The sequence below is a fragment of the Varroa destructor genome, unplaced genomic scaffold, assembly GCF_002443255.2.
Source record: "Varroa destructor unplaced genomic scaffold, Vdes_3.0 BEIS01000007.1, whole genome shotgun sequence".
In the NCBI taxonomy this organism is placed as follows: Eukaryota; Metazoa; Arthropoda; class Arachnida; order Mesostigmata; family Varroidae; genus Varroa; species Varroa destructor.
This window is the reverse complement of record NW_019211460.1, coordinates 35,608,610-35,680,698: the sequence shown is the minus strand read 5'-3', so window position 1 is coordinate 35,680,698 and position 72,089 is coordinate 35,608,610. Positions and strand designations below refer to the sequence as shown.

The following is a 72,089-nucleotide window of genomic DNA, read 5'->3' as shown; positions in this document are numbered from 1 at the left end:
CAGACGTGAAATTCGAAGCATTTAAGTAACAGCATTGTATTGTGGCTGCCGAGGACTCGTGCAGCGATGGGAGTCTGCCTTTTTATTCTGTTCTGTCTATTTCGCCTGACGATCGACACGGGATGACTTTGCTTTTTCCGCCTGCTATTTGGCGTCGTCTTTACCCAATTTACACCACTAGTCACGCGGCAAGGCACGGGGACCTGTAGGGTGTCAGCTGCTTTTAACTGGCCCAACATCGCCGACTTAGTCCTCGTTCACGCCAACGTCTTGGTCCTGTTCGTCCCCCTTTTTCCTCTCACTTTCTCTTGGTCTTCATCACTGCAAAGACTGCACTGCGTGTTGCACTTGGGACGCCGATTTCGAGAAGAGGACAAGCGGAGAATATGAAGGAAGCCCCGAAAGCTCGAAGCTGCTGAGGTTGCGAGCTGCCACGCCACTGTCATCGACTAGTGGCGGAGGCGATTGAGTCGTTCGTTTCACATTTGCATGCCGAACCCGTTAAGCAAATTAGACCTCACTCATCGCATTTGGGGTCAAAGAGACCACTCGTGGGGCCGAACAAGGCCATGGGGACGTCAGCAAACGTCGTCTGTCTATTGACACACCGCTTCGGATATTGCTCCTTGTAGGAATTTTCGCCGTTTATCAATGCTGCCAATAGAAACGACTCGTTTTCAATCGTACGTTTTGTTTGTAATAAGCTTAATGGTGTAATCGACGATACAAAATGCGATCACTTTGAAATTTGAAAGGAAACGCAGATAGCTTTAAAACATAGAAAATCTTACACTCTACACTTTATGTTAGCGAATAAGCAGTCACACATTATAAACAAGTCAATCCATCCCTTGATATTAGAGTTACATATAAATATCTACCTGCATATGGCTCACGATACAGCTGATCCAGCTCATAACAATTGTAGCTTAGACCTCGCCCTTACCAGTCCCTGCTAGTCTTCTCCATATTCGATATTCGCTTACACGTTCTCGTATTCCCCTAGACTTTTGCCGGGTATTTGAGTCGGGAATAGCGGCGATCAGTGGTAAGAATCTGTGAAAGGCGGAAGAGATGGACGAGTTGGCAAGATGTTGAGGAGATGTCCTCAAAGCTGTCGCCTTCGCTAGTGGCGAGGAGGCAATACGCAGCAAAGGCTAAAAAAAACTGCATGAAGAGCAGCGTAAAGAGGACTTGCTCGTGCGTTCTTAGGGTTTCTTTTCTTCCCCTTTCAGTATACAAGCATGATTCCGCCTCCACAACCCCCATCGATGATCAGTAACAAAAAAGAACCTCCCGCTTGCTCTCGATGGTAGTGGTGGCGAAGCAAAGAATGGAGTTAAAGTAGAGATGAGACGCTTTGAGTAGCGTCGAAACGGCCACTCCTAAGAGGATGAGGCCCCTGACGACTATAGGCAATGGGTAAGGGACAGGCTCCCAGTGGGTGCGACACTAGATGACCTGGCCTAGAATATGGAACATGACTGTGAGGGGCAGAGTGCCTCTTGGTGTTGGGCGCCGAGAAAGAAAGGAAACGTCGATAATGTCACAGCACCGTATAGCGCAGGGTCACAAAGAAGAACTGCTTCGTCTGCCGCAATGGTGTCATCCTAGCTGCGGCGGCTATGACGACCAGTCGATTGCCATTCGCGGATGTTAGCAACTCGCTCGCTATGGCACTTCCGCAGTCTCACGGGCAATTGGACACCTCTTTTTGATGTTTCTTGTAGCTTTGGCATCTTCTACCGCTACCACGAACAGATTGGGCCATTGCGGCCGGCAACGCCTCTGAGTCGCTTCGTCTACTTTTGTCCAGAGTAGATACACCGCGCAAACGCTCGCCCGTTCAAAGGTTCGACGCTTGACACTGGGAAGCAAGCTAGAGTTCTTGGAACAGCATTATATTTAGAGTCATCAAAACACAGTTACAACGGTACGCTGTTTGTGGCGTTAGTGCCCCATTTTTGAAACGTCCTGCAAATATGGGATGTATAGGTAGACTAACCGGATGTCTTGCATGTTAGTTACCATATATGTTTGTCAATGTGCGTAAGCATAAGCATTAAATCCCTTTTGGCAGTTGTTCCTGACGCACTTCGTTCAGAATTTGCACTCGGGAGTATTCGCAGCGAGCATTCGTGTTACCGACAAACTCACTACAGTTATATCTATTAACAAAATCTTTTTTACAGGTCTAACAGGTTTCTAAGTTTCTTAAAACGGTGTAAGAAGATGTACTTCCATGGAACACCGCGTAACTCTAATTATAGGCACTCTATTAGGAAAAAAAGTATTCAGACGATGCGCCAAAGCGCTGCCCATTCCCCTTGGGATTTAAAATAGCTTAACGAAGGGGTTTTAAGTTAATCACCGGTATTAAGACTTCGTTTTCTTGGCACGGTCTTTGACTGACCAAGCGAGATGCGATTGACCGAGAACAAAAATCAGTTTTTGTTGCCAGCCGACAAAGACAAAAGATACGATCTTTTTCTTCCAAGCCTTGGTGTACAAGACGAAAGAAAGTACAAAACGGAAGACATTCATACTAGTATGTATGCATAGCCATTGGAAACAGAGTTGTTAACAACAATAACCACCACATTGAGTTATGTCGGTGTACATTAGAACAAAAGATTAATGAGGCTTGTTTTTGTGTTATTATCCTAACCCACAGATAGACAGTAGCATTCAATGAAGGAACGAATATAACAGAAGGCACCCCACATCGCTAACCTGCAAATACCAGACCATTAAATCCAGTGCAACGTACATACTCTGCTTATTATTTAGATCCTTAGGTGTTCGAGACAGCTCTGTACAAATATTGTCATGACTGAAGTTCCATAGCCTAAATCGAGCATGTTTCGGAAACAAAAGGCAAATCATAATCTCATGCATCGACGATTGCCGAAAATGCCCGGTCGTGAAAAGTGGAGTAAGAATCGGCAACTTGGGAGTGGTTTACAAGGGCGCGGAGATCACTTGTGACTTCGACTTGTTTCGAGTTTTTCTACATCCGGTGTTGCTTTTAGCATCGCTTTAGACAGGTGCCTGCCAGCACCAAGTGAAATGTCCGTACGCCCCGTTTCAAACTTACACCACAAAGTGTCTTTAAGTTTAACAGGCAGACGCACTTCCATTGCACCATCTGGTGATCTATCTGTAAATTTTGTCCGGAATAATTAGTGCGATCTTCAAAGTCGCACAACAACAAAACACCATCGCTAGGACAACTGTGATGAACAACGCGACAGTGATTCCTAGCTCATAAACTCGAAATGGGTGAAGACATGAAAAAAATTCTTGATATCAGAGGTCTTGCTGTCCAGAGAGACTGTCTTCTATGGGCACGCCGCGATCAAAGAGTGCACGGTTCCGTCCCTTGCTGTGACGGATGCACCAGGACGTCGTACTACGTATGCCGAGCAGTTGATGCAACATATATGCTGGTGAAACCAACGAGAAAAGGATGGCGTCAATTACGTAGGTTACCTGTGGCAAGCTAATCAAGCGAGGGATTTATAAAACGTATGGATAGTACACTGCGGGGAACGGTATCATTATGTGCCTCACATTCTTACTGCACCATATTAAAGCATTAAATACAGAAGCAGTAATCCTCAAAACCAAACGGATGCATACGGCAGCCGCGAGCTTGCAGGTTAAAAAGTTCGATACGTGAGAATAGCAGGACCCGTGTAGTACTTCGCTGGAATGGATTGGTGCTGACTGTAGGCGACGCCATTATTGAGCCTCTTATATAGACCTTGTAGAAGCTCTTGCCTTGAAAAGTACAAAAAGTACCTACGATGATGTCTATAATGTGATGATGGAAATGGACAAGCACCTCAAATGGTCTATGAGTCGTCTTTTCACGGGGAAAGAGGGGGGGGGGGGGGGGTCAGGGTATATCATTTATCCGCGCAAGAAGAACGAACTCTTAGCTGTAGTTGGTTTGTTTGCCATGCAACCTGAAGGGTAACATTTGGAATTTGACCTGCGAGCCCTATCTTCTTTCTTCAGATCGAACTGTAAGGCATTTAATAAGATATTCGTCGAGGGGCAGATATTCTCGTTGTTGTACATTATGTGTTATTCTTATACAACAATATACAAATAAAATAACTGATGGGAATCGTTTAATTTTATTTGTAGGCAACATATGGAAATATAACCTAAAGAGCACGGGCAGTTTACCAAGGAATCATCCATACTGTCACATACAGTGTTATTCCACATGCAACGATGACAACAATATTATATTTATAAATGCAATGATCGTTTATCTATGCGCAATTTTTGTGTTATCGAGGCAAAGGAAAACTTTTGCATTCTGCTGCCAAAGCCTCTGAACTGCCGTGAAAGAGATAAGTCTAAACCGATAAGTTCTCTTAGCTAGATCCATAACAGGAAACTAAGGTGCCTTGCTATATTCGGGCAGTGCATATATAATACTTCATACAGAAACCAAAGTGCGCATATCCCACCAGTGCAGTGCATACAAATCGGTCAATCTCTGCGAAACCGATACGGCCCTCTAGTTAACTTCGGTAGTGATTTGTATCGCATCATCGTACATGCTAGGCGCAAACGCGTGTAATACCACGCGTCTCGGCTGACTATGAGGTTGAAATTTACTACCAGGTCAAGATGGATGAGGCATCAAATCGAATTCCTTTTGGAAGTGGCGGACAGGGACAGTTTTTGGGTTTAAGAGGTGTGTGGCTGGTAGCAGACGCTGTTAGCTGCTGTTAGCCGAACGTGGCTGGCTGAAAAAAGAAGGCAGAAACTGAAATCTGGTCGATGGTTAGGTAGATTGTTGGTTAGCCAGTGACCCGGCTTGTACTTCTTCCTTGTACCGCTTCTAGTGTTTATGGTACTGAATGAGTTGGTTTTGATAGAGCATCATGATGTCCTTTGTCCCCCGGCGTATCCCTTTTCTTCTCTTCGGCCCTGTCCTTTATCCATCGTTTCGTACCCGGTTCGCCGACCAGCGGCAGCAGCTTCTCGGGCATTGCGGCTCGTTCCCTCACTTGCAGCGCCTTTGGTACGTAGCTAGCGATACAGCTACTGCAGAGCACCGCTGGTAGTCTATAGTGAAACTTCCTGCGTCGTTTTGTTTTGCTGCCAGCTACGTCCCTCAGAGAGATAGTTGCCCCATTCCGCCTGCTTGCGATGTCTGCCCGCCGCGCACCTTTCCTAGCTAAGAGGCGGAATAGCCGTCGCCAGTCAGACTCCTCGGCGCAGGCCGAGGACGCATGCACATGTGGTCGTGGAGGATTCCCAGAAACGAGAACGATGACGAAGATTGAGAAAAGCCAAATGAGGGAAAAAAGACAGGAAAGATTGAGGGATTCGAAGCAGGCTGCGTTTGTGCGGGCTGCAAAAGCAGGGAGCTAGAGTAGTTGAAGTGAAGCGAACGGACGACTGGACGGACAGGGAGTTTAGGGGAGGTAAGCTCATAAAAATGACGAAGACGCTGTGAATAGATTTTTATTCATTTTACCCGCTTTTCCTGCCTTGCCACCCACTCCTATTCTCATAGGCGTCCCACTGCCTCAAACAGTATTGGTGCACCCCAAACACCACTACGTTCTTTCTACACCAACACTCACTTTCTCTATTCGTTGTTTGAACTGTCATTTTTTCCTGGTTTGGTTTTCTTCCTCTTCTATGCTGCTGATGTTTCTGCTTCTTCTTCTCTTCGACTAAGCTTAGTTGACTTGGTTTGCTTCTTCCTGCACTGGGGAACGGCAGTGTGGGGTAAAGGGGTTCTAAACAAAACAACACGATACACAGAGTTGGCAGAATGGCTTCAATACGAGGGGCTTCAACAACTTAGTAAGCAACTAAAACGGTTGGTGTCCTCTTGCTTGCATATGAACAGTCTCCATGCTAAACACAGAAAGATAAACGGATGAACAGACACACTATACTCGTCACTATCTTTCCGACGTAGTTTTCTGTATTACTTAGATCTTAGACTTTGTAAGAAAGACAGATCAGATCGAGACACGGCTGCTATACTCGTGACATGTATCCTACGAGCTCAAATCTATAGCATTTAACAAACAAAATGATGTCTTTGTACTCAATCTCGTCTAGAATAGATAATAGGAATCATCTCATTTGATACTAATAAAATCAAGGTATTCACTAAAACTGATCGTCCACTTTCATGCGGTATTATCGCAATATTTTCTTGTTAACTACTTATTGGCAAATAAAGTAGCTAAAGCTTTAATTGTTTTAATACTTGAGCTTTGATAAAGCGATCACTCCGATTCACGTGCTCTGGAACACTCCACTGACGACACCTGCCTTGTGTATTTATTATTTTATTCTATTATTATCATTTTATTTAGCAAATAAAATTCAACAAACGTCACTTAAAGCATAACGTTCTGCTCAACTAACTTTTCTAGTATATATTTATACAGGTCTGAATGAAATGTTGCAACTGTCGGCAAATACTCCATCTTGTGTAACCGCTTGGATGTTTTGAAATGAACATCTGCAGACATTGCGGGACCAAAATTTTACTCAAACTTAGTATGGACTTGCTGATCAGATACGAGTGAAGTAATATCGGATTCTGTTAGCCCCTAATAATCAACCAAATCTCGTGTAAAGCGGGATACTACCAGAAAGTAGGTGTCCCTGTGTCCTATGTGAGAAGTACTAGCAGTAATGCTCTACTTCGTGTTTCTAAAATCTCGTGAAACGGTTAGCACAGAACCGAGTCGATGAAACAGCTCAACTAGACAGCAAAGGTTTTCCAGGAGCCAAAAATCGCTAAGTAATTGTATTGAATGACGGCACCCGTCCACATAAAGTTTTAAGGACCAGAGAAGGCATCTATTAGCAGGACTCGGAAGATCCTGCTCGCACGACTTATTATTAGCCAGATTCAGCTTATTTAGGCTATTGTTTATTAGAATATGTCCGGAAGTCAGAAAAGGAAGACAGAAAATGGGTGTTCTGCTATTTCGATTTAAAAGTATTTCCACCTTGAAGGAATCCTTGAACTGCCTGATTATTGGCAAAGGATTATAGAGTTAACGCTAGTTCGACAACTTCGTCTTAAAAAACTGAAATCGGGTACTAGTAAAAAGCATTGCGAGTATGTTCACAGGGAAGGTGAACAAAATGAACGCTCGAGCTTTGCAAGATGTAAATCTGAAGTTGAAGAAATAGGCAAAAACGTGCTGCCATCGGATGAGACGATAAACAAGTCTTTTTTAACCGTAAGTTTACGTTCGACCTCACAATGCAAAGCTGTAAAGCACAGTGTAAAGACGCACATGTGGATAAAGTTAAGAATCTAAAAAAGATATTTTTTAAATTCTTAAATAACACGTAAACTTCATATATATCTGTTTTCATACATATATAATTTCATATATAACAGTATAATATTGTGTCGTTTTAAATATTGTCACATACACATTATGTACATAACGGATTTCTTTAACATTAAGATTATTGTGAAGGACCCATAGATACAATTTCTACCAATTTACCAAAAAATACCAAGAAATATACCAAAAAAGTTCCATGTTTTAATCTTGTTGCACATGTTTCAATTGCTACCTACAATGTAATTATTAGGAGCAATGGAACTCTATATTTATCATGCTTTAGAAGTGCCGAGTTACTTAGTCAACGCCATCGCAAACAAAGTATGAGTTTTTTTCATCTATTTACCATTTTAATTAATAATGTAAATAATCTGACAGGAAAGTTTAAGGGTGTAAAGGTAAAGGGGGTTCGTAAGCCCAAACATTGCTAATGCGAAGTTTTAAGCGCGATATCCTTAGTGTTTTACAAAGTATCTAAAATAACAAATCAAATCATCATTTGTCTCGTAAGAGGGTTAAGAGTACTTCAGTGTATGAACGGTATGACATATTATATTCGTTTTGATTTCTGGAAAATCAATGAGGAAGCCTATAAAACGATCGGGAGGTCTGAAGTGGCCTCGCTTTTATCGGAATTATTATAGCCGAGAATAATTTTTCATGCGCCTAATAAGGGGTTATTAAGAGTGAGCTCTGGTTACGGCCTATAATTTTGTAAGTGATGGCTTGGTCTCTATTACGACTTAATCATGTATACCGATGACATGTAAGAACTCACAAAGTAACCCGGTAAGTTCTTTGCCAAGAGTACATTAGAAGAAAAAGGACGAGCTGCAATTCAACCATAAGTTAGCGACAGTAACCACTCCGCTCTCGTCGAAAACCGACACGCAGTATTTAACCAAATTAATAGTGATGCCTAAAATTTCCTCTTAACTGATGGCCTAGTGTAAGGCACAGGACGAAACACGACCAAAAGCAGCAATCAAAGCTGTTCGTGCATTGTAACGAAAAGAACAGAACATTCAAATGCAGCAAAATGATGAGTTCTAGGTTCTTATAACTGACACATATCGATTGGTTGGGTTCAATTACTAGATAATTGCGACGATTTCACTTCACAAACTGTGAAACTCTTCATGGATGCTTTGGTAGCAAGCCTAGCAGAAGAATAAGGGAGAGAAAACGATTAGGGTTAGGCAAACTAGAAACTTAGATGACATTCGACGCAGCTGCCCAGAAATGGATTTGCTATATCGTACAACATGGTGTAACCACTGGTGGACGCACCTGCATTGTTTCGTAGTCATACATAGACATACCTTCCATGAATTGCTCTAACCGGCTGTTTCCTGAAAGTGAGTCCCTGTCATGGACCCTTCACAGGCAGTGTGGTGCAATAGTGGCCAACTTGAACATTATACTAGAGGGGAACAATGGATAATAGTAATGCAGGCCGTAAAAAGGCAACCCTGCGCCAGCCGTATATGAGCAATTCGATGAATTTCAGAAAGGCATTGCTTGTCAGTTGAAGGCTCGCAGTTGACAGATCACTAATTCATCCACCCGACAGTTATAGCGGCAGTAAGATCGAATTAAGTTAAGTTGTATGTTCTCACAGCTTGCTCGTCTAGCTACCTTAGCTATTATCAAAGTTCATCAATTATCTAGCGACAAGAGCGTACCCTGTAGAACGTGAATACTCTAAGGTTCCGCTTTGCCCTCAAGGACATCGGGGCTGGTTAGTGCTTGATGCAGGATGACTATATGACTACACTGGTCGAGCTTGAAACGGCCTTTACAACGCACAGAAGAGAGAATCTACAATATCTGCAGTGTAGCAGCTATGGGCAACTTGACACAAGTTAGCGGTAGTATCTTTAGTCCATATTGAAATGGAGCTGCTACATAATGTCGCCCCTAAACGAAAAAACAAAGACCGACTGTCAGAACCGGTAGAAAAATAAATATTCTTTACCGGGTACGTCCCCTAGCCCTTAGTAAACAAACTAGTGAATGGACGGCAGTACCGGCTAAAAAAAAAACTCGAAACATTGATTTATTCAATTGTCGAGCACGAAATAACATCCCTAATGAACTAAGCTATTTCGATGTACTCGTAATGGCCAGCGATAAGAACGAATTATCACGACTAATTACAGTCTATCGAACAACGGAACATTCAACACGATCAATTGGCTAGCGGAATGCAACAGCGTAAATACAAGGATCTCGCAAGCATCAGCGTGTCGTCTTGTAACTCTCGCCAAAAAAGTTCACTACTGAACCAAATGAATGTTTAAGCTTATTATCCGGTGCTGCCCTTCATGTTTATTCAACATTCTAGGTGGTAAACTTGGAAAAAAGTATTAATCTTTTTCAGCTAATTATCCAATAGATAAAGTTCAACGACTACGTAGATCTAATTTCTTAGAGATCTTTCGTTCTCTTCTTAAGCAAGGGTTTGATCGACTGTGAATAAGAACGCCTCGTAAGTAAAAGCAAACCATCTTCCTGGACGATCCGGGGAGTGGCAGGACGACGTGATGCGCCGGAAAGATACGAAATTCGAAGATTTTTGAGAAGCATTTTTGGGAAGCGCACCACTCAACTTAGAAGAGATCTCAAAAAGTTAACCCATTGACACACATTTATATATGTATCCTTTTCCACTAAACATCTTAAGAGCCCTTAAAGTCGATGCCTTACAGCAAATGTTTAGTCTAGGAGAATCACAGTACAAGATGTTCTCGATCAACACACACGTCAAAAACCGCCCCACTCTAAACGATCGGTAACGGTTTTTCTCCTAATAATAATAATAATAATAATAGTAACATCACTGTTTGCTTTGTCTAGTTGTTCTAACAAACGACCTGAAACGGACCTGAAAATTTCCGATTACGTCTACGTTTGCCAATCAATAAAATGTAGCTATCCTAAATCTATTAATTCAAAATAAAAAGTGTTCTATTGTATTAAAAAGTGTTCGACTGAAGCCGTACAACGAGTAGCTAGTTATCAACAATAGTTTTTTATTCGTTTTTTTTTTTATTACCGATGCCAATAGTTGACATGTTTATAGCCGCCCCAATAGAGGCGATACGACTTGGACTCGGTTTTGTGCATTGCCTTTCTTATATTTCTTTAGGATTGGATTTTGAATGTACGAGATGCTGGCTTAACGAATGACTCGGAAGCCAGCCTGGCTTGCATTGATCTCAATTAGCTCCCTAAGTATGATTTCCTTCGCCTATGTTCGAGTAGATGGCCGCTGTGATGCACAATATGATGATGATGATGATCGACATTCGGCCGACGTTTGCCTGCAGCGACGGTCATGGTAGGAGCGGGCGTAAAGCTTCAATAAGAGGCGGTACTGGCTCTGACAGGACGGCGTTATACCGTACAGAGTATGGCCTAGTCGGTCGGGCAAATACTTAGAACACGCTCTCGCGCCCAGGAGGGAAAGTGACAAGAAAGCACTCAGGTGAAAAAGATCAGGAGCAACGGAATGAGAAGCGGCTTCAGTTGGTCGAATCTCTGCAGATGCGCGCCAAAGGGGGCGTTCACATCGCCGCTGGCGATTACGGCAGTGTCAATACCAGAAACTTCAAGAAGTAGGGGTCACCGCCGCACATGGGAATGGTAGTAAAGTTAGTAATAATGAAAGCACAAATTAACAAAGGGAACAAGTATATGTCATATAAAGGCGTGCATCGACTATAGAATGCTCACAAACGAAATGTGTCGTACAATGGATGCCCAGTTATACGCCCATGATGTTTTATTAAGGAATATATAGTGTGTTTTTCTCTAATATTGTGTTTAAAAATAGATTCGAAAAACCTCCAGCAGCTTCTACAGAAGAAAATTGCGATTTACATAAACTTCTCTATTGTCCCAGTCGCTCGCAATTATCATGATTAACTTAGTTGTTATAGCTACACTTAACTTCCCTGATACACTATTTTTCTTGGAAGATATAGTGGATTAGAAGCGGCAAAATTTCAGGCGGTTTAAATCGTAGGTTATATAAGTGGCCTTAAAACTAGCTAGTTCATTCCGCTTCCAGTCACGTAAGGCCTGTACGACAAGAATCGCTTTCATGACTGCTATTTCTTGTCCGACGTGTATGTATGACTGTATTGCATTACCTGAAATGTTTTACTAGCGATGTGTACTAGAGCCTTTAGAGATGTTTTCGGTTCGGTATAGTTGAACCTTCAATCATCTTTATGTATGGGTAGAAAGCTAGCTCTAGCATATTTTTGATGATTGTTATCATGAAATGCATGTGTTGTATTTCCAGTTTTTCTCAATCATTCTTAACGACCGTGTGAAGTAATTGATTCTATAGTTCGTTTTGCCATATCGAGCTGATGCCGATTTGAAGCTGCGCAGAGGCGGCAACTACATATACCGTTATCGACGGGTATAGCTGCCTAGGTTAGGGACAAGTGGCGCACTGGTCGCTTTCTCATGAGGATATGGGACGAAAACAATAGCCCGTAATTGTCGGAACGGCTTACTTACACACCAAAAGAGCGAGCAGCTAGCACTGGCTTAATAACACCACCCTCTTCCAGGTAGACTCATTTCCGTTAGGGCTTTCGACTAGCAGCAGAAGCAGCACAACCATCAGCTGCTGGCTTAGAAGGTACAGTTCTCTATAGGGAATCAATAGAATCGGAGACGTATAGCGAGTATGCTATTATCTCCTTTTCAACCAGCCTTTTGAATACGGCGATTGTGAATCATTCTATATTGTTTGTGTCATCGTTCTATTCCATTCATTCGCTTACTCATTGTAAGGCAAGCTCAATTTTCATATAATCAGACTCACAAATAATAACTTCGTTACCGTCATATTGTTTCATTATCTACAATATATCTGGGGATCGACCGTATCCTTGGGTCTATATGGAACGCCCATTTCAGGCGAATTTATCTTAGTTTGATTTGGGGTGCTATGATATCTAGATATTTTAGGTTCAAGCAGAGGTTTCCCACGTTAGTACCATTCAGGTAAGCTATCTATACGTTATACAAGTATATACACTTTGCAGACCTCGGCAGGTACCCCACCGACGACAAATGATCATTTGCTTCCGTTGCCTAAAATGCATTTGTTTATATACTGCATTTATTAGATAAACGAAAATTGTACTATAGGAAATCATATAGGCGCCGTTCTTATCATGACAAGCTTTTCTTCAGCATCTGATATTCCATATGAACTTAGAACCTGATAGAAAAAACAACGATTACGCATATAGTAAAGATTAGTATATGGCATTAGCTAGAACAAGCTAGAAAGCCTGGTCCAGCCGGATGCGGGTGGGGTGGGGGACGGGGGACGGGGGACGGGACACGAGACGGTAGAGGAGATATTAACTGAAAACGGCCCATTAGTTTAAAGGTGCTTTTTACGCCATCAAACCTCATCGATCCGATTATTTCTTCCGTAACGGCAAGACGAATCCGGATTATAATCAATTATTATTATTTTGCAGCTCAAGACGGGGACGGCAAATTTCGAAGGCTGTCGAACAGGCCATAAAAAGCAACAGCCTAAGCACAAAGCCTTGCCTTAACTCCCTTTGTCCTTGTAACATAGCACATTGAAATGAAACCCCAATTGGAGTTGATTTTTTTCTCAACTAAATTTAGTTAGGGAGTATCTAAAACACAATGTGTTAACTATATAAGTAAGAATTAAATAGAATATAGAGTAAATTAGCAAGTCTTACGTGAATACATAGAAAAATAATACGCTATAACAGCTTTCCAAATTATGGAACCTACGACCCGTCATTTCAACGTCAGGGGAGAACGTCCCAGAGAAAATAGACTGAAACAGTTGCAGTTCTTTAATTAACGGTCGATAATTATTCAAGCTTATTTAATAGTGCGTCTTTTTCTGTATTTATACCAGTATCATTAACCGTCTGTCTTTACCTACAAGCGAAGAAATAACGCTTACTTTAAACATTAGAACAAAGGGTGTTGTTGCAGGTCGCCTCACGTGTCGAGTAAATCCACCGATACATAGCTGCAGCGATCCCAGTTCCAGGAGAAAAACAGGATGGGCTTTTGTTCCGAGGGCGCCGAAGTCGGAAGAGTCCGTGCGCTGTAGGATTAGACGTTACTATTTGTTACCTGTTCTGAGTACCTATTTTCATCACTTGATGCAGCTTTTTTTTAAATATATATATGATTATTTATATGGTCGGATAAACAGGATTCAACCACTTTTCCATAGTTATTGTCCACAGGTAGATGTTTATTATTTTCATTGATAACCGAAAGCGACACCAATTGCGTACGAAGAAGTTGATACATACAACCTTGGAGCGAATGGTTATAGCCCTTAATAATGTAAGAAGAGTATTTCCCTATTATAGCTACAAATAACAGTCTATTGTTTCCCCGGTTACATTGTTATTGACGCACAATAACTTGGCCACTTAACGAGTTTCGCAAGCTACCCATTCGTTGTGTCATCGCTTTTCTATGACGCGTCATCGCTGAGGTTTCCAGCTCGCGTTTGAATAATCTTGTTGAAGTGAGTGTTGCGCTGTGCTCGCGCGTACTTCAGCGGTATTCTATTCTATGTTTAGCAATTAAATTTAAATTATAGATACAATGGGGTTACGACAGGGGTAATACAGGCAAGCATACAAAGACTGAAAGAAAAGCGTGCGAATCGATGACGTCTCGCTTACTCTGCGCCGGTCGTGTGTTTCGCGTTGCTTTCCGTTATCGTTTTCTTCTTCTTCTGGGATGAATCTGGGAACAATATAATAAAAACTTCAGCTACAGTCATCCAACACAACCAAATTAAATTTGGCCCAAAGCGTTTCACGTCTCGAGTTGCCGGGTTCGTTATATTCGCTGGAGATGGCTTCTACTGCTGTTTCGGGATCGACTCTGGTTAACAGCAGCGGCTGCAGCTCGACCTCTGATGGTGGCCGCGCGTCAGCGCTACGTGCTCCGTACCGATTCGCGCGGTGTGGCCGTGGTGAATCTTTTTCGTTATACGATCTTTTACTTTCTTTTCTTATGTTTCCCTTGTGAATACAACTCCACTTTCAGCTGGCCGTGCCCGTTGTTTAACCATTTTAATTAAAACGTTGTTCTTCCAAGCGAGCATCCCCTCAGCTGCCGCGCGCACTTGACCGAAATTCTCGGAGATATCGGGACGCGGCAGGACAGGCTGAAATAGCCTGGTTAGACAGGAGGCGACGCGGACGTCGTACGCCAGCGACGATGACTGCTACGGTGACAATTCCGGCAGTCCAAGCAGAGTCACACGACAGAAGGCAGCGGAGGCAAGCGACAATTTCATCGGAGCCAATATATTGAATGAATTGAAAAACATAGGTTCTGAAAAGTCCCCTGCAGGAGCAGAGAACATTCAAAGACCATATCGAATTTCGCCTTTTAACACCTCCCATGTAGTAGTAGCTACATAGTTGCTGACAGCCATCGTTCTCTTTCCATGCACACGCTCCCTTTCGCGACTTCTGTTTATAAACTCAACACTGCAAAGCAGTGGGTAGATTTTGTTGTGGCCTGAGAAATGCGGCGACGCAGATTGACCGAGGACCATCGGAGTTTGCTTCTTCTTTAAGATATCTGTCTGCTCTATTAGTTTGTCCGGTGAGTTTGCCTCTTCTCGAGCTAGGTGAATGTCATTCCGTTCAGCAAAGGGAGGCTTTGCGTACACGTGTTATATTTATACACAAATAGCTTACGGGGCGATGTGTTTTCAAAAAAGTGTGTTTTATCTCACCGGGCGCGAGAGCTCGTTTTTAATACAATGAGATTGTGTAAGAGCATGTCGCATTTGTCTGTAGCATTTGATACCAATTCTAGAGTAGTCATCAATAAAGTAATACGAACAACACACAGTGCGGTCATGGATATGATTGTATTCATGCGAGTTAGGTAAAAGAGCCGATACGACCTGTCAAGGTGCGAGGAATCGATCCTTTACATGCCTCTAATTCAGCCATCGATTTATTGTCTAGTAAAACATGGATTTGCCTTCCCTCATATCCTATATCTCCCGTCACATCCATTCTATTTTCCAGACAGGCCCTCATGTACCGCTTCTCGAGTGCTGCAAGGAACTTTTACCATCGATACGGCATCTATGCTTTTGCTATTGGCCTCAATAACATTTTCCAAGCTGGAAATGGCGGCCCCAGAAGTGGACATCCCCGTTGCTGTCGCCGACCCGCAATCGCTAAGTTTCCTGCCGGAAGTCGATAAGGCTCTCCCGCTGATTCTTCATTTGGTCACTACATTGACTACATGGCTCCTTCACTCGAACCCGCCAGGCTGTGGCCATATTCATTGCTACAGTTTCCACGAAACACTCCCTTTCAACTGGCTACTGCTCACCCAGTAACCGCGAATGTAGCCACCTGATGTAACAGATGTCCTACCCGCTGGTCGGAAAATGCATTTATTCACTACATGGGATGGTCACGATCAAATCATTACATGCAAACTGGTCTTACCATATACGATTAGAGTGTAATTGAAATGGGTATGTTCCGATCGTCGAAGAAAGAGACCCAATCAAACCGCAGGTCATATGGTCGAGATGTAGTTCTGAGGCCACATACAAAAAAATCACACCAGAAATCTCTATGAACGCATTATGTGAAAAATGTTTGGACCCTCGGCTAATGGCTGGCATCGGCGGCCAACACAGATCGTGTGTGTGTGGACACTACTCGTTCGTACGGTCTGGGCACGAGTATCAACGAGACAAGGTAACACCATTATTACCATCACTACTACTAGCCACTGACGTATGTTGCCACCTGGTGTCTCTGCCAACCGACAGCTTAGCGATAAGCGATGAACATGAAACGATACATGGAATAATTATCTTCCACAGAAGGGGCGATAATTACCGTGTCCTGCCGGACCCCCTTAACCGTTTCGATGTGGCGATTGCTCCTCTTTCGCTAGCCCCACCACCTCTAACCCCAACTAACATTTACCACTCATGCAGAAGCATCTGTCTCGATAGCTCCATCTAGGATAGCTGTTGTAAATACAGCAGCAGTGGACAGCTAATATCCAGATATCGACGAAATGATTAACCCTCCAGTGAACCAATATAACCTCCAAGTTGTACAGGACGAAGGCGATGGCGTTTGACGTAAAAACAAGACCAATAGCGTGGATACGTGGCTTAGATGTTTATAATAGATACGACAGACGCTGGAAAGAGAAGAAGAGCATGCAAATTGGAGACGGAATAAATTACAAAAGTTAATAAATGAGATACCATGGACTCTGCAGAAAGTGCGTTTTTTGAATTGCTCTTTTAATAAAGGAAAAAAAACCTTTGGAGTTCTTCCCATAAATTACCTATGATTACGACTATTGCCATATGGGTCAAGGAGTATAAATCTGCGCACAATTAATTCGTTTTTTATCCCGCTGGCCAGGCCGTGTCTTTCGCCCCACGTGCCCTTGTCTGCATCGTTACAGTAAGGCCACTTAGTATAGGCTAAATTCGCTCTCTACGAATCAGTGTGGGCGGATTTTGGCATTTGTAGTAGGAATTATTCACTAGCTTGGATTGCTGCGTTGATTTTATAGGGCTAGAATGTAAATAGGAATATGATGTTTAGCGCATGAGCGAATACCGTATAATTTCGCTACATCAAAGTGGAACTGAAGCTAGGAAACCTTTTGAAACCCGTTCATATGCCGTGATGGCGACTAAATCGAATACATGAAAAGCTCCGAGCGCAATGAAGTCCAACTGGACAAACATAACTTCACGGTTCGTATCGTATAATAAACTTAATTCAGTTATAAATTGCCTTGTACCTGCAACGAATGAGATCCAGGACTTGAATTGGTCAAGCAAGAGAGACAAAACCAAGATATTGATGTATATCTATGAGCTATCTTTTAATACCCTTATTATTAATGGTACAAAAAACAAAAAAAAGAACTCTCGTAGGATATATCCTGCACATTTTATTGCTGAGGTATGATCGAGGCACTCTAAAGAACTATCTTTATGTATTGTAGTGAAGACACGTACTCGAATTTTTTGTTATAAATATCGGAGTACGCTACCACGAGCTAATGTACATCTTTCATAGAAAAAATGAGTCAACGATAGGATACTATTATTCAACAAATAATTCGAAACGGAGGGTAAATTAACAGACTTGTAAATAAGCTTGGTAAACACACCCATACGTTTTCTGTAGAACTTGCCTCGATCTTCTTAAAAGAACTCATTGCCATCGGATGAATACATAAACAGTAGACTTTTGGCCCATTGTTTCAGTATTCAGCTGTCACAGAAACTCTGCTGACCCGGGTAACCCCGGATTTAATGAGACATGTTTTTATTTTAGACTCGTGCCATGGCAATGCGTTTTAATTGGCACGGTGACGAGGTAGGCTATATTCTTAGTTGAAACTCTGTTAATAATAATTAGTTGGCGACAATATTCGTTAGGGAGATGTTGGCATTGGCAGTGTCTGCCCTGATTGCAACAGGACGCTGTTCGTCCAGAACGTTCCCCATCTAGATCAGTAGCAGTTAAAAGCTACCCCAGCTGTATTAGGTATTATTAGTAACCAGATAATTTAGTGAAGGAAACAGGACAACATGAATAATAACAGAAAATTTATTGGAACAACACCAATAAAGAAATGAAAATTGCGACTATGTTTAATAACAATGATATGTGCTAGACTTATTTCTAAGGAAATAGCTCTTTGTTATATAAGACATCGAACATCGATGGCTGACGTTATATGTAAAAGAAGGATATATATATATATATATGTATAAAAGAACATTTGGTACTAGGTGAAGTTGCTGGATCGTTCCATAGGACCCTTAGATTCCTGATCTACACACACACACACTGTGCGCTACCTAACGTGTAGTCGGCAAATGTAGCAATTATAGTTTTGTTTGATACTTTTACGCTATCCATAATGGATGAATCACGAATGGTATTGCAAGAGCAGTACATTTCCTCTGCAGTTCGATTTTTCGAGGCAAGCAGGAGCGACGCTTGCATTTCTTTGTTTGGTCTACATTTTTTTGGAAGCGGCGTCTGCTTCTCAACCGAATCTGCTACCATCTCTGCTATTTTGCCTCCCTTCAGGCACCATCGAATTTTACGACCTACATTGCCCTCGCTATTGCACCCCAGGCCGCTTTGCTTTATACTTGGCCATGATGCCTCGCTCGGCCGTCCGACAGACCGGTGGGCGACCTCTGTGGGGAGTGACTGTTTTTCTACTCACTATAGCCTGTTGGCTCTCCGGCAAACAGGATTCTCATTTTTGTTTGTAGTTTGGCGCGTGAGCCTGCTTTTCGTACCGGTTCTGGATACAGGGTGAAGGCGCGCTAGGGATGGGCCGTTTGAAACAAGGGACTAGGAAGGGCTGAGTCGGCAGCCCGTCAACATCACCCGCGCGCCAGCTGACTTCTCTTCGGCGCCGACTGCCACTCGCAGTTTTCGAAGAGGTCTTGCCACCATCGGTACGGCAAAGCTGGTCGAAATCGACCACACCGAAAGTTCCAGCAGCAATAGCAGGGCCACCAACACCATACGCGACTGCGTCAAGCTCCTCACCTCACACTTCGCGCGATACGTCAACGCATCGGCGAGGTAATGCCACAAACACATTCCAAATGATATATTTGAATTACTGATCTGACGATAACGTTCAATTTCCAAACTACTAGAACTATACAAGAGTAGGAAAAATATAACTTGCGCATTGGTTGAATATAATATTTTCGTTTTTTTCAAACTCATCGAAACCATTCAATTTTGGATTTAATGCCAGTGTGACACATGCCTTATATGGCTATAGATGGATAACATTAAACAGTACGTTTTGTTTCCATATAAGTGCGATCTTTTGGTCAATAGCGTCGACCATATCATAATGATAATAAAGAAATAATTTATATTCGATCTTCTTAGGTGTATGCTGACGTAATTGACCTTTATTACGGTAAAGCAAAAAATCTTCTGCTATGATTCAACTGTACAGATCAGAGCAAATTACACAAAACCCATTTTCGCAAAATGTAATTATTGTTGCCGAGGATTATTTTATAATTAGTTCCAACAAGTAAGTGCGCCTTGTATATGGAACGTTCAGATGTTAAAATGTAGCATCAAACAGAGTCTTCAACCTAAACGAATGTTACATCGGACGACAATTCTGTGGGTGGACAAAATTATAACCGTTTGAAGTTTAACAACCCTCTACGGAAATTCTGTCTTTATTCAGTGAGAGTACATTGACAAAATGAATGTTCATTTTAAAACAACCAGACAGTGAAGTAGTACACGAAATTGTGTTTGCGCAAATAACGATTCATGGTAAAAATGTTTCCTGCTGCCTAAGACAGCAGTCGAAGTTTAGCTGAAGTTTTCTTAGGATCAGTTTTCCTGAATTACTTCGCGTTCTTTTTTTTTGCTTTATAATCCACCTACCTAGCCGGTCATGTTTTTGCAAAACAATGACTGCAGCAATATTTCACGTAGCGTCCTCTTCACAAGTTTCAGGCCTTGATTGTCCTGCCGTGGTATTATATGACTTTCGGAACCTTTCATGCTAAGGAAATATGAACTTGTAAAAAAGTGGAAGGCATGTTTTCTATCGCTTACAATGATTCCGTTGAATAAAGACTGAAAGACAGCAAGGCGTCTCTGGAACGCATGCGTCAGTCGAAGCGTTTCGTTGACAGTATTCTATTGTACTAAGTGTACATACGAATGTGGACCATTATTTTATGGTCAGAGCAACTCTCAAGGCGGCATAAGCGTACAATATCTAGATTTAAGCTAAGGAAGATGGCATGTTTTTGCTGCAACGGGGTTGCAACGCTAGGACAGCAAGTTCTCCGCAGACGCCCAAAAGCGGCTCAATGAAGCGGAAACGTGGAATAAATCGTCTAAGTTACCACTAGTACAGAAACTGCAACGAAGATAAATAGTCTGGTCGCAGCTGTGTCCTGACGATCGTGTGGTGGTAAAATGCATACTTTAGCCGTCGCAGAATCTCCTGTGTACCTCCCGCGCGAAAGTTGTCCACGATTTACTACAGGACTATTCCTGACAGCAGCAACGCCTTACGTTTCTCATGTAGTATACACAGCTGGACAAATACTAATTAGAATATATAAAAAATAATAATCTAAGCAAATTTGTATAGCCTAGGAAAAACAAATCTCGAAGGGGCTTTGTACGAGCCCCATGTAATTGTCGTAAGCAAAAATTATAGATTTTATTCGCTTTGGAGGATTCGATAGTAGTCCCTGATGGCTTAATCTGCAATGCGAGGTATCACCTTTTTGTTCATTGATGAATACTCTGTGAACGATGTATTGGCAAATAAACATAACAGAAGCGGCGACAAGGGGCGCTCTCACATGTATCCATACTAATATATTAGTATCATGAATAGTTATGCGTTTTTGTCCATAGAAATTTTCCTTCTGAGATTCAGGTTTATGTTGAACCCCGGTAATCGTTCAGTAACACATACTGCAGCAACAAAGCGTACCTAGAGATTTTAAAAGTAGAACCTACTATGTCTAGTTTTTTGCAAAAAGTATGGCTTTGCACGACAACGATCCCAGACACTGTTGGCTACACGCAGTGTGAAACCGATCTTTGAATGGCACGTTCATGCACTGCACTGTGTCCGAGAAAAGGGGAAACCCAGTGGCAACGTGTACACCGTACCAGTTAACTAGATCTGACGTAAGACTGTATAACTATCATGGCTACGTATGATTCTGACATACATAATTTTCCTGGCTATTTCTAGCTTGATAATCTGTGATAATCAAAATTATCCAAGATGGCCCATAGTGTGAAGCAGTCGTCAGCGTTGTTGTTTTCGAACTAAGGCGTTATGTAGATGTCAAAAATAAACATATGCTTTATTTACAACGACGACATACGGTAAAACGAATGCAAAGCTACATTACTTAAGGTAACTTGACGTATACACATTCCTGCTAAGCAGAATTGTACTCTGAGGCTATTCATTCAGTTTCTCCACAAAATTTCTATTGACGGCGTGCTTTTTATCCTGGCGCAAGACAATGTAGTTAGGGGCGGCCCAAAGGCTTATAATCTAACCACAGTGTTTATATCGGTAAACATTCAAGTGCATGAAAAAAGAAAGGGTTCGCGTAATGGCCAGAAAGCACCATCTTTGCACTCGAACTAACATCACACAAAGGCCCTTCGTTGCTTAGAGCGCTTTGCAATAAAAGTACAGTTGGCCTTACCGGAACACTGCGTTCTAAACAGGCAACGAGCAAAGGCGCAACTTTTCACGGATGTTTTTTTCATAGTATAGTTTGTCAAACTCTCCTACGTAAATATGCTGTTTGAACGATAACAAAATTACAATCACAGCCTCGCAGCATTTCCGCCATTTTTTTCTGTACACATACGATGCCCACCCCCTAACCCACTCAGTTAAGGGTATTTGCGGCTATATGATACTAAAATTTGCGATTGTTAAGATTAGGAATCTTAGCTTATAACCTTATATTAGAGAATATCTGACGAGCGCATGAATTAAACGATGATCAGCGGGTCTCTATGATACAATGTGTACACTATTTGATTCTGCGTGTAGCATAGAACCCACTGTTTTTCAGTCTAGCCTAGGTAACAGCTTGTGCACATGTAAATTAATTTAAGTACTTAACAATTGTGAATATTCACATCGTCCTAAAGCTATAATAAGCTACAGCAGCTAGCTCCGGCCCTATTGGAATATAAACGCTCAAGCGTTGTCCTTTGCGCAATATGCGAATCAAGACTACTGCACTCAGCCGGTATGTTGAGAGTCTTCGACCAACAATCGTGTCCTTCACAATTCGGTAGCCTGACCGACCCGTACCACGCAATCTAGAAATCGATCGGCTATTTGTTTAGCCAATTTCTATTTGACTGTGAAGGACGAAGGATAAGGCCGGGTAGCCGGAATACACCAGTCAAACTACCGCAGGAAGCAGATCGGTGTAGAACCAGATTGCCGCGAAAGGCGGGTCACTCTTAGAGCAACCGTCAGTGCCGGTAACGGTGTAAGGTCCGTGAAGCTGCGGGCACTGAAGTATGGAATAGGAGATGATTCGGCCGCGAAGGGCTAGCGTCGATGTCGACCTGGGACGACAGAAAAAGGCTTGATGGATGAGGATGCCAGAGGTGTGCTGTGCGGTGAACAAGAGACCTTAAAACATTGCACGAAGTCGCCGGATCCGGACTGTTAAAACTCCAGGAGGGCAAGATGTTTGGAACGTACTAAAACGATGGATGGCACCGTAAGGGCATCGGAACCCTCAGAGGACAGTCGCAGCGAGGCGCCACAAGGAAACCGGTAGCATAACAGAATGTGAAGGGCGCATCTGTACGAGGAACACTCGAATGATATGTGGACAGAATACGGCTGGGCTACGTCGTAATGCGTGCTGGTAAGAACTTGCAAGTTAAGCATAACGGTAGATTGACTTAAAAATACGCATCACGCTGATGTTTCTCTTTTCGATTCCTCTGTTCGTCTGGTACCACCTTCTGGTGACATCGTGCACATCTTGCGAGCCCATTAGAACAGTGTCATAGCAGTACCTAATAAGGATATATAGTCTCAAAAGGTAGAAAAGAGCGTTTACATTTTCTCTTTGCTTACAATGTAGTCTGTTAAATTGGAATTTCTTGTTAAAAAAAAAAGGAAGTTCGGAACATTTTTTATTGATTCGGAACAAATAAACCTAGCTAACAATATGGAGTAATAAGTATGTAATTGTTATTGTAAATAAATCACTTTCTTTATTCCTATGAATTGAGTTGTTAAGCGCCATTATGTAGAAGTTTCCCTATTTTAGTTATCCACAGGAATATATTGGAGCTTAGAGAGAGCAATAATAGTAAAGAATAATACATATGCAAGAGATTACGCAGCAGTTACAATTACTTATCTCATTGTTAGTAGCGTATATGTCTAGACAAGCAAGATAAAATACGTTAAAAGCACAGTCACACGCATGAAAAGACGACCAGGGCTGCTTTTCATATAACCTGTGGGCTATTCAATAGGCCACTTGGATGGAGTGAAAGAATCGTTATGGCCGGGCAATTCAATTGTTCCAACTGCACAATTAAGAAGAGGAAATGTTGCCACTTATCGAACTTATTTAACGTAGTTATGCCATCGGTAACAACGTTACTGCTATCATCAATGTAGGGATTATTACTGCAAATATGTTTATCTTCGCTTACACCGAACCGAATACAATACTTGAAGGAAAACGGCTTAGACAGATGATCTTTCGTTGAAAGAATCATCTTATATCAATAATAATTGACTCAGTGATAATCTTCACTAAATTTATTAGAAATATTCCAGTAAGAACCGGGAGATCTCTCACAAGGGACCGTATACGTGAGAATACCAGAAATACCAAGCTGCCTGACTGAAAGGGAAGCCGTAGGGTTTTGCTGCCGACAAATACACACCAATGTTCGTATACGTTTTAAAACGGATGTAGAGTTCATATAATTACAACAAGTGTAGTGTATAATACTCGCCAGTCTTGGGCTGTTGGATCTCGTTACTGCTGCAAACTTGACCGATATATTCATGTGCCCACTGCGTTTGAACAGTTGCTTTTTGTCACCTGGGCCATCTGGGCTTAACAAAGACTACTTACCAGTTGACGTCTCGTTACTTATCGGAAAGGGGCCTCTAGGTGAGAATCCAGAAACACGTCCGCAGTTGTGGCATTTGTCAACAAGCCACAGATACCGTCTATCACAGATGCCTGTAGGATCGCCGAGGAGCGTGAGCTGCGTCCCCCCGGACATCCAAATGATCCGTCAAGGCCAAGAGGACACTTTATGGGCGAGCTGAAGCTATGACTATGTGTTCTACCCGCCTAATACTATCGAAATCGATTTTAATTTGACTTTGAAAACTTCATCATGGCAACCAATCGAGCAATATGCGTCGGAGTACCGTGATGAAAGGCGCACGATACTCAGAAGGCTACTTCTGCTCAGCTGGGTTCCACGGGCCACCGCATCGACGCTTTCTGCTGTCGGTGTCGGAAACAACGCTACTTCCAACTTAATTTCTCGCATGCACGTGTTAAACACCATGTCGCACTAGCGCGGTCTCCTCGCCGTTCGATTCGTCGGATTGCGGGATTCAAAAGATTGAATTCCCACTGTTTTGAGGTTTGAAATTGACGTCGAATTGGAATGTGTGAAATTAATCCGGACTGCATTGAACACTGGCGACTCAGAGGTTTGTAGAACTCATCGATGCATCGCTTTTTGTTCGAGCTGCCAAACGGCAGCCACTAGCTGTCGACAGGGAGCTAAACTCAAGGTCGATGTCGACAACTTAGCCTAGAATGTCATCACCGAGCTGCCGTTCGTAAAAGCTTTCTTTTTTTAGTTAAAAATAATTACGGCGGTATGCCGAGTCGTTCTTATCCTCCTTCGCCAAAAAGGGCTAGTTTATACCTTCCGAGTCGTCGAAACGTATACTCGCCACCGTACGGTTAACGAGGCCCACGATTCAGATGGGTAGGTTCTTATGTGCGTTTTCTATAAGCTTTTTGATAACCCCAAATAACATGCTGACCCGGAAGGAACGTGTGAAACTACTTACTTTGAACAACGGCCTGTCTATGTGAGAAGGGGTACTAGGTTAGCCTAAGCTCAAGAGTGTGCCACTCTCCGAGTCAGAAATCTCCAGCACATTTCCCCATCTGTCAAGAACACCGCTGGAGTCTCACATCGGCAATACCTCGAAGCAGTTTGATAGCAAACATTAGCTGAGGCTGTTACGGGTTCAGGCATTTACTCAGAAAGCCGAAAGAACTACCCGTAACATCCCGCCAGTCATACCGTACCCACCAATAATTACGCTCCCCTGTAAGCACATCCGTATAAAGTCGGATGGGCTCACATCGCAAACGAAATATAACGGATGTTAGCTGACGACGTAACTGAGCCTTCTCGCAGTTCGTGAGCCTTTCCACTCGTTCCGGTAAAAAAAATGGCCTGATCCAATTTTGTGTGGAATATCGCAACTTGAATGCGGTCCTAAAGGGAGAGTTCTTCCTATTGCCACGGATCTACGATGGCCTGTTAAAAAGAGCCCAGGTGTTTTCTACTTAGGACGTGACAGGTAGCTATTGGCAAATCCCCTTAGTGCTAAAAAGGACGTAGGAAACAGGCATTGGAGGGAAATGGAGACCGACAAGGCAAAAAGGATAGAATGACGACCTTGGTCTGAACAATTGCTTCAAAAACAGCCCGACTGAAGTAATCTCAGTATATCTCAGTAGTTTCGATTCACTGACATGTACTAAAATAGGTGAGTTTACAGGTTTCTTTTACAATTGGAAATTTTGTGAGGTGAGTCTGTTTCCATCCACAATCATCTCCACATAGTCTAATTAATACTTAAAGGATCGCTTAATGAACCCTGGGAGTATTCACTACTATAAAAAAAACATTCTTTCCTACTTTGAAAAATATATACACCTAAAAACGAAAAAACGGCATTTTGTAGCTCAGACGGATTAACTAGTTCCCTTTTCGGTCGGCCAATGCTCCGGCAAGGTTTCCGGTAAATCGGGTATAAAGTAAGTTGTGGTGCCATATAGCCCTGGTCTCAAAAGCGTCATCGTATTTTTTTGGGGGCTAGAAGAGCCTCTGGGTCCATCTTTGAGAAGTATGTCCTTAGTTCTGCTGGTTTACACCCTAAGACGTAAGAGTTTTCGTCTGCATTGCAGGATGTCGTATATCTCAAGCATAGGGTTTTCTCGCTGGGAATCTTCCACAGAAAAAATTGTGGTAATGGACGCTCTATTGCCACCGAACGCTGCTCGTTCGTTACAGAGTTTCTTACTACTGCCGGTTCGTGTAAGTCCTCAGTTCGCATACCCAGGGGGTAATTCAGACTTGCTGACCCAACTGCTATGTACCCCGAGCGGCTTTATTTTAACGGAACGTAAAGCGCGTAGTAGTTATGGAATATGGTTTTTATGTATGGCGTCGGAGCGGCACAGTGCAAACTGTAACGCCGACGCGCTGTCGCGGCTATATGCGGCCGTGTTTCGGAAAGGGTTGATCAAAAATGGCACGAGGCGCGGATCTTTCTAGGACATTAGCTGGATTCGGTCCCGCGGGAAGGATAGTCAGGTCGTCGAAGGATGAAAGCGCCAGCCAATTTCTATTATGGGGATCCATGCTGTATCACTCAGGGTCTCCAGTCGGTTTTCCTGCGATAAGTCAAGCCGACGTTATTCGCTCTCCATTTGTAATTAGTGACTATTACACTCATTCTACTTAAATTTTTTTGCCTTGGCGCGCGACAGCCTGGTCCATAGTTGAAACCCTTCCCGCCCTTCAGGACTGGCGTGAATCCATGGGCGCGGCCGATGTGGACAACGGCAGCTACTTCGGAGCGAATATTTCACACGTTTCAACATTTGCCGTGTGAAAACCGCTGTAGCCTACCCGTAAGTGAACGGACAGGCGACGCGGACGTGACCATGAAACATTATTGGAATTACTCTACAGATTCCAGGCTGTGCGATCAGAAAATCCGTTGGAGTCGCGGTCAGCCCAAAAGCCCGGTCGTACGGTATCCAAGTTTCAGCGGGAAGCCCATACCTACGTCATGGAAATTGTTGCCTAGGTTTAAGTCAGGGTGGGAGGTCGTGAAACGAATACACGTTGCTTACGCGAATCACAGCAGCGCGTATCATCGCCAACCTATGACACATATAGGAAGACCGAGCGCCGGATGAAGACATTTCGCCTGGTATCGTGAACGAGTGCAACGGACGGATAAATTATATAATTACAATAAAAGTATTCCCGACAGGTTGGGGTATATAATTTTCTCCCGCCAACCGGTCGTTCGCTAGCCCTCCAAGGGTCGAATCTCATTACTGCTGCAATTTACAAGTACATCATTTGTCTAACAAAAAACTCGAGGCGCTTCACCAAGTTTTAACAGAGTTTCAGATGGCGGCTTACTCCTAAACTTAAAGGAATAATTTTACGTATCCTGAGAGAAGGCGGTGCTAAGTTCTTAGGAGTAATCGGAGCGGTGTTAGGTACAGGCGTACCAGTAAACACTAAGAATGTGCATCCATTCTTGGTATTAATGCAGTTGTACATATAATATAATATATGAAAGCACAATATTACATCGAAAAATGATAAACCGTTAAAAGAAAGCTGGCGACAAGAAAATCTCGGCGCTTGAGTGCCGCACGAATTGGCACAAAAGCCTCACTTAAATGTATTTTCATCTGCAAAAGTTACAGAAACGCAACGAAATCGTGCCATTAAGCAGTCGATCACGGATAATGAAAAGTCATAGGTGACAACGATGCGCAAATGAAAATTAAAAAAATAGGCTTTAAAATCTGTGGCTAAGCCCAGACGGACGCTCAAGAAGGCATCCCAAGGGACTGGAAAAACGGCTGACAAGATTACAACAAGCTATTGAAAAATTGACCGAAACTAGTGAACAGGTCCGCCATCATGGCAATGCCAGATATATCCTTAGCTACCTGGCAACAGTTAAGAAAACTCGGATGGAAGATTTTAATGCATTCACCGTATAGTCGGAACTTTGCACCGCCCGGCCATCGCTCTTTTGTCCCTAGCACTCCCCTAATGGCATTAATTTAGTCCCAATGGAGGAATGCAAAATGCACTTGTGAAGGTACTTCGTCTAAAAACCACAGATGGGACTACAGATGGCTGAAAAAGCCGCCAAAGAAAAGGGCACGTACTTATAAACATTTTTCGATTATGGCTAAAAAACGGTCAGTATTTCTTCGATAACCCATTGTATTATCAACATGGTCACTTCAATTTCCAGATGCGGATGAGATGTAGATACGTAGAAAGAGACCTTTTCGACCAAAGGGAGCTAACGGTCCCAAGTGTATCTTGGAACAGGCTTCCACTTTTTACTGACCATCGACTATTGACGAGCATATTCCGACCGATAGAAATATTACCTTTGTGGCTATATTCGACGTATTCACAAAGTAACTCAACACAGAAACCCTGTTGTATTACAATGAAAACACTCGGATCCACACCTACCAATTCACGTCTCAATGGAAACGCAATGAAACCAGGTGGCAAGCAATTTACCAACTAGCAGCATTCAAAGGATCTTCTGCAAAGTGACAACAATTGCTCACTAATATAACGGCTATGCGCACAATCAAAGAAAAGCATAATGAAACCGTTAACAATCGTGTTCAACAAATAAACAAATCAAACGTATGAAAAATAAAGCTGAAGAACTTCATAGAGTTCGAATTTAATACTGAAACAATATATTTTCAGATTGCTGGTGCATACGAAGTACTTAACATCGAGCGGACTATTTATAGCTCCAGGAAGGGCAAGAACAATCTGACTATTGCCGTTGCTTGCCTGTACCAAAAATAGTCGATCAGTTTAACCACTTCACTGGGCAGTCGGCAGCCGTGATTTCCTGGTTTTTCGTACCAGCAGATACTCAGTTAGAAGCACTGTTTTGGTTAAAGGGAACGCAATAAAACCGTTCACGGTAGCTAACAGCTACGGACCAGTCTCGAAATAGTTATTTCTTCTGATGGAACAAGGAAGCAGGAATCTGTGCTAAGTAGCATGAAGGGACTATTGTTAGCCTCTATGTATTTTCTGATCCACGATCCTTTCGGTAACACAACTTGCAGTAGAACATATATGCCAATCTATCTACTAAATAGGATGCCAAACATGATAGTATTATGAACCAGTGAGTAAAGGCTACGTGCCATTTTGAAAGCAACAATTAACAAGTAAGCCCTTTAGAGATGAAGCGCCGGATAATTGTCTAGCTCGGTCTGTCGTTGCCGTTGATCATAATCGTAGTAATGACCTGATATAGACAATAGGCTTCAAACTGCGTCATTTAATGAAGTCCGGGCTTTTTTTCTTCTCCTTCTCCTCCTCCTGTCCTGCTTTCCTTGCCTTCATTTCAGTCTTCTGCACTTCACTAGCCTGCTCGTTACGAGCAGACTTCGTGTTCATTGGTCCGCGTACGGTTGGCGTAGCTTTCATGAACAGTTATTCTCATGCCTCTTAGTTCGCTGAATTCAGATCGGTGCAATCGTCACGACAACGCTAACGTCGTGCGTCCGCGAAGGTGCGTCAACCTAACCTTCTTTCAAAACGAAGTAGACGAGGGCAGAAATCCTTCCTTTGCCTCCTTTGTTCGTCCGTAAGCAGTTGAGAAATGCGGCGATTTTTACGGCTGAAATTTCGGCCTTCGAAGAACTCGGCTTTTAACTCAGAAATAGCCCTCTAAGATCTTCTTCATATAGCTGTACACGCTAAGCTGAACAAATATGTCACCAATAGGAATTTGTCCTCTTAGCGCATGTCGACGACGGCAATAAAAGGTTACTTAAGAAAAGACGCTGAACACAAGCACAACACAGTGGTACACATCTATGAATGAACATACGCTAATGGATTATCAGCACACCTGCGATATCGGCATAGATATGTTCTCCGATTGAGATGACTGAATAGTAGCAAGATCTTTGTAACTTGTATTTTTATGATAAGATACTCGTAATAACTGAAACGCATTATGAAGAACATTAACGATAAAAATCCAGAAAGATTCGTCAACGTCTTCGATCTGACGCAAAAAAAAACATTGTGATGTTTGCGGTTCTGTTGCGACCATGTACATGTCCTAATCAGCACAAATGGCAACGTAACATGCATGCCTATTTTCAGTTGATAAAACATGTATTAAGTTTTAACATTTATTAAGTTTTATGCATTGACGTACTGAGACGTAAATGCTCTGGCCTGCAATTGAAATTGAAAAAAACAGCCTATTGGCTTAAGTTGGATACGTATGAATAACAAACCGCAATTACCACGTGTTGACAAAGCAGGTCGTGTACTATATTTTCAACCATATAGGACTGTGGCCAAATTCAGGCTCCGGGTTAAGCATTGAATATTTTATTCTACAATATTAATTTGCCACACGGTTACGCTTGACCAAAATCACATTCTCTTTCAGTGTATCCATATCACCAATTAACCTATTACATATAATACTAGCGACTGATATCTAAGAAGGGGCCCTTGGCACAATTCTTTGTATGGTATAGGAATTGAAACTCCACAACTTTTTGGAACTTGGAATATGGAAAAATTGTAACACCAGCTTTTTTTTTCTCCCCAGTTAATTAATTTAGTACCCAGTATCACAGGGATAAAGATACGACTAAATACACGTCTCAGTAAGTGCAGAGCAAGCGGATGCTAAATGTTCATAAAGTTTTAGGCCAATTTTCTTCGTTTTGGCGGGATGGTTAGCTATACGAGCATGTTGGCAAGCAGACTCATTAAGTTCCGGGATGATTGAACAACGTTGCCGGACATGGCATTTGACGAAGCTTAGCCGAAGAGTTAGGTAGATTAACTAAAACGCCCAGGTGAGGATCACAAGTGGTCTCCAACCAGATGATACCAGAAGCACGACCTCAGTTTGGGGGCTTGTCCAGGGTGTACTTTTCGTCAGCGGCTAGATTCGATTTCTAAGTAGAGTGGGTTCAAGCGCTTCGAGACTAGTCACCGGAAAAGCCTGACACCTATCCTAAGGACGCACCCAGCAACAAGAGAACACCTGTCGCTGCTTCAAAGAAAAAAACGCATCAATGCGCAACGTAGTCCGCAGATCGTAGTTGTCAAGGGCCGGCAAATCAGAGCGGCAGGCTCAAGCTCTTCTGGCACTAAGAGGTTTTAAGGTGCAGAGCAAACAACCGTGACATCGTTTGCTCCCACCAGCCAATGATAACGCTATTTCTGTCTTTTAAGTCGTAACTGTGCGTGAAAAGATATTGGTAGGTACGGACTTTCTTATGTTGTACTGTATTACACTTTTGGAGCTGATGGCAGGCCAGAAGTTCCAAAAATGGAAATGCTCAAAGCAGTCAAAGAGATAAAAAAAAAAAAAAAAGAAGGAAAAAGTTCAATAAATTAAGAAAACTAACCGTTGACGACCCAACCGGCGAGTGATATTCTTTTCTCTACAAAGTTCTGTATTAAAAATCTAAGTTTATCGAAAATGGCTTTTTGAGCCCTTTTGGTAAATTTCCAAACCATCCTTATAGTTTTCGGTTAATTTTCAGATCTTTTAAAAGCCAGTTGTCATGTAAATCGATTTCGGACAAAAGCAGAGTCCTTCAGTGTTGGTGGAAGCTCTTCCACGCGGAAAGATAGGGTAACAGTTTATCTTCGCTCGAATTCTCATCATTGAGGCTTTATTATTATTCATCGTGAGTTTACGCACCATCCTACTTATATATATATATTTTCGGCATTATCCATATCATTGGTGCTCGTGATTACCTCAAAAAATTTAAACTAATTTTTATACTCATCGGAGAGATAGTAACGTTATCTTTGGGATTCGGAGGGTGTGTTTAGCGATCGCTTACGTGCGGCCTAAACATCATCGTTCGCCAGATAAAAATAGAATTATTATTACTTTGCGTTACAACCCTTTTTTTTTAGAACCTTCTACTCCTAGATCTGCTTTTTGTATGTTAAATAATAGCCAGATCTCTCTGCAATTTGTTTACCAATGTATTGGTGATCGAATTCGGGTGTAGAGCTCTAAAAATTACAGCTTATATTACGTTATAATAGTATCGCTCAATGTGGGTATTTCTAGGACCGACTATGTTCAGCTATAAATGTTTATGATATGTTGACGCATTAATTATCGTTCAATGTATTACTTAAGTTTAACAGTAATAATTGTAAATAAGTTATTTGAAAAATGTATCCGAAGGACGTGAAAAAATCGATGATAATAATAATTTATCAAAAAATCCTGACGAGCCCTCTGTATTTTACCACTTTACATGTACACCTTACATGTACACTACAACTAGCTTAGTTATACTGTCCCTTGTGACTTCTGGCTGAGTTCAGAGAAATAATGTGTTAATGAAAAAACGAAACCTGAAAAGCGAATTATCCTTATTTCGTTATTAAAATGATAAAAACGTCGGAAAAAAATAAAAAAAAGAATAGAGTACGACAAAGATGTACAAAATGAACCTATACAAAACTTTGGTGATATGCTGGTTAGTTATTGATGCTGTGAATTTGTTTCGCTTAATTTTTCCTGCGACCTTTCAAAGCTGTCTATGTCGACCTCTTCACATCCTGACAGAAGGTCCCTCAAAGCTGACCGAAGACCATCATATAGGGGACAGGTGAGAGTCGGCTATAACATTTTTGTATCAGCTGTGGCCCCATTCTTAGATGAGATCGACTGTCGGAGTTCTGGCTAATGCGATGCATGAGCTGATTAACTGATAAACAAAATTTTTAACCGAACTTTCTATGCGATAAATAAACAGCATTACCAGATGTAAAATTCGAAACATGGAGATAGGAAATAGAGATTTATGATTCTATACACAGCGATATACCTTCAATTCTTGTAAGAAAATTTTAGAAGATGATGGAAAAATTGTATCTCTGAGAGCTTTTAGCGCGACGTCTGATTACTAGTATAACTATTCACTGTCGTACATTTCAACGCTGAGATTGTCTTCCACATGTTTGTATCGCTCTAACCTGAAATCAATGAGATATGAGGCAATTTTTCAAGTGCTTGAAGCATGATTTAAATGTAACTTTTACCGTAACATTTGGATGCTTTCTATATCAGGAGCACGGTTGGAGCTATTTTTTGGAAACGACTCTATTCGACCTTCTCACTAGAATCATCGCCAAAAAACGCTACCAGTTGTACCGGTTGCTAACTATGTATATAATGGTGACATCGAACTGCACCATGGTAGGTTCCTAACAATAATTTACGAAGAGTTTTCGAACAATTTACAAATGTAGAGACATAAAAGGTCAAGGGCTTAGCCATTCAAACCGTACATTACAGGTTAAAAACAAATAACAATAGAAAAGTAAATATCGCAGTTTTCTGCCTGCTTAAAACATCTTTCATAAACATTTCTGAGACAAAGCTTCAGTGATAACTGTTACACTGCCGATATCACATCTTTTTTTCACTGTCGCATAGAAAATCATTAACCAGGGAACTAAATGCGCCTATGTGTCGTCTTGCAGCCGCGTTCACCCACGACACTGCTCTATCTGTGTTCTATATGAAACCCTTCTATGTTCTCAGGCGGGTACACGAAGGCGGCAGGCATCGTTTTAGAATTTGAGTTGCAATATACTCCCCGACACTGAAGGGCCTCCCTGAAGGGCCATTAGATATACATACAAAGAAATGAATGGATGAAGTACTGCAGAAATAGAGCTGGACAATAAAGAGCGCGCGTATATCTCTTAAAGTGTCTACACAGAGATGGAGTTAGGCAGCGCCAAGCTCGTGTCCAACTGCTATTTACAAACAACGAACTTGTATATATACTCATTTTTCAAATGCCCATGATCATGTTAAACTTCGCCATTGGTCTTATAAAAAAAAAAAGTGCGACAAAAAAGTGTTGTCTGGGTATTGCTCTATCAGTCCATGGCCTTTCGTCGACATAATTTGCCTGGGCACCATTGCCAAAAGCTTTGAGCTCGATGTGAGGTAATATTAAGTTACAGAATTCTAAGAAGAGAAAGGGGTAGACTGATGTTAGGCCGGCTAATTTCACTTCAACTTGTCTCAATTCCGAATACCAAATATGGGTTAAATAAATAATACTGTGAGAACGTCTAACATGATCCATTTTATTACTTCTAAGGCCACTTTTAAAGAGGACTCTTTAGGTGCCTTAAGCGATCCGGTCCTTCCGTAGAGTAGTCTCCATTACGATTTAATATTCTGTTAGTATGAGAAAATGTCTGTCAGAGGCAAAGCGTAAAACCTATTTATACTTTTTAGCCGCTTCCATTAGTGCTCTAGCAAGAGCAAATGTCAGAAGGTCACAGCTTCTTTACAGCGTCACTGTGACATTTGCAAACAATGCAGTTTAAAGCGGCTTCGGTTACTACCAGCTTAATTCCAGTTAGTTGTCTCGTATATATTTCAAATATGTAACTTGAACTTTTATATAACTGTTTTGTGAAAAAAGAAATACAATTAATTAAAAAGAAACTATGATCGTAGTTACTTCCGACTTGTTACCGTTTTGCTAGTTTGATGCATCGTTAAAATCAAAAGAGTACAGATGAGACAAGGATCGTACGACAAATGATGTTAACGCTAGAATATACGGAAACTTCGCATTAATTATATATTTATTACAATAATTAATAAAATTAGAACGTATTTAACGCATAAAAACGTTCCCACTAATGGTAGAATTGAAGATCGATATGGTCGAAATACATCGACCTCTTCGAATCCGTAAAGAAACTAATAAGTAAGGCAGCCGGTACGCGGTCTTAATCTCTGCTGATCGTTCCGTCTGTATAAACTTTGGATAGATAGTGATAAAGATTGGTCACGATCATTTCTCAAGGCCAATAGTTTGGTGCCTCGTTCGTAATGTCTAGTTACAATTTTGCACAGCGAGAATGATTTGTCTTTTATATGTAGGCGTACGTCCATTGCATCGATTCAACCGTTGGTTGAAGGCCTTTTTCGATCGTGTTGGAGCCTGCTGTCCATCCGCTGACAGCGCCCTACCACTAAAACTAAACACTGATTAGCACTATAAACTGCAAGTTAAGCTGAGCCAAGTTGCATTCGTAATAACAACTGATCGTCTCGTCGCCTTAATCAGCCAGTACCTGAAACAGCTCATGTCCATATCAACCTTTTCTTAGGCGTATGGGATTCCATCTGCTTTGAAACAGACCTGTTTAGTAATAGTAAAGTATTTACGAGATTAATTTGAGCGAGCCATTATGTCAACCATCACATCTGAATTCCCACAACTATCGACATGCCATCTACTGTAGGATTTCTTGAACTTCTCGTCGCTTAATGTAATGCAGCAGTAACTTTTCGGTGCCTAAAAATTTGTTTTGGCAGTGTGAAAACAATACTATTTAGGTGACCAAAAGTGAGGATTTTTACTTTAAATGCATTACAACATCAGTCAGTCTACAATTAAAAGGCTTGCCCACCGCCTAATCAGACCTAATCCGCTGCCCGTACGTTCGGCGTGATAATTTATCTATTTATGTAATTAATTCAGTGATAATTAATCTATTACGTAATGCGTAAGTTCCTTCTGTGCATACACCGGCGACCTAGGCTAGGCATCATTTATTCGCATTGACGTAAACTACGTAGAGTTCACCGAGCGTGCCTGCTTATCTACATGGTCCTGTTATTGAACAGGTATCATTACTGCCGTTTTAAATAAAAATATCATGCGCATGACTGTACAGGAAAAACAAAAGCAATCCATATAAAGTATACTTGAAAGGAGAAGACACAGAGAGATATGTTTGAGCAAAATAATAACAAGAACAATGGCTACAGCCCACGACGACGGCAACAACAGCGAGGTAAACGTTGCTCCTTGTGGCGGTAATATAAGAAACGACATTCGATCCTGATCGTACGACTTTGCCTACACAGCGGACCTCTGCTACTTCTTTTTCATCACGTTGTCCTCTCTGGCCATGGCAATCCAACGAAGGGATAGAATATTCCCGCAATATGGATTCACAACAAGGAGAAATTGGCGCAGGCGAAGTAACGGTGGCAGCAGCAGAAAGGCTCGGGTATCGCTGGCCTTGCCGGTCGAAGTGGGAAAACGATGACGACACCTAATACAAGCGACGTAGTCTAGATATTCGAGCTGCTTAGATGAAAACGCGAGAAATGTAGGAGTAGCAGTAGTGGTATGGTGGTTGATAGAAATGGTAGTGTAGGGTCTGCGCGGTTTGGATGGTGGATGGCTGCCAAACGACCGAAGAAGTAAGCAAGCTAACTGATTGAGCCAAAACGCTCAGCCCCTCCCTTGAGAGACACTTAGGACGTCAGCGTCATAAATAATAGGCGTTTCCCTAGAAAGTTGATAGCAGAACGAGTGATTTGTGTGGGTGCGCTTATCACGGACGATGAGACAAGAAAAGCATAGTGTGGCTGGGGTGTGGAGGTCCGTGAATAGATTCCCTACCTTTGTCTGCAATCATTTACGGTTGATAATAATGCACATCAATCTAATATCTCGAAATATATATCAGCATATCGCGCGTTTGACAAGCGCGAAGGTTATTATTATTATATTTTTACTAGACATATATATTTGACATGATCGCCACCGTGTTGCTGGTATTAGGCTTTCAGCGGGAACGCTTATATTGGGGGTTGTATCATTGCACAAAAAATATCCAGGTGGCTTCTACTTCTATAACCTAAGTGCTATATATAGATGGACCCATACAGAGGCGGTTTTTCGAGTGGTTCGATGCTGACTATTTTTATGTAACAGTATGTGTAATTCTGAGCAGAATGGACAGTCAGCGGCTAGATAGACAATGAAAAAGTTGTGAATATTCAATGTCGGCTGTTTAGCGTACCCGTTGAGAAAATAACAAAACGTGAGATCGTCCTTCAGCATTCAACAGCCGCTTAACAAAATTAAGCGAAGTAAGTTGTATCGTAAAACTAACAATTATGTTAAAATAAGTTATTATACAATATTAGAAGCACAAAAAGGGAAACTGACAATTTTGATCTAGCCATTCTGAAAAAGTGTTTTTGGCTTGGTATAACATGATAGCCGATAGAACATAGCCCGGTAAATAGTTGAACAATAGAATATCCCAAAACATCGAGTGTACACCCTCGCTTACTTATTATTGGGTTATAGTATGCGCACTATGTTACACATATTAGTTTTTGTGGCAACTAACAATGTAATAATGTAATATATACGAAACCCGATGGGCCTGCAAAGGATTTCCTTTTTAGGATATGCACGAGGTAAATCGTAGGTCGTTGTGCCTCGAAGCCGCCGCGCTGGTTTAACTCCAAAGAGGACGTTTTTGTGCTTCAGACTGACCACGATAAGTTCATTAAGGATGAAACTCGTTGTACAAAGAGCTCTGCCCACTTGACGGGCTTAACGAAGTTTACGGGGCTGGAAGCAGAGGGATGCCGGTGGGGGAAGGCGAATACGCAGCCGGGTCAAGTGAATTCACACCTTCGTTGAAAAGAGTAAGAGCGCTACTCGGGTAACATGACGTGACGTGAATGACACTAATGGGAGGCAATATGGGACCCTTTACGTGCCCTAAAATCAGTCACTCACCTTTCGATCTCTGTCTGCTGTATGCCGGTAGTGCCGGTGCTGGTGTGGGGTCTAGCAGTATCGATGAGCGGCTCCGACGGATCTCGGATCAGGCGACCGTCCGTCTGTGGTTATCTTCTTTCTTTCAACTATGGCTGTGGCTATGGTGTAACCAGCTGAGCACTTCTGTATTCTATTTAGATAACGGTGATGATGAAGACGAGAATGATTATTTTATATATAGGTGTCTAAGCAGGTCCCTGGAGCAAATGATGTTACCTATACAAATACTATTATCTTTCCCTATGCCAGCTACTGCATTCAATGGACATACATGTGGAATCTTTTTGCGACACAATGCGACTTTGCGGCGTTGGTACTGCAATGTGCAGAACCAGGCCGAGACGGAGAAGCGGAAAGAGCAGGACAACGTGTGCGGTTAGTGGGGCTCTATGGGAAACCTTGGGGGACCACGTTTGGTGCGTCAGCCACCCTCTCCGGCAGCAATCTTCGCCGGCGCCATCTGTCCCTAAGTGTCCTGAGCGTGCCAACCGTTAGCGACGCTCGCGCGATTTGCGCCGAGAGGCGAGAGTGTTGTGGCCCCCTGCCACCTCTACCATGACTATCATCGCTGAAGGCGCCATTGCCGCTGTTGCTGAGGAAAACGATGCGATGTGAAGTTGCCTGCCTGCGACCATTTCGGGTTTACCGGCGCTGGGCAAGGAGTTCCCACCCACGTCGACCGCGCATCGGGTGATGCCATTTGGAAGCACTTAGATTTGCATGGTTGTCCCGTTAAGCAAATTAGATGACTTCGAACTAGGCTACCCCTAGACCACAGATCAACTTCGTTGGCATAAGGCGCGTCAGCACGGGTAGCCAGAGAGAGAAAGAAACTTGTAGGACTTTACAGACCACGCTAATCGTGAGTTGCATTCAGCCGAATAAGCGGGCGTCTGAGGTAAACTTGGAGACTCTCGGCAGTTTTTCTCTACATCACTCATTATACAACATAGAAAATGAGAAAACTGAATGTTGTATTTGGAAGGAAGTCGTTGCAAGTATCTAGCAGAATTGACTGATAGTTATAAATAGCTGTTCGATTCACATTTGTTATCGTAAATTGCGTCCGGAAGGTGACCGCCTACAACACTCTAGAAAAACAATTTGTTCTTTGGAGAATGAAAAAGAAACTTCCATAAGTTATTAATACAAGATTAAAGATAACTTTCGATATGTCACTCTTAAAAAAATGAACAACGGGAACAACGATTGCCAACTTAATGATGACGCTCGTAAAACAACGTGCAGAATAAATATGCGCGGCTCTAGTTAAAGTTACGTTTAACTTATTCGAATTACAAATAATACGGAGGTTATATACATACGCACGCATAGCGATGGACTGACGTATTTCCCAAGAGCAAACTACTGGAAAATATCGCCAGTTCTGGGAGGATATCGAATCATCTGCACAACTGCGCCTTACAAACATTTTGAAACAAGCCTACCTGTAACTCAAAGTAGATTAGGCTAGACGCAATGTATTTTAAATCATACCTTCTTTGGCAATATCAGTCTATGCGTCTAATTCTGCAGAGCGGTTGTCAATGGGCATTATCTTAAGCACTCTAATTAAAAAAAATTGCACAAAATAAGATACTGTATCGTTTGATCGATAGCCATTTGAATTAATCTAAATAATTAAATTATCCTTCCATTATTCGTATAATAAAATGCGTTTGGGGATAGTGATGATGAGGAAGTTTATGTTCAGAAGCATCTTTCGCCATAGTGTTCGATATCGACGGCCAAAGATACCCGTAAATATGTCTTAAGATGTCTTTTGATACGTACTATTATGAACAGTAACAGCTATATTTTGCTTCATATATCTGTGTATAGCAACGGGTATAGCCTGCACGGCTTGACAGTATAATTTATAGATCTTACTGTGGTGTATCATAGAAAAAAAATATCGTTGCACCCTATTTCGGGTCGACTCTTCTCTTGAACGGCCACAAAGTTAAGGGCAAAAAGGACGCTTCGAACAGGCACCATTTTGAGCCACTTGTGTCTATCCTGCTGCCTGCAGATATTGTTTAGCATTCGAGAGGGAAGAGGCGCTGCTCATGAGAAACGAAGTTGGGGAGCGAGCCTTAGCAATGGGCTCTTACTTTGATCGATGCTATAGGATAACTTCAAAGTTGACGCCAAGCATCTTAAAGGCGCAGAGAGACATTGATAACAGCAACAGCAAGGACGATGTATTTTGGTCTTTATCGTCGTCGGCGGCGGCACGCAGTGGCTTGGCTCTCAGCGGCCGCAGCCGATGGACGTTCGCCATCAAGAGCAGCGTCGCCAATTGGGCGGAACAGAGCGAAAACAATGGAGGCGACGACACTTGAAACCCCTCCGCTGTAGTCCTCCTGTCGTGGCTCTCTGAAGCTTCCTAACGGCGTCCTGCCACGCTGCTGATGATGATACCCGACCAGGTGTCAAGTAAGTAACGCCGATGCACCAGATAAAAGTGTTGTTGTAGTATCCAACAACCGCAAAGTACGCCTTCTTGCAGAATATATTTAAAAATTAACATAAAAAACGTATTATTATATTTTGTTTATTGTTTAGGGTGTTATGTTATGTGTTGCGTAGATACGGGTCTCCCGATGCGCTTCTAGTTAAATGATTTTACAAGTCCGCCATCATTATATTGGCTTTTGTTGTATATATTGTGCTTCTTACTGTACAGTGAGGTGCGTTAGTTATGTAGCTATGCAGGCTAATCAATTTAGAAATCTAGGTCTTGAAACTGTATCATACTTGTCCTTTTTGCCTATGTGATGTTCGTTTATTGCCGTTTGTTAAGAACGGAGAGTCTGCAGAGCCGCTCGCATAAGCAAAAGGGATGCTTCGCACAAGAGATCTAAATGCTTTGAGAGCTGTTCAAACACCGCCGTTGCCGTCTATGATTCGCGTTACGCAGCCGTTTTGTGTTGCCGTGCTTCCAGCATGATCATTATGGACAACACCTTGCACCATCAGCATTACCATCAAATGAATATTCGTTCCAGTCGCGGCTTTTGGCGGTTTCCTGTTCGAGATTGTGCTTAGCTTCTCATTTGCCGTCGCTTCCGTCGCCCTCTTATTTTGCCCCTTCTATTAAAGCAGCTTCCATTCCACGGTGGCAACACCACCGGGCCATCGCTATCGACACTGCAAACGCACCACTAATGCCAGCAGCACTAGTAGTACGCAAGTATCACCACTGTGGCTGTGATTCAACATTTGCCAACCATTGCTGTGCTTGTCGGCACTATCCATCCCCGCGCGTGTCCGTCTCCCCCAGCAGTTCTCCTCCCTTTTCTCTACAACTGCGCAGTTACTGGCCCGTCGCACTTTTTTCACCCAACAAACCGAGCAGTCGCCGGCGTCTTTGATGGCGCAGTCTCCACCTTCTTCCAACGTCTTGTCGCCGCCGATGCCATACTGGTCCTGGTCGTAATGGTACCGAAACTGCAGCTTCTGTTCGAAATTCTTCTCACGCCACTGGAACTTGTAGCCGACGTCACCGCCCTCTAGAATTCGCATGTTGCCGAAATTCAGCTCACGCCGATCAAGAACGAGGCAGCCTGTGCGATTTTGGCCATTTGGCCGACCGTCGGACATGAACGCTAGCCGAATGGGCAGGATGAAAAAGAAAGCGACGTCCTGGGAGTAGTTGTAACTGAGGTGCGGCAGAAGACTAGCAAAAGTAGTGAAAATGTTCGTTCTACAGTGGGGCGTCGTATTGTCGCGGTGGCAACACTGCCCTGCGCGCATTACTGCTTGTGTGGACAATGTTTGAACATTAGACCGATGAATGTCTTCGTCGCCGTGGTCACCATCATGGTACGGCACGACCGTTTTATGTCTGTTTCTTTTCCGTTCAGTCCGCTTTGGCTGTATTCCAATCAGGTAACAGGGATAAAAGTGAGAGTGAAATTCGGATAGAAAGCGGAAGCGAGGCGTCACCGGAGATGAGGCTGGGGGGGCAGGCGCGAACGACCAGCTTTCTCGTGCCAAGTGACCTAGTAACGCAGCACAGTGGTCGAAGCAGAAAGGATGGCGCGGCCTGACGTCGACAAACAAGGGCAACAGTACGAAGCCAAGCGAAGCTGCGACAACGACAATAACATTGCTGCTGCCATTGTCCAGGACGCTTGACCAATACCAGCAACATCAGTTTCTCAACTGTCCGCCATCTTCTATGCTTCTGCTGTCGCAATGGCGAAACAAGTACGAAGGCAAATGATAAAAGAAGTGTGAACGGTTGGAAAATATTCATACAACGACGTATTTGAATAATATCTCATGTGAAAAAAGAGTCTCCCCAATTTTAAATAGGCCAAAGGTCAACGATAATATGGTTTACAGCTGTATAGTAACTACTAGGTAAATAATAATTAAATAAAATGGCATTATTTCGCTGAAATTTTACCTAATGGATTATAGTCTAGCAGTGAAATTTTCTTCAGAAATTTTTTTCAGTGAATTTCAGACCTTACTTCACTTGGCGACATTGAAGGTTAAAACATAAGTCAACAACAGAGTACACGGGATCGTATGTAAGCGATTCTTGCTAAATCTAGCAGGTTCCTACTAACAGCTCATTGGATGCCACGATCAAAAACTAGCCATATTGGACAATGATCGCTGCGAGAGCTTAAGTGACGCCATATTGCAACTTCAAAGTAACCGGCGATTTGTTGACAAAATTATTTGAAAATGATATAATTACACAATATATTTATGATATAAAAAGGAAGGAGCGTTATAAAACAGGTCTTCAATGTTGCCCCACACGATTGTCAACTATCTAAAAATTTCAATAGATTGAAATTAATTAGCATTAGGAGAAACAATAACATCTAGCTTTCACTTATTTTATAATTTTTCAAGATCTTAAGAATATCTTACCACAATGCTCATTTCGCTCGTTTGCTCCAAAAGCCATTTTTATTAATATTTACTAAATTTCCAGATACATTTATGTATTAGCAATCGCATGATTATCGCATCGATGTCATGATAACCGATGTCTAGCGTTCTAGTCCTCCAGCGTCCAGGGCGAAACGGCACTTGCGTCGACCTCAGACGGAGCCGAACGGAAAGTTAGACAACGACAATGCGAGACGAAACGGCAGAATTCGCTGCCAAAGAGATGCTCACATTGAAACAGAGCTGCAAATTATTTTCGCATTATCTTTTATTGCTAATCGTGTTGTTCTTTAGTTCTTCAGCTGGTCTCGTGTGTATACGCTTGCCTGCCAACCTCAGTAAGACGGCTGCAAGGGCAGTGTACTGCAACGTTTTGCCGCCTATTGTGTGATGTTTCTCGATTAGTTCTTTTCGTTTATGGCGTCCCAATTCTGCACTCATTCGTATCAGTCGTTTCGGATTTCTCCCCCTTCGAGCTGTAACACTTCTGAAATGTACCCCCTACTGTTCCTCTGGGGAAATTTTGCCGTTGGAGAATGGTATTCTGTTGTAGAATGCTGGTCTTCAAGATATAGTAGCACCCATTACCAACAGAACGATACCCATTTCTGTTCTTCAATGCGCCCTAACCAACCACGATGCGTCTTGCGTTTAGATATAGAAAGGATGTCCGGACACGAAAACAAGCCACGACTGCTGTTTTGTACCACTATTCTAAATAAATTCAGTGTTCCCTTCGGTTACAGCGAACGAGAAACGAAACATTTTCACTAATTGTCTAGTGCATAAAAACCGTAGCGTGTACTTTATAAACGATGCTGAAGTTGATCTACGTCTAGGTGCTAAGTTTCGTTAGTATTAGTATTAGGTAAGGAAAGTGGTAAAAAATATACAGTGATAGAAATCGATTAAAAACAGTGAGCATTATTTAAGAACTGACCTTGCGCTAGCTGAGGCTCTAAATCATAAATATTAGTTTCTGCGTATTTGTACTAACTACTTCTCTTACATGCACCCTTACCATAACTCTGTTTGAGCCGAATAGAGATTGTTATATATGGGTTGTTTATAAGGCACCCATTTGGATGACAAACTACAGGACCCTTGTTTCGGTATAGAGCATGCGGTAGTTGGAAGGTTAGCCTTAAAGCTATAGTCCATTTCTACTAGGTCCTTTCATGTCAGTCAACACTGTAGAATATAGCCAGTTGATTGCGTAAGCTCACGCTGGTTGACCAAGCAGCTGGCAGCACCAATACGTGACGCATATGTAATTACCGCTGAGGCTTTTTCATCCGGTGTTTTTCAACTGTGTACGTGCCCATGCATGTACGCGCCTTTTCGAGCTACCCCCGCGCTGTTGTTGCTCTGGGCTTTGTCTGTTGTCCTGTCTCGAAGTGAAATAGCGTTTGCTGTCGTAAACCAGCCGAATCGACCCGATGCGCAGTCGTCAGCTTCAATTTACGGGTAACGTTCGCTGAAAACTTCCAGAGCTCGGCCCGCTGAGTTCCTTCCGGCACTTCGCGAGGGCTGTTTTCCTCTATAGCTGATCTATCTAGTGGATGGTCCAAACCGGTCTTGCGTAATTGGGTATCTCCTATATATCTACATGATATATAAAAAGTACACAATATGTTCTCGTTAGCTTCACACATATTTCATTCATTTTACTGTATACTAGTAGATGTAGTAGATTACTGTGTTGACCGTAAAAGAACCTTTTTGTTAAGGGACAGTTCAACAGTCGTTCACTGTATATAATATCCATCATCTCTGTCTAGTAAAAAATATTTTAAGTGCTACCAAACAGAACTGGGGTATTTAGTATCTTTTCATACACGGAAATTTTGGTCGCGTTAGATGAGGATAACGTAGCGTGACTTCTATCGTCTATCATTTCACAGACTTTAAACACGAGGGTACCAGCTGTGAATATAGATTTTAAAGAAATTGGATGTTCCGGTCTGCTGGATTCATTAGCGTTTTTCGATTAACTATAATAGTGACCGTACTATAACTAGCAGTAGCAGTTGGCAGAAAAACTGCTCATAAGCACCGTAAATAAAGCATTTCATCAAATAAAATCCAATCGTCCATATTAAGTAGGTGAATGACTATAAAACGTCTACGTACGTGTAATTTTTAACTGTCTCATAGGCATATTTAGGAAACACATTCTTCAACAAGTTCCTTATGTCGCCAGTTCGAAACACATTGTACATTTTTTATAATAGATTTTCATATAGGAATGGTTTAATTGTTGCCTTAAATAAACGTACGAGAGTTATTAATTAAATAAATAATTTCTATTTTTGGACAAGTGTGGTTCATTAAGGAAATAAATGTTAGGAATCTAGGTTCAGTCTGCGTTATCTAGTTAACTGCCTAACGGGCCGTGCTGAAATCCGCAAATCCGTCGTCACGAATCACTCACAGTAATCAGTATCACTTTAAATATGGCGAACACTGCAAACTTTTATTATGGTTGTGTCGGCTGAGTAAGTCTAGTCCTACCTGACAATTGTGTCCTGCAACCTTTTCGTCCGAAATATCAAGCGTTATCTCATAAGTTGTTCGCTCATTGCGATTCGAAAAGCAAGTGGAATTTGTAGTGCGACGCACAACTGAGCGCCATTGGAAGGGGTCTTGTCGCTGCGCTCGTTTGGTTCTTCTTGCCAGTTCACGTTGCCAACGGAACCCCCGTCTGCTCGCTATACTGCGCGTGTCTGCTAACGGTAGCTGGTGCTCGTAGTTCCCCTGGCGGTATTACAGCTGGTGTTATTTTTTGCTAAGAAGATGGACGTACGCAACAAGACAGTCGCTGCAGCTACCAGCGTGCCCCCAGAGTAAAAAAACTTTTTATCCTCATGAATATTTCCGACGCTGGCTAACCTTGTTTCTCCAACGTTTAACTTTGTATGCCATTAGCTTGCCGGGCAAATATTAACGTGACGGCGTACGCGGGGAGAAAGCAGGTCGTAGCTAAAACCGCCCAATCCACTTCTAGGTTATTACCTAATACTCCGTGCTAACTCGAGTCTTGCTTAAGTATGATAATTTGATGCTGATTTCATATAGCAGAGTATTAATAAGAGTGTTTTCACTTAACGTATTTGATGTTTTATTTGACCACCAAGTGTACCTGGCCGGTACCATCAAGTACGTGCTACGCGTTCCACGTGTGTACTGTGTGTGCTGTATTTTATCGATTAGCGCCTAGAGTGCGTTCACGTTACGTTCACAGCGAAACTGCCGAAAGCTGAGCCCATCCTTTTCATACCTGATAATCTATTCGTATACGTGAAGCATTACGTAGAAAAATCAGAAGGCGATCCGCAAAATCAATACTGGGATTCATAAATTGAAATGAATTTACGCTACCTGCCTCCTCCATGTACGAAAAAGTTCTATTGCGGAGGGAGCCCTACTAGAGTATGTGAAAGCCAACAAAGACGCTCATCGCGTGCTTACGACGACCATCCATAATACATTCGTTCAATGTTCACTGTATACCGCGCTTCAAAAGGCGGTTATTTCATTCGGTGCGGTTGATACAACCGGCGAACACGGCTACCCCATGGGGACACCGAAGCTCGTGGTGGAACAATTGACCAATCTAGATGTTGGTCCCTTCAATTGCTTCCCTGTTCATTGCCAGAGGACGAAGCTGGCGCTGCGACTGCCGTTGGATTTAGTAAATACGCACGAAAGAGGAAATGGAAAACACGCTAGCCTGGACGACCGGTCATACCATCGAAATACAACCTCATTTAATAGGGGAGCGAGCGTGAGTGCGACCTTCCCAAGGGATGCCATACAGGGGGTCTTCGATGTCACAACGCTGAAGCATTAGGATGCGCTATCGGCTAGAGGCCAAGGGTCTGTCTATTGAATACCAAAACTCATTCAGCATTCCGATTGCTGCTTGGTCCACTTGTTCACCTGTAGCCCTGTTGCCACCCACAGGGGGTGGGCAACAGCTACGTGCTCCTTTGTGCTTACTTATGTATTGTACTGGCTCATATGCCGTATTCATTGTCGCGTCGTAATTATTAAGTTGATTTGCATAAATAAATTTTTTCTAGCTGTGTATGGTGCCCATTCGCATGAATAGCCCCCTCCCGGGAAGGCTATGAGCGTGTCTATTAGTACCTTCTTATTATCTGCTCAGAGAGTACTAACGGGCAAACAAATGCCATAAATTTGAATTCAGTCAACTGTAAAAGTTGTTTAAGTCTCCAATCTTAAGTGAAAACTGTTAAAGCTATTTTGAAAACATAGTTTTATCACAGAGATCCGAGAACTGTGACGGTTTGAAGAGAGTGATGTTAAGAATATTATCGAGATTTATAAAGCGTAATCGTTTTCATTTTGTATTATCAGTGTAGTATGTTATCATCAATGAACATACGATAGACCTCTGTACTTTATTCGAGCTAGTTGGTAGACTACTAACACCGGTCGCGAGGGCTTACGCGAATCCCATGTCCGGTGCAAGTTCATCGCTTCAGCTTTCTTTAGTCTTATGTATACAGCCGCTAAAAGTAAAAGCATCGATATGTTTGTATAAGATGCTTACTAGATATAAGCTTGAATATTCGTTGAAGCTTATTAAAGAGGATGTTTATGAATCGTTTTCGAGAACGGAAAAAACCAGGTGTCTCAGGGAAGACAGACACAAATAGGAACAGAGAGATTAGCGGACAGAAGTTCATATAGGGTCATGTACCGCGTTCGTCCTTCAAAGTGATCCTGAAAAACAGTGCGCAAAGCAATGATGCCTCCGGGGAATACCTGGACGTCTCTACTTACGGCTTAAGTCTCAAAGTCAGAGAAGGCTTTGGATGGCCTTGCGGACTCACGACTAAGACCGTGCAGTTTAAACGAAAGTCACTGGGCAACGTGACCAGCGTTCGACCGGATAAGGATCCAAAAAAATTGTATTTTTCTGGATAAACCTTCTGGATGCAAGATGCGGAAAACACTTTCGGTAGTGCTTTTCCCACACAATTCTACCAACCGTGTTTAATGTAATAAAGAAATAGAAAGTCATTCAGATGCCGAATTCTATCGAACTAGAAGCTTGCTTTTCTCAAGAAAAAAGTTTTACCTATCATCTAGCAAAGCAGTCAACTCCGATTCATCGCGCAGTTATTGTACGGCGCTCAAAAGCTAGCGCCATGAACGCTATAATCAACATTTGGCGATTCAAAAGGTGACCGTCGCGCCATGTTTCTCTATCTAAAAGAACATAGATTTACATTATAACGCGTATAAAAAATTAAACAAACGCAGCGATAAGTAAAAAATTGCGAAGATCAGTCAGGAAGCAAATCAATCGGACCTCAATTCACCTCGAGAAAACAACGTTTGGGTTAGTCAGATATAGAAGTTAATTAATTGGAATCAAGTTCTGGCTGGACGATATCATTATCTGGATGCTGTTAGAAATTTGGCCAGTCAGCGTCTGCATGAAATCTCTAGCTAAATAAATGCAGCATTGTTGTAACAGATTATGGCAAGGGTCAAGAGAAACGGCTATGATGGGCTGTGACCAACCCGTAGTGATGGTTATTTTTATTAATCTTTTGTAACAATGGGAAATGTTATTTATTTAGGCTGACTAGCCTCATAAGCTGTATGAATTTTCTACATGACATGACGTGTATTGTTCTGTGTCGTAGCGCTGGCCTTAAATCATTGATCATTGGATTTGTCAGCCGGAGACTCCAGTTGGAACCCCTGTTACAGGGGTTACTGCGACCCCAGTACGAAAGAACTAGCTTCGTTTCTATAAGTCAAGAAGCTGAGCATAAAATCAGAAGTACTTTTATGAGTAGTTATTTCCTACCTAAGTCGTCGGTGTCGTCGGATCTATTTGAAACAGCTTGTACAATTTCGTGTGCGTTGCCCGTTATACTTAGTGACGTCAAATAGCAGAAATTCATTTGAAACTAGAGACATTTATTTTCGTCTGTAAGTATTTGCCAACTTTCCCTTTTTCAAAAAAAAACTGCTTATACTGCAATATTCACTTCTCTGAATCGTTTACTCGTTAAGTAAGTCGAATATTGGTGGCCTAATGTTGGTGGCCTGGTGGCGTATCTCATGTCCGCTGGAGCGTGCGCTGAATCGGCTCTGGGGAGCTTTGTCTTTGATAGGTACAACTATAAAACTAGAAATCCTATTCGCTGCGCCTAAAAACACTGGATTTGGACGCTCCTAAAAGATATTTTCGTTTGAACAAAGATAGAAGAATAGTCTGTTTGAGTACGAAGATCACTTATCGATATGTCTGTCGTAGGTATTCAGGTGGATCAAGTATTTGAGATTTTCATGTTCTGTCCTGTGTAATGTGGTGCCACTGCCTAACTTTCGATAGAATCATTTTTAAATATCCTTCAAAGGCATGTAAAGGAGTTGGTTGCGAAATAAATGCAGAACAGCGTTCATTTCAGTGTTTCTTGAAAAGAACAAAAACATGCGCCTTTCTATTGATTCGACTCATGTACGCCATGAGTCAGAGCGCTCAACAGTGATGGCTGAACATTCGGGGCAAAAAAATTCATATTAGACGTTAATACCCGCCAGGCGAAGACACAAAGGCTTTGTTCACCTAGCTTTTTAGTCCGGCTTTTTTTTTTTTTTTTTTTTTTACTATTTCCACAGTAAACGTCTAGTAACTACAGAAAAAATGATGAGAACCAACTTGAGCACATGTGAGTTGCTTCTTAATATATTATGCACATACAAATCGTACTTCTAGACCATTTACTTATTTGTTTTAAACGAACTTCATCGCACAACGAGAAACATCGCGTAACCGAAATTTTCTGTGTAAGTTGTTTTCTTTAATTATGTCTGTGATTTATATTGGGAACGCATGTGTAAGAATCAGCGTCACGTAGCATTTAAATAAAATCCCGTTTATGTGTTATCAATATCGTGTTTATATAAAACACGGCCACTATATTTTAGATGTGCTGCTAACGCCATTGCCAGGTCACGCATTTGTTGTGCAGCTCGCAGTCCAAGAATGGTAATGTACTAATTTTTCATAGAGTTGTATTGCCCAAAATACATGAGCGAGCGTTTAGTTCCAGGTCAAGCCACTGTTTTTCGATGGTTTTGTCTAGAAGTAAGAGAACGTTATATTTTTACGCCATCAGCATGCGCTATGATTTTCATATCAGGACCAATATACATGGACAAATTGTTGTATAGATTGCGAATGGGCGGTCCTTGCGGAAAACTAGTAGCTACTTTTCTGCACGAAAACAGGCTATTATTGTTGACCCTAGGACAAAAACTCAGCAACGGAGAAATGCTGCAATCCGCTTAATTATTTGAGGTTCTGCTCCGTAGCTTAGCAAGATAATTAGCAGTTTTATATGAACGACCGACCGACCGACCGACTCAAAAGCGAATTTAAAGCTAGAACACATAAATAATATTCAGCCGTTGACGAATAGCGTTATCGCTGTGACGTTTGAAAGGTCGTGCCTTCCTAGAAGCACGATTTCCACATATAGAAAGAAAAAAGGGTTTATATCGAAAGCAAGAGAGTGAACTGGAACGGTGCCGCACCGTTTAATATGTCCACTTAACACAGCAGTTAAGATAATGGGGTATAATTTTTGAAACAGATTACAGCGAGAGGGAGCAGAAAAGTAATACCAGACATGGTATGGATTTCGCAAAGAAGAACCTAACTTGAATGCACTTTACGAAGCTACGCACCGAATACGTTTGACACTTTTCAAAATATCGAAAATGAATGAAAAACTTCATACTTTAAGTTCTATAAGATGTTTGCAGCTAATTAAGATGTTATTATGACGAAATTTAGATGAGAAGGATGTATCTCTGCATTTGCAAAAGCTCATTTCATCCCTTATAGAAGACAAGAAACTAGATACAGAATAGATAGCAAGGAATATATAGTGGCAGGGGTAACATTGAATGACATGTGATAATGTCCTAATCTTATTCAAAATACTGGAAGGAATCGAGAGCATTTGCCACGCCTTATGTGTCCTGGTAAAGGCAACAACGGAAAGGGATCTCGAGGATCTTGTAAACTAAACATTTAAGTGAAAGAACACTATGTTTAAACTGTGCCCAAAAAAAAAATTACCGGCAGAAAGAAATACGGCGGGCTTAAGCTTAAAATAAGCGAAAAATACTATGGAAATCAAAAATAAAAAAAAAATAATATGCCCTTATCCTTGACACAAAACCTTCAGCCAATGTGCACATTGAGTATGCAGCGGGACAAAGCCACAAAAAATACTTTTCGTCTGCTTAGATTCATGCCTAAAGTAAGAGAAGTAACGGAAGAGACAAAGCGCCAATTGCTGGATTGCTCAGCTAACATCAGCCCTACTTGGCCGGACGCGATCTCAGACAAGGAAGGGAACAGAAATATGTAAAGAGTTGTTTCAATACAAATAGGGTACGTATACGGAACTATGCTATTGGCAGAGATAAGCCCATTGGATTTCCTCACGAATGAAAAAGCAGAGCGACGCATTGATGAAGACGCTGACCCTAACGATCCGGACGAACACAATACACGAGTGGCTGCAAAACTGATGACCGGGCAGACCAACGAAACCCCCCCCCCTCGGAATGGATTCGGACTTCGATACCAAATATATATAACAGGCATTTTGGCGAATCCACTCTGCTCAGAAAGAACTTTGGTTCGGCGGTACCAATATTTCTGAGGAGCATCATAAATATAAGGAGAAAACAAGAGGGAATCCGAAAACGAGTAGTAAGTGTGAAGTGTATAGCCGCCCGAGTCTTGACGGCAGCCGGTTTTGAGGCAGTGATTTTTAATGGATATTATTTCAAACACTGAGAGCAAATCTTACACATGGATTTTATGCTACGGGTGTTCGAAACTCTGCGTAAATGCACTCGCCTATGCGTCCTTAAAAGAAGACAACCCAGGCGAATATGCAGGTTGTTTTCTATAGATGAGGCCTTAACAATTTGCGGTCCTATAAATAACTTACTTTTCCATGTTTTTGCATAACACAAAATTTAATGACACTAGCCGTTTACCTCACCTCAGACATGCAGCCTTTGTTAATCGAACTAAGTAGACCAGGATGAAACTGAAGAAATTTCGAATATAGCCATATCTAAGCATACGCTAAAATATCAACGAGAGTGGTGCTCATTTAGAGTATTCTAGTGATTTGTGCGTAGGAGCTACGGGATACCTTAGTTTCTTAAGAAGAGAAGTTCTCATCCATTGAAAATTACGAGATGGTTCGAGGTAGATAGTGTCTATTTTTCGCTGATAAACTTCAGCGTTTGCCGGGTAAATCTGGCAGAACTTAGTGACAACGTTAGTTTTCTCGCGATATTTACTTGCGTGACATTGTCCTTTCCGTATATTGACGCTAATGAACCATTGTGTGTCAGTGTGTACTATATAGATTACGTCAGAAACCTTCGCGGTTAAGATTTGACATACCACTAATATTGAACGTTATTCCGTTATAGTTTGTGTTTATGTTAAAAAGCAGGACGTAGAAGTTTTCGACCGAGTCACCTTAGAATATTTTCTAACGGGCGCTGTTAGCATGCGCATGTGCGGAAGTCGCCACGAACTTGACAAAGCCATAAGCACTGCAAAAATTAAAAAAGAAAGCTTCCTTGGAGCCATCTTCATTTCCATTATCTGTACTTTGTACGTGATTTATGAAACAGTTCTTTGACTCCAGGTCTCCAGGACTCCAGGACGTTTATTCAAACGGCTTACTGTCACGTCTGTGCATTTAACGTCACATAAACGATCGGACTCGCCCATTTCATATTTTTTTAGAACGTTCGTGCTGCCGCTTGCGGAGAAATAGGCAGAATATGTCCGCACTGAATTGTTAAACGAAGATATTTCAAGGACGATTAGCTCGGAGCCGCTTTCTATACCTTGGACTTGCGTGCATGAAATGTTTTTTCGACTAGGATCAGGACACCGACACCTTCGCGATCCACATCTCGGTGTTGTTTTTGAAATTTCCCAGCACAGTTCTCCAGAGCTTATATCTCCTTATGTTCAGATCTAGATCACGCAACCCCCGCTTTACCCAATACGTTGAACTTTACCAAGTAACAAGCGTTTAACACTACACATCTTCAATTCGTGTGTTTTGCGATCCTGGTTTACTGATATAAATTTATTCAGTCGTTGTTCTGTTTCCTTTCTTCTTTCTGTCTCGATGGAGCATTGCGGACGAGGATAGTTTTTATAAGTTAAATCAAATAAATGTTGCACAAATTAGTGTCGCATACAGCTATATGCAAGAAAAATTTGGGAGTTGTATCACATCTCTAGACATATTTGCTTAAATCTTTATTTCTATACAAAGCACAGGCGCATGTATATGATTTTGCCTAAAGCACGATTAGTCCAGAACACTGAAAGAAGTCTTGTCATCTTGAGGAGATTTGTTTCATTTTTTTCAGAGGCCACGCGTACATAACTTGCTATAAAAGCATTAGTCGGTGTCAGTTCGTTCAACCGCGGGAAATCCCTAAAATCCCACAGTTAAACGAGGATTTTCTTAATGGGGTTGCCATGTCACCCAAATAGGATTTCTCTTTATTTCAGGTCTAATAGACCTCTGTTATTTTTTCAATGCTAAGCCAGGGGATAACTTTGTTTTTTTTTTTTATGATGGCAGTCAGCAGCCGTCTCTCTCCTTTACGTACTGCACTCACTACTCCACTTCCCATAAAAGACATTCCGGATAACGGATGTCAACGACGACTCCCCTAAACATCAGAAGGTTGGACGTTGGTTGACCGCTTCCCCAGCAAAAAAACTCGAAAAGTTATTATACTAATATCGTTTTCATATTTGTGACATCTAGAAAGCGCTCTCTAAATGATAGCTTACAGTTTCCATCGTTTGGATGCAAATCCAATCGAACTTGAAATTCTAAATTCGACCTTTAAGTTATTATTTTTCATGTCAGAATAGTTAAAACGCTATTCTAACACGCTTTAAATAAACTAAAATTTATGTTGACTTTGTATTTCAAATAGATACAAATACTAATAAAATTTTGTAAAAATTAATTTCTTTACACCAATTTACCTCTTGTTTGATACAGATTCAGCCGTATGTATAATCGACTCAATACAGGAGAGAGGACCCTTAACAAGACGTTGCGTCATGTCTTCAAATATATGTACCTGTTTTTTAACGCGTTTAATAACATTTAGAGTTAGCTCGTCGGCCAAGTCTTTGAGAAATGGTCGTTTTGTCTAGAATAAGGATAAAAACAGATAACTTTTATGTTAGTACATTTTCCAGTACCTTTTAGCTGGTCGAAACCATTTGAAAGTTATTTAACCTTTGATAATAATAATAATTTGAGGTAGTAAAAATACAAGCTTTAATTCATAGTTTCATCAAAGCTTGAACTTCACATGTTTAACAAGATAATTTACATCATGCGTATGTTGTATATATTATTAAAGAGCAGTCCGTTCGAGACAAAAGGGTCATCCACAGGGGCTCTGTGGCTCCTCATAAACATGGTGCTCCAGACTATCGTTCTCAATAAATTAATTAAGTACCATAATTGCTTAAGATGCATCTCTTCGTGTTCAATTCGCTGCTACCTCTCTAAGGTAACGTAAACTTCTCAGGACAAACGGAACGATACAAGTTCCATCCCATTGGTATTAGCAATACGACCATATATATATTTTACAATTTAACAAATAACCCCTTTAACAAATGTGCTAAACATTACAGCTCATAGGCCTTGATTTGAGCCAAGCAATAGTAACTGGTCAAGAAACCATATGTCCGTATATGTTAGATGCACTCCTTAGATTTAGTGACATTAAAGTAGGACACACGGAAATTATGTGCATTAAACAAATCAGTGGATAGGTTCCAGAGGTACGCCTAAGCCCAGAATTAATTGGACCTCCATCAAAAAAGGGCCATAATTTGCGCTTGGTGAAACTGGAAGGGCCTTTCACCCTAGAAAATCCCCAAAAATAACAAAACAGTTGACAAGGCCTACTCAGCTAGTTTGTATACTTAGCTGTATCGGGCCAATAAGGCTGCCTCACAGGAAAGACTCGATACGCAACGCAAAATCATCGGTCTCCGCGAAAATACTAAACCACACAAGGCAAAAGTTATTAAAACCCTTCTGCAAGAGGTTGAGTGCGATGGTCTTTAGTGCCCATCGTATTCCCCAGATATTACACTGGGTGACTGTCACCTTTTACAATCACTGGCAAATGAAATTTACAGTGATACATTCGATAATAGAGAAGTCGTCACAACTGGCTGGCCGACGACTCCTTCTGTGCCAAACCTAAAAATTCCTGGCCAGACTGATTAATAAAATCAGTTGACAGATAGGAAAAGGTCATAGAAAGTGAGGCGAATAAATAATATATTAACCAGTTACCAGGATTCAAATCATATGCTGTTTTTTCTGTAAGATAAAAAAAAAAAAGGGGTATTTACTTTTGACTGACCAACATTTGCAATTAGGAACTGTTCGTTGTGCTCCTGAATTTATAAATCGTCAGAAGAACTCTTTAAGTAAAATCAATAAACCCCTAAGCCATACTGTAGGTGTATCAATACCTCATAGTATGTATTAATTCTAAATGAAGATATATAATAATAATATGCCGCAGTTTTCGGAACGAAGGGATCAAAAACGCCTTTCCTATTACGTTCATTCATTGCTGCCTTTTGTCCACATATTTTTATACGAATTATGAAAATATGACTGTATAATACTCGGTTGTAGACTCGTTAGACTCAGGTGTGAAACTGAACAAATTTGGCTGCTGTCTCTTCGCGCCAGATTGATCCATAAAAAAAACCTGGCGTTAGATATTGAATAGTATTTAACGGGTAAGTAGATGGCAACAGTTGGCTAAAGGTTCCCTTGTTTATGGCTGTTGCTACAGCTTAGCATGTAGTATAAGCTTAAAAGAAGTAGGTAAACGAGGTGCTATCCATATAACAGAAAACCGAGGAACAACGTGTTATTTTACTAGGAACGCTTCATATTTCATCGAAAGTAGGAAACTATGTGGACACAGTAGACAGCAGAATGCAACCTGGGCCAGGAACGTAGAGTAGGGAAGCGAGAGGGCATTTGGGGAGTATCTATCACTTATCGAAGAGGCTCACGTTGCCGTCTGCGTTCCCATGGGAAGTCCAGAGATTCAGCCTCACACTGCCGAGAGCTTGATGACCAAGCGTATTGCGGTCCTTCCATGCGCCGGCCATATAACAAATCATGGCACACATCCCTCTACTTAGGATGCATTGTGAGGAGTAATACCAAATGAGGGTGCCTATAAACCTGATCTCCCAAAGACGGCCATGTCTCGAATTGTCCAGTAAAAATTAGATGTATTGAATAGATATGTGTCAGCATGTGAACTTAGAACACCCAAGACGAAGCTTTATGCCTGATTATTTATTATTCAAAATATTAACGGGCAGTATACAGAAGATGTTTTTTCCACTCTATGTTAGGTTGTTCTTTATGAAATATGAAATTTTACACACGTTTGATCGAAATAGGCACCAACATTATCTATCGCTCCTTGCTATTTAGTGGATAAGTTAGTTAATAGGCTGCTGTAGAGATGTGAGACTCAAGATTCTATCAAGTCTTGAAAGCAAATTTCTGCACTATGATAATATTTGGCCTGAGAAATCGTCGTAATTTTAAAAAGAACGCTAATCTATAGGGGTGTAGCAATATCTGGCGGACATGATGGATAACAAAAATCCTTCAACTATGATCTTTTCGGTGAGTGTGTTATTCTCTAAAACGGAGTAGTTTGCTTCTGCTTACTAATTTTGGGTGCTTAACATAAAATCTGTTAATAATTTCCTTCACTTGTTGATAGTACAATTCGGCCGTTGTCAACAAACCAGAACATATGGAGGCGTAGCGAATGACGCCTAACTAGATCACCGAACATACGCCTTTGCAGCTGTACACTTGTTTGAGGATGGCGTACCGCCGGTCTAGTTGCAGCCACTCACTGCTGTCACCATCTTCTGTTATTGTAGAAAATAAATTTTTTTTTTATCATAAGGCACAAAACCGCATTGCTCTTGTAAGCAAGCAACTTTATGTTTTTCTTTTTCATTCCCGCTCAGATCATTCAGACTGCACCTATTGTCCTAGTTCTTCTACATTTTTAATTTGGCAGAAGTGAACAAGCATGCGATTTTTACACATACTAGAACTGCGTGTACATACGCGTAAATTGCGTCAGCTTTAAAATGGTTCGGCTTCGTTTACAGCTCTCAACTCTTCATTGTTCACAAGGGACTTTCGACAAGACTTATCTTCGAGTTAAAAATCTAGTTTTTGAAATGTTTTCAACCAGCGGCTTACTCTGTTCTTACTAGTAGAACCTTCACTGAATACAAGCTTTATACGGAGAGATATGCTTCTGCTGTGCTAGATGCGACTCATATTTATAACCCACTCAAACTTCGTGATTTTTTTATGGCTCACCACAATCTGCCTGTTAAAAAAAAAAAGCCGCGATCATGTATGAATAAACAGTCTTACACTTTCAAGAGTACAAGTGCGTCTTAAATAGAAAGAAAAATAATAGAAAAGCCTGCGAAACGACGCACCGTTAAAGAGTAAAGTCAGCCGGATAAATTTTTTCATTTTTCATACTTATATATATATATAGGTCACCTTTACGTGGACACGTCAGGTTACCAACGGAAGATCTAGGGAAGTAGCATTATAACAAAGACCATTGAATTGATCGGCCTATATCTGTCGTGGAACGCGTGATTTTTAGCCGCATGTCCCCGCGTCGTTTGCTTCATCGTTTTTTTTTTAATGCCTAATATTGTTAGTTTAGTGTAGTGCAAAGCTGTGCCTATGTCCTCTCCCCAAAATAGAAGAGTTTTTATTTTCAAGATTAAGTACTTGAAACGTTCAGAAAGACTGAGGAGAGAATCACCTGCTATCTTCATTTAATCATCGATGGACTACTATCGTCACTGGTTTGGGTTCTGCCACGATAGACGACCTTTCATCTACGTTCTGCTCAAATTCACATGTGTAAAACTAAGAAACATTAAACAATATTGGTATTATCTAGGAGCACATATATTCTCCTTATCTCTCATCATACATTGTTTTATTGTTCGTTTAATTTCGTGGCGCTACATAACCGGCGAGGATTTCGAAGATGGTTGGGGCAGTTTGGAGCGGGGGCGCAGCGGATCGCAAACGCTGGATGTAGATGTGCGCTTACGCGTATATGTGTACGATCGTATACTTATTTTCGGTGGCCAGCCGGTACTGTTTACTTATCCTTTCTATTTGATTCAGCGCACGCACTTTTCACTTCGAAAGCCGTCGGCTCTGGCATTTCTGGGATGTCTGAAAAAGAAATTTTATAGATATCTACTTGACGGTACGTTACCATATATCAGAGAAACACGGCACCAGGCGTTACCAATTGGTACACTTATGGGTTTGTAAATCACATTTTCATAGAAACGTTTCCACCTGTTATTTAGTTCTTATAAGGTATTCGACATCTTTCATCTTTCATTCAACGCTTCACTTATTCAGCCGTGGAGAACGGAGAAAATTAATTACTTCAAATAATCGGAAAGGACATTTTTCCAATTAAAGATCATAGATTAGACCAATTTTTCGGTCGTCTTCACTTCTTCATAAGGAGATCTGTGGGAAACTTGCAGCCAACCCTTCTGCCCGTAGATGGAAAAGTTTGCTTTTGCCACAAAGCTAATGGGTAATCCTCTACAACCACTGCATACGATTACAGTTTGTTTCCGATAACGAAACGGGTCAAACTGGGTTGCTATTGCACTGCGTCGTTCAGTCCAAGCAGTGGTACATCAATATTGCGCTACGTGACAAACCCGTACGCAATTTCAGAATCAGCTGTACTGTGCCGTATCAGTTTGCCTAAATGATGCTGCTCACCGTCCATGCTGCAACATCTTGAGAAAAGGAATTACTTAGTACTTGCTAAAGTTTCCATTTGATTGAATGTGACACGAATTAACTGAATTCATGCATTAACCTAATTAAGAGAGGATGCGAAGTTAGGCAAAGCAGGATGACTGCGTCATGATAACCTTAAGCTAGGCTGAGTGTAACATCAATCAATGTATGAAACTAGCTAGATCAACGGAGGGCATAAAGCCCGCGGGCCTGTTCAGCCCACAGGTACTTATAAATCAGGTTGAACGAAAACCTTCAGCGATTCCGAGAGGAAACACTTTACAATGGATCTATTTTACTGTTTTGAGAACTTTAAACAAGCGCGTCATACTTTGCGTCTAAATAATGGGTCACCTATAATCGTTGTGCCCAGTCTTAATCTCCACAAATTCTATAATGAAACCACCCGTTGACGAATTATAGCCCAACTTCATTATTGGAACCAAGCCCCGACTCTGTCGAAATACTCCTGACTTGGAATATGACCATACGCACTGTCCTACAATGACTTGCAACCCTGTAGCAACGTACATTCGACCCAGGAATGATGTGGTCTAATTTGCCATACAACGTAATATATGCCATTTCGACAAGCCCATCTCCAGCCGCCGTAGAAGACCCTTGGTCGCCGATGTTCATATCTTACGTTGCGAACGATGTGCTCAAATACCCGCACTCTCTCCCGCAGACAACTGTATAACGATGTTGGTTCAGCTAAGCCATGTTCTTCTGGATTAGGCAAATTAATAAATGGCAACGTAGGCGAAGGGCGAAACCCGCGGGCTATTCAAACTGTTAAAGGCCTGCCTGTGTCTGTTTGTCGAACTGGAAACGACTTTTCAAGTGGTTAGATTTGAACGATTTTTTGTGGGTCTCGCGCGTAGAATGGAGCCGATTGAGTGCATGGAACAAAAGAACAGAATTTACATATAAGACATGTTAGTTTGGTCGTTCGTAAAGTGAGCACAGTAGCTCCCTTGTTCGCGTTTCTGTACAGCGCCACACTTACGCTGGCGCATACCGAAGTGGTTACCCGTAACGCTCACGCTAATATATCTCATAATGTATCTGTACAGATTCATGTGAAAATCACGTAACATTACGTCGTTATGTAAATGAGCGCGCTAGACGAATGCTACATGACAAACTTTGTTTAAACTATACTATGAAAATGCTTTTTGGTGTTAGCTAGTAGGGAATAGGTCGAATTTACCCTTATTGTAAACAGGTTAAAAAACATGCTTAATAGCAAAACAGAAGTAGGACGAGGTCCACGTTAGCTCATTTGCGTATAGCACAAACATGTAAGACCGGAAGTTCATTTCACCCAAAACGATTAGAGAGCACAGATTCGTCTAATTTTTATTTAGAATTTCATCCTGTAATAGAGGCAATCGGACGAAGGTTACCGGGGCAGTTTATTGTTTCTATTTCATAAAACGTAGTGTTTGTATGGATAATTTGAACATTTTGGGCGATTAGCTCGATAACGTTGAAAAAATAACCATTAAATGTTTACCTTGGAAAATCGTTTTTTTTCTTTTACGATTTAGACACGAAATGACAATTTTTTTTTTGCAAATTCTTTTATAATTGACGACATCTAACAGGAAGATGAAAAACACACCGCAATAGAATAACGGAATCGCTGCCTCTGTGATCTAAAAGAAATAGATCTGCAGTTAAGCTATGAGAGGTTCACGCCTTGTTTAATGGCGTAGATGGAGCACGGTAGTTGAAACGAACTAACTTTTAGCGTATACGATAGTTCACGTTAGGCTGGGCGTGACAGCTTAATGAGTAGTGCATTTGCCTACTAACCTCAGGAATACGTTGTAGTTTAGGTATATGCACTTCGTTTCGTGCCGGCCATCCAATGGGATGCTTCACGACGATGCCGGACGAAACACAGAAGCTGAACGTAACCTCAATGAAGTACGTTATTTGAGTGAACAGCAAAACAAACGGGGGGTCCGGTCCGTGAGTTTGTCGGGTATTAACTAATAATAGTTCAATGATAGCAGATGCGATCCATTTTTCAAATAGAACTTAAAGAGCTCGAAGTTAGAAGCTTCACGGAATCCAGCCGATGATTATTTGGCGTTTCTATGCCTCAATAATAACACATAAAAAGCGTCCACTAATATCTTGGTAAGTCCTCAAAATAGGCACAAACCTTTACCCGTTAAGATTGTGGCGCAATGGGAACAAAATGGCAGCAATGGATGCTGATTTCTTGCACACGCCAGAGCGTATGCCTCTCCATTCAAACTTGGTGAGAGCTACTATTACTACAAACAGTTATTTGTCCCCTGTATCAATTACGCATCAGCGTATTGGTCTCCCTATAAACGACAAATGATTAAAGATCATCCAAAGCCGGTCTTTGTGCATGCTCAGTAAATCTTCCAGTCCAAAGTGAAACATCTATCTTGACAACCTTAAAGCAATTTGCCAATCAATTAACCTTACTACGACCTGCAATTATGTTCCTGTTTTCGATTTGAAAAATCTATCACCTTTAATCGTTGTAAAAATGAACCCTATGGAAGTCACGATTAGTTCAAAAGGGAAAATTCTACTTGCCAGCATCCTGGCTATAAACCGTTTTTCACTATTCGACTCAAATGACTGAGAACTTTATCTTCGACCTGCGAAAATGGTTCTTCTATTTCGTTTGTTTATACCTACGCCATCTATATATATATCTTCGTCAATTGTTTAAGAATATCTGTATTTTTAATTTCTGGCCTGCAAAAAGCTCTATCAAGAAACGAAATTCTATAATTTGTCCCATATATATATATATATATACGCATTCGATTACCATCAATTGTATCTTAATTATGATTTGTTGTACCAGATATCTTGTTAATGCAAAAAAAATCTTTTGGCGTTATTGAAAAATGAGCTGATTAACTGTGTCATTGATGTTTAATCGGCATCCTCGAGCCAACATTCTCCTGACTCTGGAGAACCCTACTCCATTTATACGACCTTATCAAGAGATTGGTAAATTAATTTCCTACATGGACAACGGGTCTCAGATCTGGGTGTTAGCCAGGGTGGAGTCATAGAACTAGTTTTCAATTGCTGCTGCGATAAAACCCTCCACGGAGCTCACACGTTTTCTTGCCCTCTTTCCTAAGTCGACTTTAACTAGCCACTTAGACATCTTACTTATAAGATTATATAACACTTACTTGTATAACCAAATGAGTTACTAGAGGCATAATTAATGCTTTTGCTGCGACTACGACGAAACGCTTCACATCCACACCGAACGCGATCCTTGTTATTAAACCAACAGGTATGATTAAAAAAAATATAGTACAATTCTATGTCTAGTTCTGTTCGGTCGGATAAGCTTGTTGTTTTTCGAAGTTGTCAGTTTCTAGGAGTGGGATCCACGCCACAGTTCGTGTGTCGAACAAAGTATATTGAGTGCTGTTAGTTTTTTATGTGACTCCTTTAGAGCGACCTTTAATTAGCACAAAGCACCGTTAACCAGTCGATTTCAAAGTCTACGATCTAGCCTAAATGGCAGTACTCATATTAGTACTGCATACTATTTTCCGATTTCCCGCCAGTGACACGTTTTTTACATCGTTCCAGCGATTTGTGTGGGAAGTATTTCTGATCTACATTGGGATAGGTCCCACGTAGTTGTCGAATAAGTAAATGTTAACGGTATTGGCTCACGTTGTTTCTCATCGATGCTCGACTATGCTTAACATACGGACAAGTGGCACCGTCAGCTGCCTATCTGTATCGTATCACATCACATGCTGCTTGTGATAGCACGCTATACGGACACTGTTATGTATGCGTACGTACAGACGTGATCATTACCCACACGAACGTCTGCACGATGACTCTGTCTTGGCAATACGTCGACGTACGCAAGCAGTGGCTCTGGAATTCCTATACATTGTCTTAGGTCTACGACTTCTCAGCTATTGAAAGCTAATTAAAAGGCCTCGAGGGTTCATTGCACAGCTTGCTATTTTCGACTGCAATCGATTCGCTCGCACAAACAGAGAGAGAGAGAGAGAGAGAGAGAGAGAGAGTTACACAAAATAATATGGAGTGAACGAAACACGGAGTCCTGCCGAGCTTCAAGCTCATGAGCTTGACATTAATAAATACATTCAAAAAATAAACTAGCACGGTTAACTAAGGAAGAACGAAATTATATACGAGAACGTAACACTATTTCACAATTACTATTATTAACTCGTAGACAATTCGTAATAGCAAAAACTAGGTGCGTTACGAAATATGGTAGTACAGATAAGCTAGTGCAACCAACCCGTTTTTATGGCTGAGGAATAGACTGTAGTGGCATATAAAGAATAGTTGTCATAGGTAAACCGTTATAAATTAGATCACCAGTAATGGACGAAAAGTTAACTTGAGTTGAGGGATCTACAATGCTTAGATATTTCGAACAAGATCTTGGACGTTCAAGTAGATCACCTGGAAAAAGAACAATTATTGCAATTACCACTTAAATATATATAGTAGCAATCTATATAGCAACAAATTTGCGACTTTATGACCCGTTTCTATGTGGTAAGATCTAACAATAGAAGTAAGAATGGTAGCAGGTTATAAAAATGTATAGTAATAGCCTTATGTCTTTCAGTCCGTAGCGTTATAATCAGGGACTGTAATGGAATAAACAATCGTCGCATCAATAGCTTTGAATTTAATCAAATACACACCGGCAACACGGCTTTTCGGATCAGCAACGTAACATTTTTTTTACAGTTCACCTAAACGCAAGGAAAATGGGTCTGGGAGAGTGGGACTAAAAGTTATATAAGAGGCATACATAGCCCGTTTCCTTCTCCTGAATCGCCTGCTGGGCTAGTGCCACCCACAGAGCGTTCTCTTAGACTCGTGTCGCTTTCCCGTCGGGCGCACCATCACCACCGTTTCCCTCAGGCTTTATGCCTCTTATGGCTTTAGCAGTCAAGGCCACATTGTCGCTTGCTACTGGTCCTGCTGTTCAAGCGCAAGCAACTCGCACAACGGCAGCCGCTTTCCCCTGCTCGCTTCTTAACGCACTCCTTTCCTTTCGCACTGTTTCTGCTTACTTCACTATGTTGATTCTTGGACTGACGACGAGATTCTTTCTAAGTTTTTCCGCTTCGCCGAAGTAGGCGAACAAAGTTAGGGAATTGTGCGCCACTCCATTGTTCACGAGTCAAGCCAAAACTACCGCAATGGACTAAGCGAGAGAAAATCGCTCTCTACGGAGCCAGCGCTTGTACTTGCACCTGTCAGAACCAGCATCTTTCCGTACTACTCCTGGCACGACTACTACCGCTCCTATGTGCTCCGAGCAATAGAAAACGGCTTTGACGTCTACTTCAAAGACACTACGCCTTGGACGCTAAGCGCCACAGCCACTTAAGCAGGTCTTTTGATGTCGCGCCCGAAAAATATTTAGTCATGTCGAACCATCATACGCCATAATATTTAAATCAGATGTTTCAATTTAGAGACTTTCGAAAAGGTATTGCTTGCTAGTATCCCGCGCTCTGTGCTCAAGATATAAAAGGACAAGCGGTGCTCAATCTAGATATATATACGTAAACGCGGAATGAATTAAAAGAATTTCCTATCTACCAAACCCAAGTTAATTCTTGATTCGGTCCTGAGTGTACAAAAAGTAAAGCTACTCGTGAATTCATAGAAGAGAAAACATCTTTTTCAGGTAAAAATAATAAACTGATTCGTTGGGGCGTACGTATATCACTCTACCATATTGCAGGATGAGAGCTAGATTTAATGTGTTATGGCTAGGGGATATTTATGCTGTTAAACTGTAGCTATCGGGCTAAACGGGTCATAGAATTTCATTTTAAGGTAAATTTTTATGTCTCGTATTTAGGAGTGCAATAGCATTGCAGCTACATTTTTTAATATATATATTAGTTGTATAATATACCTTGTGAAAAACTTAGCTTCGGTACTTTTATTTGTGTTATACTTTTCCTATTCGGAGAGCGTAGTCGCAAGCAAATTTTGTATAGCAGTTATACCTAGTCATAGAATGCTTTCTTCTTCGTCTATTAAATTGTACGTACAAGATGTTCGTATAAACGCGTACCTATGAAAAATACAAACCTAATACAAAAACAAGCACCATGTATTGAGTAGGAGGAAGTAGACAGAAACGTGCGCAAAGACGAGTTGCTCGGAAGAATATAAAAGCAAGTAGATTTTCTTACCTCGGTACACCTCCTGGTCCCTCGGCCGACCATTGTCAATAAATTTCTCCGGTCGTCTGTTTATTTAAACTGAATCCCGTGGCTGTTATCGGTAGCCTTATAGACAATTTGATACTTTATCTGACTCTTATTAGCGGTTGTTCAGTAAAAGTTGACACGAAAAGTCGACATCGATCTTCTGCTTGCTTGTAAGGTTCAAAATAGAAACCTTTTCCATATTCAGTAGCAACCTTTTGTCTGACTGCTTCATTTCACCGCAACTAGCATGCAATTATATCGCATTACAGATTTATCTGCCATCGGCTAAGTAAGCAGATGGCCTAAGGTTGTTTGGCGTTACTCAGAATCTGTCAAATAGTCGTAGATGTGTACGCCTTTGCAGCTTGGCCGGGGCCAACAGTTATCGCTATCCCACATAATTGGGTCACCCTTATTTGGTCAATTTTCCATCGCTGCACCAGTTCGTTTTTCGTCCTGGTCTTCGGTCTTCGACCGAGAAGGAAAATTGATGCCCGATCGCTCGCTGCCTTCCGCCTTTATGGCCCCCATATTGCGATTGCTACTGAGGGATGGTCGTACGCCTCCATCTCTTTTCGAAGAAAGGGCTTTCTTTCCATGTTCAGCGCGAGCTGTGGCCAAGCCTCTGCTCTTGCCTTACACGCGATCCTTTCTGCCTTTAGCCGTTAATGTCTTGCCGCTACTACGTCTTGCTATCCTATAATAACTGACATTCGTGGTGTCCTTCCTGCCTGATCCAGATGTTGAAAAAGATACGACCAAAAGAAGCCGCAGGAACACCGTCACTAGCGAGTAGCTAATAGTGGCGAATTGGGAACTTTGAAAATGCGCGGTTGAACGTAGAACCCCCTAGCGATGATAATCGCAATCGATAGCAGACTACTTATAGATGAAGTAATTAGCGCCACGATTTCACGGATTTTAGCAAATTTTTAATAGCTTTGTACGAAAATCATAGTGTTATAGGAAGTACTGAGCAATATTCTTAATATGAGACAGGATATTTTTGCGGGTGTGCTGTATAATAATAATACATGTACGCATTATTGCTGAAGGCAGTAATGTGATTCGGTTATGTCAAATCGCATAAGCCCGAAATAAACGTGGCTTATTTTTGGTTAAAAAAAACCTTCTTAGTAGATCATGGATGCAGGTCCGTTCGCCGCAGCACAAGTATTTTAAGTATTATATAGTTGGATCACAAACTACCGACATGACCTTAATAATGATATGAGGTCTGTCAATGACCTTCAGCAGCTACAATGTAATAGAAATAGCGGAAGAGGAAGAATGCAGAAGACAGCCTGCGAGCGGCAGAGGGCGACGCTGGCATGGGATTTGTTGATTTTCGTCGTCGCCCGCTGTTTTCAATTTTTGCGTTCGACCCTCGCCACTTGTCCGAGCGTCTGCTGTTTCTGTACGGGGGAACGTTGGAGGGCCTGTATCGAAGGACAACGAAAAGAGCTCTTTTCCGTTGAACGACTGTGTCGATTTCACTCGCTATCGATCATCGGTGTGCCTTAGAAAGAAACGGCGATTTCAGTTCGAGGCCGGCGCGGGAGCGCTGGACGTCCAATACTTGGTCTCAATGTCTGTTCGCAGGATCGTCAAAGAGCTAGTGATATATATACGTTATGAAGTCGATGAGCGTTACCAATATTAACAACAAATTAGCCCGTTTATCTACTCTGCTTAGCTTAATAATGAAACGAATAGCAACATAGTGGGTATTCTTGCTCGCAATTGAGGAAATAAGTAGCCAGTTCGCAGAAACTCAAACCTCGTTGGTTCACAACTAAAAAAAAAGGCACAGCTTAACTTTTTCATTGAGTCAGTATCTGGTAAACATAAAAGCAACAATCTACGTTTTTTTTTACAAATGATTAATTTTCGATACTTAATTAACATAAGTACCAACTTGGCCGTCGATCCGCAATATGTTACTCTGCTTACTTAGAACCATTTTTTTAATGACTTAAATAAATTAAGTCGTTAAAAAAGTAAAATTGAAAGTAAAAAAATGTATCTAGCTAAAAAAAATGATCCATAAATAATTCAGGGGCATGTTTTTCTTTTATTTTCTGAATTGGCTGGAAATAGTTCAACACGATAAATTCTTTTTGGCTATCTTAAAAAAACAAATTGAAGAAATGCGCGCATTTATTAGCGGCAGTCAAGGAGCAGCAAAGATAAATAGTGCTTTTACGAATAACGTTACGTCTAGGCAGCACTATTTGAGATCGTATAGAACCATTAGATACGATCTGTACTAGTTCAACGGTACGCTGGTAATAGTGGAGCAGATAAAGCTTTTGTATGAGCACGTTTTGTGCTGGAAGCCAGCCGTCTAAAGTAATGTTTAATAGCTTATACGGTAGGCGTAAGGTACAAAAACAACATGTCTGAGGCATGCGCAGTGTAAAAGCATACCAGACTATGAATATTGACTGATAAGACCACATCTTTTATACAACGTAACCTTGAGCAATGGCAATTTCCTTGACTCCCGACGAGTTCCACTCGATCTTATTACGTGAGTGGATAATTTTACGGGTCTTTCCAAAGAAGAACTTTTGAATTAACCTAGCGCTGTGAAGACGAACAGCATGTTATACACGGAAATATGGAATGTTTCTTTAATTTCACCTCGATTTACATTGTCCATCAACCGGTATAGTGCAAATTATATAGTATCACATGTACAATGTTATTTAAAAAACAGTTGCTACAACTACTATTCGTTGAAATTACTTATCCCAAAGTCGACAAACGATCGGTCGCCTATAGAAACAGGGTACACAATTGTACAATGCAAGCCACCTAAAAGCGGTTGTGACTGCCAACTACAGAAAACGGGAGCCGATCTCAGAGTCTCAAAGTTGTGAGACCTAGATAACAATCCACCGTGTCGGTAATTTATAAAACTTCAGGTTGCGATGGTCCGCTTTTGCGTGCAAAAAGCTTTTGTTGATTTAAAGTTTAGGCATCTTTGATCGCAGCGCATAACACTGATGAATACCAGCCTATACGGGAAACTAGCTTTGGATTTGGCTAAATTTTGAATACCAACTTGGCCGAAACGATAGGGTAGTTTGCGTTGCCGCGAAAGATAACGGCAACTGTGGCCAACTCAGCGGTTTACTTGACACGGTCCTGAGCTCTTAAAGGTAAGGGAATCGACCTAGCTGGAAAAGGCTATCGTTACTAGTGACTACAAGAGGTAGTAATACAGTGCTTGCCACTACCGGTGCTACATAGCTTTGCTTATTAGAGCAAGTAATCGGACGAAAGGAATGGTGAAAACTTTAAGCGAGTTACCGCTTAAACTTGAAGTAATCGCCTGACTCAGCTGGTCGGAAACCTTTAGCATCGTATTAAGGAACATTAAGTTAACGATAGCGACGTTTCCAAGGCTTTTAATTTGAAGCTACCCATAGCTCCTTATAGTACTTCCATTTAAGCTAATCAAGTTTCGTGCTGGCTCTGGTTCAAGGCCAAAACTACTCTAAAGTTTATACCATAGACAATAAATTAGACATCTACGCTATCGAATACGTAGTCGAGCATAAACAGCGCAAAACATGAACGGCCCTCCATTATAAATAAATGCCAACAAAATGCAGTGAGCCCTTAATGTGTTAATACTGTGAAAGTTATTAACATGGAAACTGTAGCAGGCATCATTTAGCTTAACATTTATGATAACGACTTCACTCAACGACTCAGAGATTGGCAAAGCGACCTCTAAAAGTACTCGCGGCCAAGGAGAAGTCGATACTACCTAAAAATCATTTCCTGAAAAAAAAACAATAGGAACAAAACAAAAACAGTGAAAATATTTTCATTCTTTACACGTCTTCCGTTCACTTAGTCCAAGGCAAGGTATATTATTACAAGCTCTCGATGGTCCGATGATTCGTGAAAACACAATTTTGGTAGTTCACACACACCTACTTGTTTTTGCGTCTAGTATTATTGTATTGATATATTTTTGGAGTCACCGAGGTCAGCCTACCATAGAGTGGGTGAATCATCTAGTCACTGATACACTGCTTAAGGCCTTTGCAAAAATGTTTTTCCTAAAAAAAAACTTTGATTTCTGGTTGATCTCTGAAATCCCGCAGCCGCTGCATTCGCAGGGCTCCGAACGGACACCAACGTGCACGCCGAAGCCTCAACCGACGTAGTGCCATCCATTTCGATGCGTGAGTGGACACTTCGCCCGCGCCAATCATGGCCTTCCACTTGTTGTGCTCTATTGCCATCATGACCACTAGCACCGCCGCCGCCGCCGCTTTCCCGTCGACCTGCCGCGCACGTCCCTTTGCGTCTCTCCAACGAAGAGGGCATCATCATCTCCAGTTATGATGACGGCAATGGCAGCGCCAACAGCACCCGCTACCCCCCTACTGCTGTCACTTGTCTTTCCCTTTTTTCCCTCCTGGTTATAGCAGGCCCTCGGTTGTCACACTTTTCCTGGCTCGCTACCTCTGCTTTTGTTTGTCTTGCAGGAAAATGAATTGGGAACGCAGCGAGGCCTCGAAATGGGCTTTTCTCAAATCCGGAACCACTTTCACATATGACCGAAACGAAAAGTGTGAAGAGATGGCGCAGGGGATATGTTCTTGCCTTTAGCGTGCAGTTATCTCTACATCAGAGTCGTCGCACTCTTGAGCCGGGTCTTTCTGGGCCATGCTGCTGCAGGGTGGCTTACTTGTCCCTCTGCCGCTTTATCCTGGTTGGTGTCCGCGTGGGGTGACAGCGGTTTCCTCTCCAACGAGTCCGACTAGCCAACAACAGCACCAGTGGGTGCAAAGGGGAAGAAGCACAAGTAACGAAGTAGTGTGGCTGGGGGCTACCGTTCACTGATGAAGAGGCCGTATATCAGCCTTTTGTTGTGAGGTCCCATGATTTCCTCTAGCTAGACTCTGCTGACCGCTAATACCATTACCACTACTAGCTCGAGCAGTGCGGTTGCCAGGTTTAGGGCGTGGTGATCAAAGACGACACGCCTGCACGTGTTCGCTCAGTGCTTTAAAGCTGTAGTTATGAACATATTCAACTTACAATAATGCGTATAGATATACAGATTTGGCTTCCATTGTATATCTGCTGATGTCCATGTAAGTTAATTCGCCACAAAACTTTACTCAAACCCATATATCCTCGTTGCATCGGAACTAACTCCTTCTAAGTATAATTGAGTGTGCGTCTATTGAACAGTGTTTCAATGCTAACATACAATGTCCTTCTGACCAGGAATCGCTCTTACCAATTTTAAGGTTTTCTAGGTTATATGTTAGGGGCGAAAATAGAAACATCAAATTGCGCTCCGTATTTTTTAAAATTTTTTCATGGGGTTTCTTTTCGTAACAATTTCGTAATAATTAAGTTGTTTAATGAAATGAAGCAGCCGTGCGCTAATAAACACTACGTCACCGTATCACTATATATAGTTGTTATTGAACAATGTGATCATTTGTAATTTGAGGTTCTTCTTTAATCACGGCAGCACTAAAGAAAATGTACTATTATAGGCTAAATAAGCTTCTGATTCGGTGCTCGAAGTAATAGGCCGGGTGACGCCTGCAAGGAAATCGGATCTCGTTTCCATGGTCGCCACTTTTCTATGGTTAATGTTTTTACCTAAATTAAACAAACAGCTTTAATGAACTGAAACCATAGTAACTGTGATACTTGAATCAAGCTTTGTTATCGTTTGCGAGAAAAGCGTCTCTCTATGATTTTTATTTTGTTTATTACAATTTCGAGTATTTCGTTGAGTTTTATGACAGGCAACATTTATAGTTGATCATGCAGAAAAGTAGCACACCGGTCATCGTGCTTCTTCAACAACAACAACAACTGAATACCTACAGATCACTTCATGAATTACGTACCTATACCGAATCCATTTACCCGCTGATGTACGACAGAGTGCTAATTTTAATCGATATATTCGAGGAAAGCAAGCTCGCTTGTCGTGACGAGTCAACAAGGTTACCTTCACGCAAAAATGCAAATTCATTTTCCAATCATTTTTTGAAAAAAAGTGACATCACCTCGGGTGAGGCTCATGGTTCTCAATTCAGCTGCCCACACAGCAGCCAAGTATTTCGAGATCATCCACCTTTTCGCTGCATTGAAATGAGGGATCAGCGAATCTATGGGTAGCCCCGAGAGCTACGGGGCTTTAACATCATATAGAAGCACAAGTGAACTTCTCTAGAAATAAGTGACCTCTGATAGCGATTTCTAGCAAAAGCACTAGACTTATCTTATTGCAGGAAGGTCGTAAACACGATACGACGTAACATGCGGAGAACCCAAATTCGAAAATTAGGCGCGACTACAACCAAAGCCTTTACAGTTAGGAATTTCATTAACATATCGATAGAATAGTACCCTTTGGTCGATTTCAAGTAACATAGCGGTAACGTTTGGACAATGAGAGCTAGCGATAGCCACTCCAATTATGGTCGGAACGCTGCTGACGGTCGATTAAGAGCGGGATCTTGTTCCGGAAAGAAGCTACCGAAATACTGGTTTAGTCTAATTCAAAATCCAGTTTTGTTCGATGTTTCTTCTGTAGGGTGAAATCTCTCACTACTGACGTGTCCTGTGGCCTTAGAGGGACCAATTTCGAGTAGATTACGCATAAAGGGTACAATCATACTATCGAACATTGAAATTACATACTAAATTTAAGAACTTAAATAAATGAAGAAGAGCAACAAGTCTCAAGAATTGACAAAAAAAAAAAAAAAAAAAGATGCTTCCGATACTCATTTAAAAGAATGTGGCTACTAAATATTGTGAAGCTAGCAAGAATGACGCTAAATTTGTAAGCTGATCACTGTTTATGCCTGTACTACGCGGCTCCAAGAGAGGCGCTTTGTTTAGCTATGTCTAATTAATCAAATGGCGGCAAGAATGCTTGAAACTACGTAATCGACGATGCGATTTATAATAGTTTTCGATAAACCTACACTGCATTCCGGAAAACGGTAACAGGGCTGTCAGCCAAATAGATGTTGCGGAACGATGATTTTGTCCTGGGCCGCAGACAAATTGTTGGCCTGCTACGATAGCGTTTAACACGATTTTTGACCCGCCACACAGC

At 41.7% G+C, this 72,089-nt stretch overlaps 1 protein-coding gene across 1 annotated transcript; it reads right to left on the bottom strand.

Moving 5' to 3' along the window:
• Positions 1-40,759: 40,759 nt before the first annotated feature.
• Positions 40,760-62,457, bottom strand: LOC147754645 (uncharacterized). The gene is made up of 3 exons (XM_086976301.1): positions 61,910-62,457; positions 45,190-45,432; positions 40,760-44,280 (listed from the first exon to the last, which is right to left on the bottom strand). The coding sequence occupies exon 3, from the start codon at positions 41,515-41,517 to the stop codon at positions 40,903-40,905; it is 615 nt and encodes a 204-aa protein (XP_086832427.1). The 5' UTR covers positions 41,518-44,280; positions 45,190-45,432; positions 61,910-62,457; the 3' UTR covers positions 40,760-40,902.
• Between the last annotated feature and the right edge of the window lie 9,632 nt (positions 62,458-72,089).

Bases quoted from the DNA above. Each gene is read 5' to 3' on its own strand.
- LOC147754645 (XM_086976301.1), bottom strand. From the start codon at position 41,517: ATGCGCGCAGGGCAGTGTTGCCACCGCGACAATACGACGCCCCACTGT.